The 65,087-nt window shown below is 31.2% G+C and overlaps 6 protein-coding genes and 1 pseudogene across 7 annotated transcripts in view; 5 read left to right on the top strand and 2 right to left on the bottom strand.

Moving 5' to 3' along the window:
- The first annotated feature begins 1,230 nt into the window (after positions 1 to 1,230).
- Positions 1,231 to 4,038, top strand: LOC108341176 (mechanosensitive ion channel protein 6). The gene is made up of 5 exons (XM_017578833.2): positions 1,231 to 2,628; positions 2,722 to 2,845; positions 2,962 to 3,255; positions 3,335 to 3,537; positions 3,632 to 4,038. Exons 1-5 carry the CDS (start codon positions 1,388 to 1,390, stop codon positions 3,912 to 3,914), a joined length of 2,145 nt encoding a protein of 714 aa, XP_017434322.1. The 5' UTR covers positions 1,231 to 1,387; the 3' UTR covers positions 3,915 to 4,038.
- Positions 4,039 to 5,862: 1,824 nt separating this feature from the next.
- LOC108341294 (uncharacterized) lies at positions 5,863 to 7,393 on the top strand (annotated as a pseudogene).
- An 8,459-nt stretch (positions 7,394 to 15,852) lies between these two features.
- On the top strand, positions 15,853 to 17,450 carry LOC108342734 (ornithine decarboxylase). Its single transcript, XM_017580524.2, has one exon. The coding sequence runs from the start codon at positions 15,933 to 15,935 to the stop codon at positions 17,220 to 17,222; it is 1,290 nt and encodes a 429-aa protein (XP_017436013.1). The 5' UTR covers positions 15,853 to 15,932; the 3' UTR covers positions 17,223 to 17,450.
- An 8,347-nt stretch (positions 17,451 to 25,797) lies between these two features.
- LOC108341895 (plastocyanin) lies at positions 25,798 to 26,596 on the top strand. The gene has a single exon (XM_017579561.2). The coding sequence runs from the start codon at positions 25,914 to 25,916 to the stop codon at positions 26,412 to 26,414; it is 501 nt and encodes a 166-aa protein (XP_017435050.1). The 5' UTR covers positions 25,798 to 25,913; the 3' UTR covers positions 26,415 to 26,596.
- An 861-nt stretch (positions 26,597 to 27,457) lies between these two features.
- Positions 27,458 to 34,805, bottom strand: LOC108343560 (phospholipase D delta). Of its 2 annotated transcripts, none has more exons than XM_052876066.1 (10): positions 33,567 to 34,805; positions 32,402 to 32,518; positions 31,635 to 31,829; positions 30,877 to 31,158; positions 30,720 to 30,788; positions 30,468 to 30,615; positions 29,676 to 29,824; positions 29,386 to 29,553; positions 28,953 to 29,153; positions 27,458 to 28,025 (listed from the first exon to the last, which is right to left on the bottom strand). In XM_052876066.1, the coding sequence occupies exons 1-10, from the start codon at positions 34,485 to 34,487 to the stop codon at positions 27,717 to 27,719; spliced, it is 2,559 nt and encodes an 852-aa protein (XP_052732026.1). In that variant the 5' UTR covers positions 34,488 to 34,805; the 3' UTR covers positions 27,458 to 27,716. The 2 variants fall into 2 exon arrangements, with proteins under 2 accessions (XP_052732026.1, XP_017437403.1); XM_017581914.2 differs by having other exon boundaries at positions 27,458 to 28,010.
- A 5,117-nt stretch (positions 34,806 to 39,922) lies between these two features.
- On the bottom strand, positions 39,923 to 50,317 carry LOC108342374 (uncharacterized). The gene is made up of 14 exons (XM_017580143.2): positions 50,011 to 50,317; positions 46,223 to 46,334; positions 45,831 to 45,943; positions 45,004 to 45,126; positions 44,677 to 44,882; positions 44,513 to 44,588; positions 43,936 to 44,022; positions 43,764 to 43,844; positions 43,656 to 43,688; positions 43,392 to 43,445; positions 43,235 to 43,276; positions 42,800 to 42,878; positions 42,656 to 42,726; positions 39,923 to 40,183 (listed from the first exon to the last, which is right to left on the bottom strand). The coding sequence occupies exons 1-14, from the start codon at positions 50,173 to 50,175 to the stop codon at positions 40,127 to 40,129; spliced, it is 1,299 nt and encodes a 432-aa protein (XP_017435632.1). The 5' UTR covers positions 50,176 to 50,317; the 3' UTR covers positions 39,923 to 40,126.
- Positions 50,318 to 64,892: 14,575 nt separating this feature from the next.
- Positions 64,893 to 65,087, top strand: part of LOC108340969 (24-methylenesterol C-methyltransferase 2) — a 1,377-nt gene continuing 1,182 nt past the window's right edge. Inside the window, exon 1 of the mRNA XM_017578557.2 lies at positions 64,893 to 65,087. This exon is cut by the window's right edge and continues 1,182 nt beyond it. Within this exon, the coding sequence (XP_017434046.1) occupies positions 64,945 to 65,087 (143 nt within the window). The 5' untranslated portion in view covers positions 64,893 to 64,944.

The following is a 65,087-nucleotide window of genomic DNA, read 5'->3' as shown; positions in this document are numbered from 1 at the left end:
CACTAGTTAACAAAGTTTTTATTCTTGGTTAATATTTATTAAAACCTATAAAATCGTGATTAAAACTCAATGAATAAGTGGGATCTACAATTAGTAGTGTGTCTTTGAATACTTTTCCTTTACAAATCCGTTTTTTCCTTTATAAAAACATTATTATGAAAAAATATACACCTTTAATTTCTTAAAAATATAAAGTACGTTGATTTTTCTATATTATAGAGAAGAATAAAAATGTGATTGAAGGAATTATTCTTTTATAAAACTCGACCCGCATCCTACAACAGTGATAAGTGATAACAAGGGCAATAAATGGTGGAGAACTAGATTCTTGTCAAAGTGTGATATTTAAAAACATATCTTTCATTTTTAATAGATTTTAATTAATCATTCTATTTAATTTTATTAAAAATGCAAATACTTTGGGTTGGTCCTTTTACATTTGCATGACATCCGTATTTTAGTTTTTGTATTTTTTTTAAGAAAGTACACTTAATTTTTAATTAGTACAAAAATGAAAAAAAAGTGATGTTTATAATAAGACTTTCTTTACTCAACATTGTTTTCTCTTGATTTAACTACATTGATTTATTCTGTTGCTTATAATTTTTTCATCAATATGTATGTCGATAACTTGTCTTTGTCTAAAACTAATTTCCAATCAAGGAACATGTTCAAAAGAAAAGAGAGAGTCATATCTATTATAAAAAGTAAATAATTTATAAGTATAAAGAATGTTAAGTTTAATGATATTTATAATAAATATTTAAACATTTCTACATTTATTACAAAAAAAACTAAACTCCATAATAAATCTGATCACAAATCATAACTTACTCTAAGTCACTTATTTTAATATATTATCACAAGATAAAGAACAAAAAGGATAATATAATTTTGCATGTTTATGCTATAGTTTAGTTAAAGTCAATTTTAAATATAAATGAATTATTTTTTTCATACAGAAAAAGGGTATTATTATTTTTTCATGATTAGTTTCTTCAATTTCAAAAAAATTAAACCCTTTTAGAAAATTTCAACAACTCATTCCCATTCTCTGATACATTTGAAAACCATGGTCGAAGCTAATGCACGTTTGACATTGATCCAGAGAAATAAGAATGAAAGAACATGCATCAGTAAAAGTGCATGAAATGAGCATTACCACAACTTAATGAATAATTCTGAAAACTTCGAAACACTTTATTCTTTTGAACCTTTATTACATGCTGCAAACGATTATTCGTCACTTCCTACGGATTCATATATTTTGGCATCTAAAGAGAGGTCATGTCTAAATATTCCCAATTCTTTCACCGTCTGCACACATACAGGATTAGAGAAAGAAAACAAACACAAGGCTGTATTCTGTGGCGTAAAAGAAAATCTAATGACCCAAAGAGAGGAAGTTGTGCTTGATTTTGAAGACAACAATGGCCGCAGCAACAGCAAAGATGAAAATTCAGCATCGAAAGGTGTTGTCAACGGTCAAAGTGACAAGCTTCGTCAAGACTTGCAGGAAAAGCGCAGAGGCAGTGAATCAACAAGAAAGAAAAAGCAGGATCAGCAAAAAACCGAAGAAAGCCACCTCCAAACTTCACATTCACAAGAAAGCGTGGTGAGGTCTTCTTCGAACAATTCAACTCCACGATACTCGTGGAAATCATCAATAAGCAGAACAAAGTCTCGGCTGATAGACCCTCCTGAGGAATCATGCCCAAATTCAGAATCAAGTGAACAAAAAGCGGCAGAAAATGATGACAGTGTTGAGGACATGCCTGAAATTTACAAGAAAACGAGGTTCAGTGCGTTCTCGCTGCTTCAGTGGCTATGTCTGGCCTTAATAATCGTAGCCTTGCTTTCAAACATTTGGATATCGTGCTTGCAAAAACTCAAACTCTGTGGCCTTCCCCTGTGGGAATGGGAGACAATGATTTTGGTTATTCTTTGTGGGCGTTTGCTCTCAGGTTGGATAATCAAGCTAATCGTCTTCTTCGTGGAACGCAATTTCATACTGCGAAAACGAGTGCTGTATTTTGTGTACGGTTTGAAACACTCGGTGAAAAACTGTGTCTGGTTGGGTCTTGTTCTGCTGGTGTGGCATTTTCTTTTGGTCAACGCGGTGAAGAAAAAGGTCAACGACAGGATTTTGTCGTGTGTGACAAAGGTTGTGGTGTGTCTGTTCATCGGCACTCTTTTGTGGCTCCTTAAAACGATCCTCGTGAAGGTCTTCGCCTTGCACTTCCACGTGAAAACGTTCTTCGAACGGATTCGGGAGGCTCTGTTCAGCCAATACGTGATCGAAACGCTGTCGTGTGATCGATTGAGGGAAGAGGAAGAAGAAGAAGAAGGTGAAGATAGATCCGTTGGGAGGGTGTTGTGTAATAAGAAGAAGAAGCAAGATGAGGAAATGTCGATCGAGCAGTTGCGTAGGTTGAATAAGAGAAATATATCAGCGTGGAATATGAAGAGAATGATCAACATCGTCATGCATGGGTCGTTTACTACATTGGACGAACGTATTTTGTGTTCAGATGTTGAGGATGAGCCTTTGCTGCAACTTCGAACCGAAAACCAAGCAAAGATCGCAGCTCAGAAAATTTTTCATAGCGTTGCGCAACCAGGATCCCAGTAAGGCTTCTTAATTACGTGTATCATTCTTAGTTCTGAAGTTCATTATTGTTACTACCACACCTGAAAACGGAAACTCTGCAATCGCAACAGATGCATTTTCTTGCAAGATGTGATGCAGTTCATGCGAAGAGACGAGGCTTTGAAGTCAATGGATCTGTTGGGAGCAGCGTGTGCAGAACATGGAATTAGCATGTCTTCTCTTAGAGACTGGATGGTATTGTGCTTGAATCTGTTAGATAAGTCCTCTAAAAGTCATTCTAATGGATGATTTGTATCTTGTTGAGACAAAAATGTTTTAGTGTCGGAGTCTCTGCTTATATCTGTGTGCAGGTGAATGCTTTCAGGGAGAGAAGGGCACTGGCACTATCACTGAAAGACACGAAAACTGCTGTGGATGATCTCCATAACATGTTGAACATGATTGTCGGCATTGTCATTTTGATTGTCTGGCTTGCCATTCTAGGAACTCCAATCCTACACTTCCTTGTCTTCATGGGATCCCAGCTTCTGTTGGCAGTGTTTGTGTTCGGGAATTCTTGCAGAACTGTTTTTGAAGCAATCATCTTCTTATTTGTGATGCACCCATTTGATGTTGGCGATCGATGTGAAGTAGATGGAATCCAGGTTAAGGAAATTCCAAGTTTAATTTAGTTTCCAAACAACAAATGTATTGAGTTTTCTGATTCTCTTGTTTGGTTCTTAGATGGTAGTGGAAGAGATGAATATACTGACAACAGTGTTTCTGAAGTGCGATAACCAGAGGGTTACATACCCAAACAGTGTTCTGGCTACCAAACCGATTAGTAATTATCAACGTAGTCCAGACATGGGAGATGCAGTGGATTTCTGCATTCATATGTCCACCCCATTAGATAAAGTTGCAACTATGAAAAGAAGAATTATAGAGTACGTGAATTGCATTTATTTCACTGCTAGCAGAAAGAAAAAGCAGACTCATGAGTGTTGGAACATTTACTGTTACATGTGTTGTAAATTGTAGGTATATTGAAAGGAAGAATGAACACTGGCATGCGGCACCAATGGTGATAATGAAGGATGTGGAAGAGTTGAACAAAGTGAACATGTCAGTGTGGCTTACACACAAAATGAATTATCAGGACATGAAAGAAAGATGGAACAGGAGAGCGGAGTTGATTGAAGAGATGATCAAAGTGTTGAAGGAACTTGATATTGAATACAGGCTTCTCCCCTTTGATGTCAATCTTACAAATCAACCTTCTCTGCTCTCCAATTGGAAAACTTGTGTCACCTCTCTCTCTTAGTCTCATTTTATTCAATGTTTTTACGATCATAAATTGATTTGTTTAGGTAATATTTTAGTTAAAGTTGTAGTATAATATTTACTCCAAAAAAAATATATTCTTCATACATTTATATAAAACGCTTTTACCGTTATAATGTGTAAATTTACTTATATAGTACATATTAATATGAAATAAAAATGAAATCAAATTACGTAATACAATACTTTTAAAATAACATTAACTACGTCATGCATAAATTAAGAACATTTGATTTTAACCTTAAAGCTAAATAATCTTTCAGTACAAAAGCAAAACAAAATTTTAAACGTTTTTTATCTCAGCTAATGTAAATATTTATAATAAGAAGAATTATTTAGTTGTTTTGCTTATCTCAGCATTGATATAGAGAAAAGGGGTCTTTTATTGATAATAAAATATAAAAATTTAATTTATTTTTTAAAATTCGTTTAATCAATTAATATTGATAATTTTTTTAAATTAAATTTTTTTTTAATTGATTAAACATTTTTCTAACTTCAATTTTAAATTATTTAGGGTGTTTCATCCTGTACCTCCAAGAATTATATCTTACACTTCTAATTTTCACAAATGTCTTCGTAATTAGTGAGTTGATTAGAATTAAATATTTTTTTATCAAATTAAGTGATTCATTAATTGAGTGAAGCGGAAAATTTATATATTTCCCTTATCCCTGCACCCGTTTTTATTTCTTCATTGTCTTTTTCACAAATTTCATTTTTTGTGGTCTTTGAGAGAGATTCTTCCCTCACAAGTGCTGAGGCATGTGGTCGAGGTGTGTTGTGTTGATGGTTGTCAGTGGAATTGGGAGAATGATTTTTTTGAATTTCTCGTATTAAACAAATGCATGAAATTGTTATAAATTTTTCATCTCTTAATCAAATATCAAAATCCGATAATAAATCAATCTGATATCAAAATCCGATTGCTACCTCATCTTAATACCTGATGTTTAATTTTTCGGATATATATAATTTTTTCCAATTGTACTTATTTGCTATACAATATAGTTAATATTTAATATAGATTCTCAGTTGAAATTATTTTTACACTTTAGTTTTATATACAGAAACATTTATAATAATAATAATAGATTTTTTAAATGCATTATGGATCTCAAAATCTGTAGTTCAATGTTTATTAAATTTTAATGATTTATTAAGTCTTTGAATTTATAATTTTTTTAATCAAGTCTTTGAATTTATAATTTTTTTAATTAAGTCTTTGAATTTATAATTTTTTTAATTGAATTGATATTATTAGTTTTTGAATCTTTTTATACAAAAATGATTGACATGGTTTTCCAAATTTTTAATTCAATATTTATTAAATTTTAAAGGCAATCAATTATAAAGGCTGGCTTTTGAAATTTTTAATTTAATGTTTAAGAAATATTATGATTTATTAAGTCTTTCAAATTATAATTTTTTTAAATGATTTATTAAGTTTTATTTTTTTACATTCATAATTCATTAATATATTATTACAAATAAAAAACTTTAAATTCTATAAAATTAAAAAAATTTAAAATAAATATTAAATATTTACAAACTAAATTGTTTATTTCAAAATAAATATAATTAATTCAAGCATTTATATAAATAATTAATTAACTAAAATAAAACAAATTAATTAAAATAAAAAAATTATAAAATAATAAAACATAAAATAATTCAAAACAATAAAATTTATCAAAATATAAATAATAATTAATTAAATTATATATATATATATATATATATATTATATATATATAGAGAGAGAGAAGAGATGACAAAATGAGATTCCAAACAAAAAAAGTTTTGAAGAAAGAGAAAAGTGTTAAAAGTGATTAAAGATTTTTTTTATTTTATTAAAAATTAATTATATTTTAATTGAGTTTAATTGAGAATATAACTGTGATTTTTGAAACATTTGGAGGTGCACGATGAAACTCTTGGAGGTGTAAGGTGAAACATCCAATTATTTAATTGTGTAACCACAACAACAATAACGAGCTGGAGGGTGTTGCTCCCTCCACCACCACACCATGGTTCCTCCACCTCTCCAAATTGTTTTAATTTCAATTTTATCCTCATGTTAAAACCACTTTACTTTTACCATTTAATTTTTTTTAATTAATTTAAAAATTCTATTTCTACTCATTTGTTTTTACTCGGCTACACCTCCACCCATCTCTCACGAATTCTACTCTCTTTTCCCATTTTCGTTTCACTTCCTCTCCTTCCCCATTTTCGTTTGTCACTCAATTTTCGTTTCTTTGTTATATCCATTTGAAAGAACATATGCATTATGCGAGAATAAGTTAAAAGCATACTGCATTGTCGTCGTCGGCGTCACTGGCGCCGTCGGCTAGGAGTTCCTCTTCGTCTTCTCTGACCGCGACTTCCCCTACCGCTCCATCAAAATGTTGGCCTCGCAGCGCTCCGCCGGCCACCACATCACCTTTGAGGACAGGGACTACGTCGTGGAGGAGCTCACGACGGATAGTTTCAATGGCGTTGACATCGCGCTCTTCAGCGCTCGCGGGTCCATCAGCAAGAAGTTCGGCCCCGCCGCGATGGATCGGGGGACAGTGGTGGTGGACAATAGCTCCGCCTTTCAGATGGATGAGAAGGTGTCGCTGGTTATTCCCGAAGTGAACCTCGAAGCGATGCAGCACATCAAAGCTGGAATGGGAAAAGGCGCGCTCATTGCGAACCCTAATTGCTCCACCATTATTTGCTTGATGGGCGCTACCCTTCTTCATCGACGAGCTAAGGTCAAATTTTGCCTTTTCAATCTACTCTTATATTGCAAATCAGAATATTCTTCAATTTCAATAATGTTTTAAAATGATATTGTTGGTTGTTAAAAGTGATCTTTTGATTAAAAATGTTAAGTGTTAGAAATTAAGAAAGAATACTGGTGTATATGTAATGCAGATTTATATGTTTTTTGTAATCGTGTGCTTTGTCTTGTCATGCTTGAATACTATAGGTGTTACGAATGGTTGTCAGTACCTACCAGGCTGCCAGTGGTGCTGGTGCTGCTGCAATGGAAGAGCTCGAGCTGCAAACTCGTGAGGTTTGGATTAAGTTTTGTCTGTGTAGTTTGTTAGCTTGGTTTGAGTTGTACCTACCATTGAGATTATGTGAAGAAGAAAGTGGTTTTATTCATGGTATTTAATCGTGATTTTCTTTTGGACTTTTTTACTGAAAGGTGTTGGAAGGAAAACCACCCACGTGTAAAATATTTAATCGACAGGTTAACACAATTCTAATTTGCATTTCTTGTGATTGATGCTTCCAGAATTGCTTCCTGATGGAGTTGTTGTTTTGCAACATGCTTTTAACTTATTCTCGCATAATGCATATGTTCTTTCAAATGAATATAACGAAGAAACGGAAATGGGAAGAAGAGGAAGTGAAACGGAAATGGGAAAGAAGGTAGAATCTGTGAGAGATGAGGGGGCGTAGCTGTCCAATAAAAATAAATGAGTAGAAATAGAATTTTTAAATTAATTAAAAAAAATTAAATGATAAAAGTAAAATGGTTTTAACCTGAGGATAAAATTGAAATTAAAACAATTTGGTGAGGTGGAGGAAGCATAGTGTGGTGGTGGAGGGAGCAACACCCCGAGCTAGATGGCAAACCGGTGGCCCGTTCTCAAATTCAAATCCAAAAGATAAATGGGCTAAATGACTTCAATTAAGTCCAAGCCCATTAGCGTTTACATTTTATGTCTTTTTAAAAGACTGTTTCTTCCTGCGCTTCCTTTTTTTCCTGCACCCCATCAAACTCTTAAACTCTAAATTGTCTTTCATTAAAACAATTTTATAAAAAAAAAAGTGTGAAATCATCTCTGCACCTCCATTTTTTAGTGTATTTCGGAATGTAATCAGATATGTTTTTTTTTTTCAAAAATGTCTATTCTATGTTTTCTTAAAACAACTAGAAAGAGTATATTTTGAAATCTATTATAAATAAATATTACTTTTATATAACATTCCTTTTTTAATTAAAATATATTTATTGTGAGACTTATGTTAACATATAAATTTTTCCGTTATTTGTATTGTTATTCGTTAAGGAGAACATGTTTGTTTTATTTTTCATTGGAAAAACTTTTAATACTTAGACTTTGAGTTAATCATGAAGACTAATTATCGACTTTTATATAAGTTATGAGTCTTTTGAGGATGATTCATTGATGAGAGATAATACTAACGAAATATGATTCCAATTCAGATAAAAAATTTATATCATCCATAACAAAAACCTTAAAACAACAAATTTATAAGTTTTTTTATTATACTATGCTTATCTTTTTTCACATCTATGAAACATAAACTCATTTAAACTTCTTAACAAATAAAAATGAATTTTTATTTAAAAACAATGATAAGATAATCAAACTCACACATATTTTCTCTCACTCTTTTCTCATTCCTAATAAATAAAGTGCAAATATACATAGTAAAATTGACATTTCTTTTCTTCCAAAAATAAACTTACTGTCTTCACATGAGTGTGGGAAGTTTCAACCCTTTTAATCTAATGGTGTAGAAATTCCATTGGTAAACTTCTTTTCTTAGTCACTCATTTCTGTCTATTCCTTTTTGAATGTATACTTATGGCTTAAGATTTATTGAGTTGTAGAAAAATGTTGACTTCAAAATTAATTAAGGAGATCTTTGGACGTACAAGAATTGAATTTTGAGATGATAAATAAACTTTTATAATCTTATACTTTAGCATATTCTGTAGGATAAAAGAAAAATGAAGAAAAATATTTTGTTCTGGAGTTTAAATTAGATTTTTGGTAACATATTAATCATATAAGATTAAAATTTTGACATGTGTATAATTATGAACCAACTTGTTAATTAGTTACAAGTTTTGTTATTAATTGGGTGAACTATTGTTTAAAATTTTAAGTAGGATTTGATTTTGCTAATATCTGATGAATTAAATTTGGAATCTGTAACGTAAAAGAGTATATAAATATTTAATTGTTATATTGTATTTTAAATTTCGTATCTAAGAATATTAAAGGTTTAAAAGTTAAAAGTTTAGGTTTTAAATTGGCCATAAGCAAATGTTCATAAATTAATCATTTTTGGAAAAGCATTCACGTGATATACTTTCTAAATGAAGCGTGTGCTTATTTATACTTATTATATCTAAGATTTTTGTTATTTATTTATTCATTTTTAAATTTTATTGAAATTTTATTCTTAATGTTTGTATTTTTCATATTTGTGTATATATATATTTTTATAATAATGACTAGATAAATATGTTTTGGATATATATACACACTTTAGTATTACCTATAATAGTGACTCTTAAATTTGATTAAAAAGTAATAGTTTTTATCCCAAAGACTAAAAATGAATTATCCTATTAAAATACAGTTAACAACCATAACATTTATATATTCTTTTATTTTTCTGTTTTATACTTGGAAGTGTGTGGATGTCCGTTTGATAATTGCAACTGGATTCGAAATGGTAGCAGGGAATCCTTGTATGTTTTTCGAATGAGTATCTCTTTAATTAATAACTTGGTATTAGCTTCTTCTTTTAGGTTAATATGAATATTGTAGTATTATCTAGAGCGATCAAAATGGGTCATAATCCGCGAATCAATCCGGTCCACCATGGGTTTGAATCGGGTTGGGTTTAAAAAAATTGTACTTTTTTTATGCGGGTCAGATTTAAACCCGGCTCATTTAAACCCAGCTCATGCGGGTTGAACCCGTGGTGGGTCGGGTTGGCCCACCAATCCACCTACCTAATTTTATTTTATTAAAATTTAATTTTAATTTTATAAAAAATATTTATTATTTTGTTTTTGCTTGAAAAAAATTATTTAAGTTCTTTATTTTCAAAATTAATTAAACACCCATGTTGGGAGTGAAATTTGTTTAGATTTAAATTATAGAAAGTTTGTAATTTTTTTTTATTTAAAAAAAATTGTAATTAAGTGAGCCAACCCGTGGTGGGTCGGGCTGGGTGACCCATTTTGACAACTCTAGTATTATCTATCCCTTTAAATAATAATAAACGTAACAAAATATCTAATAAATATCATAACGATATATTTATACAAAATGTATTGTATAATCGTCCAATTAACATACTTCTATACATACCGGTCAATTCTCCTAGAATAATAAATATTTTTCCAAACCTCCTCACTAGTCACACTTCTTCGACTGATCAGTCATCAAACAAGGGTCGACTGATCGGTAATTACATATTATCACTATCATTATAAATCAAGTATGTTTACAAGATAGAACATGTTTATGAACTCTTGGGCTATAATTGAATTAATCCTAATTGAAAATGCATTTCAAAACTTATAAATACATAAGTAAAGTAAGAAATATGTGATTACATTTATTGTGAAATTAATATTGTATTGTGATAACCAATCAGATTCATTAATTGATTTGAACATCGAAGTTCCTTTGACATGTATATCACTGCTTGGCTTGAGGATTAAATAAAGGAGATGATAATAATGGATACGACTTAGAAAGACCGATAAAAAGTATGTGAAAGAGTAATTCTTAATCTCTTGAAACAACGTAATTATAAAATCTTAAATAATTGGTCATATTAAAAGAGCATAACAAGAATATTTGATTTTTGATTTGAAGAAAAATTGAACAAATATTTGCAATGATATTTTTGTTTTAATATAAATCTTTTTCTTTAGAAAAAAAAAACATGATAAAACAGTAATGTTATTTTCAATTATATTTAGTTTAAACAAACAATATTTTTCATTTGAGAAAAATAAAAGAAAGAGTAGGGACTTTATTTTTATTAAGCAAAAATCCTTCGTTTTAGTAAAAATCTTCCACAACATAACTTAGACAAATTTAAAAGATAGTTTAAAAAAATATTTTAATAATATAATTTTTAATCATTGATTAATTTAAATTATGATTAAAAAGTTATCTTTCACACATTTTAAATAAATATGGATCTCGTAACCCAAAATATGTACATTTATGCTCATATTACATTCATAATCTATCCTAAAAAGGTTATAAAAAATTATTTTAATTATCTACATTATATCCGAAATTCTATTTAAGAAAACATTATAATTATCTTGCATAATCTCACTACAAAATCAACTTATTAATAACAATAATCAATTCATAATATTTTTAAACAATTTCCCTTTCTTGTAATGTGTATCTTAAAATGACATTTCCAAACTCTAAAAATAAAGCTATTAAAAATTTAGGAATTATAAAAAACAAAATATCTTGATATATCGAAGTTAATATAACAACTTTTTTAAACTATTGATGGCAAAAAAGAGAATAAAAAATCATTAAACTAAATTAAAAAGATTTGGTTGGATAAAAATATTTCTTAGTTCCATAATCATTGTAAAGTGGGATAAGATTATGAAAGAGTTGAATTATAAAAAAAATTAGAGAGAAAGAAGAAAAAATTACAAGAAAAAGTATATATATATATATATATATATATATATATATATATAGAGAGAGAGAGAGAGAGAGAGAGAGAGAGAGAGAGAGAGAGAGAGAGAGAGAGAGAGAGAGAGAGAGAGAGAGAGAGAGAATGAGAGGGAGAGAGAATGAGAGAATGAGAGGGAGAACACGAGCTTTACAGTAATGCTAGAACATTTTTACATCAAAAGAATAGTAATTTTATTAGTAAGTTTCTTGAGTATTTACACAGACTATGATTACAAAGCCAATAATTTAATTTATGTAGTAGCAATTCCCGATTCAATCAAACTAAGTAAAATAGTATATATTGTAGGACAGAATAACAATATTTTTGTAATGGATCAGAACGCTAAATATCATTATATATAATAGATATTATATATTATATGATTATCGTGTTTGGCAAGGACCTAATCTGTCAAAATAGAAACAACTGGGTAGAAAGGGGAACAAAATCTAATCTTGTAATCTTTTTTAGAATTGGGACCAAGTACATATTTAGTTTACAAATTTATTTGAAATAAAATATGATTAAGATAAAGACTTCATACACTATAATAAATTAAAATTTACCATATATGTATTTTAAAATAACCACGACAAAAAATCAACAACATATTTAACATGTACCTGACCTGTTTAAAATTATCTTAGTTTTTGACCGGAAACACGTTGTTATAAAAGAAAATAAATAATATAAATAGTAATATTTATAAAATTAATCTATTTTAGCTTGTCGATGGTTTAACAAACCCGAACATCGAGAATTAATTGGTAGTAAATTTCTATACTTTAATTAATTACTTTTTAGTTTAAATTCAGCGCTAAATGTATAATTATTTCAATAAGTTATTCTAATGAAGTGATTATCGTTTAGCAAATGTGGCGGAAGGAGTAAATTTGTCACGGGCATGCAAAAACAGCAAGTATAGGATTGAAAGTGGGTGATGAGAAGCATCTATCCATGGATATTCATCAACATGACATTATTATTAATGTTATCGTACCTTGGGGTCATGAAGATGAATGAGATGTCCAAAAATTAACCTATTGTCGTGACTTTGGAACTATGTGTGTTTTGTGATTAGATGAAATTTGATTAAGAGTGTAATGTATGACTCGGTCAGATAAACCGGTCGATCCATCATCTTACAACAGTGTGATTAGTCAGAAACAGTAATTATTGATAATTAGTTAAAACAATTAACGTCATCAATAGATACTTAATGAAAATAATAAAAATAATTTATTAAGTAATTAATAGGTCATACCTAATTGGAAGTTCATCCTAAGTCTATAAACGTAGATTTAATTGAGATAATATACTTCTCATAATCTATTTTTTATCACAATATTATTAAGTAAAGTCATTGTAACTAATAAACATACTCTCAACCCTTAAATAGAGACAAACAGATATACAAATACTATTATTGTATACTAAATATTTTATATTTTTTTTATTATTGTTGTTTTTTATTATTATTTTTTATTAAAAATATTGTAGGATAAACTATTTGTAATAATTTTATTTGTAAATAGAAGAGTATTATCTTGGTTAATAAATATAATTATTTAAACTTAAAGTAGTCATTTGAAGGAAGAAAGTCCATTCTACTTTTGTTTTTGGGTTTAAGACCCCTAATTTTTTACCGGAACATGTATTATATCAAATTTAAGAATATTTTCATGTTCGATGTTTCTGATTTGTCTAATGTTAATTCAATAAAATATATCATTTCTACTTTTTGGAAGAAAAAAAATTGTCTAATGTTAATTTTTTAGTGACATTCATGAGATAAATAATTATCTACTTAACATTTGTTATGTTTAATTAAGTAACGTCATACTTTCAAAGTTCGTTAACTTTTTTTGTTAATTTACATATTGTTTGTAAAGGACAACACTGGTCATGCTAAACATTACAGTAGCTTTAGTTTTTAACTAGTGATATTTATCTTAGTACAAAAATCGCGTACAACGTCGAATATTTTGGGCTTTTAACGGCGAATTGACGAACAACGTCACATTAGGAGACATTAAATTGACGTTGAATTTAAAAAATTCGACGTTAAGTTAACGTCGAATTTTGTCAATATACGACGTTAACTTAACGTCCAATTTTGTTAATATACGACGTTAATAATTTTTTTTAATTTTTTTAATTAATTGTTATTCTTTTTTACAATTCTACGAGTGAAAAGCAGAAAAACAACAAATTTCAGTTTTTGGTATTTTATAAAGCAAAAACTATGAACGAAGTATCAAGAACAAACAACAATAACCAACAACAAACAAGTTCAATCAAACAACAACAACAACAAACAAATTCAATCAAACAACAACAACAAACAAGTTCAATCAAACAACAACAATAAACAAGTTCAACCAAACATTAACAAACAAGTTCTTCAAAACGAAAACGAAAACTAACCTTCAAAAGGTGGGTTCGTTGGAATAAAATGTCGTCACCGGTGACAGAGAAAGCATAATGCGCCTATGAAGGACAAAAGACGAAAATAATCGATCAAAACAAACGAAAATCATACATAAAATGCATTTGTATCAAATGAAAGAAAGATTACATGTGATGGTCGTCAAACTTCGTTCGAGAAAAGTTTGAGAAGAGAAGAGGGTCTCGCACGCTAAGATAAAGTGAATGAATTTTCAATCTCCCACTCAAATTTTTATTGAATTCACTAACCTTTTGACGTCTAACGCTGGGGCATTCGACGTTTTATATCATTTTACATCGAATTACAATTCTAAACGACGTTTAATAATTGCATTTATTTAGAAAAATGTCACGGTCATTTTTAACGTTGGCTATTCAGTAGTTGAACGTTAAATGCGTGTCGTTATACGCTGTTCTTGTACTAGTGTCTCTTAGTTAATTTAACTATATTATTTAGAACATATACACTTGTTTGTATATAAGAGTCTCCTTTTAAGAGGAATACATAATATATATACTATTTTAAATAAATACCTAAATTAATCTATGAAAGATTAATGTACTAACTAACATGCATTTAAGTATTTTGCTTGCTTGGCAATCTCTTTATTAGTAAGATGTTAAGGATTATTAAATGAATTTATTTTTAAGTTGTTTTAAGATCTAAAATGATTTATTTGCTTTATTTTTGTTATTTAAGAATGAAACTCTATACAATGCATAATCCGCAAATTGATTAAGAGAATACATTTAGAGTAGTTAAGGGCTTAATTATGTACTGTTTGTAAAATGATTTTTTAACTCAGTTTTTTGTTAGACCAGTAAGAAAGATTTGCAAGGAATAACATTAGTCCATTGGAGTATAGTGAATAGTTTTTCATATGAGAACACTTAGATAAAAATTACATAAATACTTTACTACTAAAGAGCTTATAATTGGTTGTTATCGAAAGTAGAATGAGACACTTGCTTTGTCATGGCAAGGAAGAAAATGGTTGATGGTTGCACTTATCATAGATAACTATGATATTATTGTGCTCTTGTATAAGCTTTTAATAGAAAATCCAAATAAGAGAAATATGATATTATTAATGTCTTTTTTATTTAACAGGATAATAAGGAAGATGAAAGATTGACTGACTAGATCTGATATTCTTTCATATGCTTTCTCGATTCGTCGCGCTGGATTAATGTAATGTTCTAATACTTTATTCGTGGTGCTTATTTGGTTCTGCATGTATCAAACTCATAAATTATTATATATTCAATCATGCAATACGTAATTTTTTTTATAACTTTTTTATATGTGATTAATCGTTTTAAATATTTTTTAAAAATAAATTCAAACAAAGTAATACATAATTTATTATTAAAAAATAATTATTATAAAAAATTGTCAATATATTATGATCTATTAAGTACATGCTTATGTGTGAAAACAACAAAATTATCAAAATGGGATTCATTTTTAAAGAATTATCAAAAATGGATAAGTGGTGTTACAATTTGACTTGATTGCCAAGGAATTGTTTGAAATGGGACAACTTTAGTTTAGAAGTATTTTTCAAGTTAAATGGTGCCAAATTGATATGATTTTAATTTATAAATTTTAAATTAAAAAAATTGTGTTAAATTAACATAATTTTAATTTAATATATTTTAAATTAAAAATATATAAGACAAACATAATTTCAGTTAAATTTTGATAAAATTTCGTTTAAAATATTTTGAACCGAATTTGTATCAATTTGACCTGATTTAATTTAAAAAATATTTTAAACTAAATTCGTACAGACACAATCTTTTTTGTGACGAAATAGTGCCACCTTAAAACTTATCCATTTTTGTATTTTTTTTTTAAATCTTCCCTGCTACGATAATTTAAAAAGAAATTGCCAAAAATGGTGCTCTGGCTGCTTTACTGGGTCTATATATATGATCTTCATTTGGCTTCTCAAACATCAAAGACACTATCATCCATTCAGTGGTCATTCACGTACTCTAACACTCTCCCTTCTGCTTCCCCTTCAGCTCGTAGTTACCTTTACTACCAAAAATGTCTACACTGGTTTCTCAACCATTCCAAGCCTTGAGCTTGAAGCCTGTTTTCAGTGCTTCAGGCATTAAGGGCAAACGAGTCACTGCACTGTCACCACAAGGAAATGCCCTCACTGATTTCATTCAAACAGCCATTGCCGAAAATCCAGACATTGATTCTCCATTCAGCGTACTAGATTTGGGGGTCGTTATGGGCTTGTTGGAAAAATGGGCCACCAAGCTTCCCACGGTCCGCCCCTTCTACGCCGTCAAGTGCAATCCCAACCTCTCCCTCATCGGGGCTCTCGCCGCCCTCGGCACCAGCTTCGACTGCGCCAGCAAAGCCGAGATTGAAGCCGTTTTATCCCTTGGAGTCTCACCCGACCGCATCATCTACGCCAACCCTTGCAAATCCGAATCCCACATCGAACACGCCGCCACCGTAGGCGTCAACGTCACAACCTACGACTCTAAAGACGAGGTAGAAAAGATACGCAAATGCCACCCCACGTGCGAGTTGCTCCTCCGCATCAGGCCGCCGCAAGAAAGTGGAGCGCGCACCAGCTTGGGCCTCAAATACGGCGCGCTTCCCGAAGAAGTCCCGGAGCTTCTGAGCGTGGCTCACGCCGCCGGACTCAAAGTGTCGGGAGTGTCCTTCCACATTGGAAGTGGTGGAGGCGACGCGCAAGCTTACAAAGGAGCCATATCTGCGGCAAAGTCCGTCTTCGATATGGCTTCCCTGCTGGGCATGCCGAGAATGCGCGTTCTCGACATCGGTGGCGGCTTCACCTCCGGGCCGGATTTCGACGTCGCGGCTATGCAAATCAACGCGGCGATTCAAGGCAGCTTCGGGAATGAAGAGGAGCTGGTGGTTATTGGCGAGCCGGGTCGTTACTTTGCAGAAACGGCTTTCACGTTGGCCACGAAGGTTATCGGGAAACGCGTGAGAGGAGAGTTGAGGGAGTATTGGATTGACGATGGAATTTATGGAACGCTTATTAACATCGTATTTGACTACGCTACCGTCACGTGCATGCCACTCGCCTGCAGCTCGAAACCTGAGAACCCTTTTTGCAGGGATTCCAAAACCTACTCTTCCACCGTGTTTGGGCCAACCTGCGATTCACTTGACACTGTTCTAACGGATTACAAGCTTCCGGAACTGCAAGTGAACGACTGGCTCGTGTTCCCCAACATGGGTGCTTACACAACTTCGTCTAGCACTAACTTCAATGGCTTTAGCTCCTCAGTGAAGTCCACATTCCTTGCATATTCCAACCCTATGTCGCGGGAACAGACAATGTTCTAGTCCAATCCCAACCTGAAGATGGGCATTTCTTACACGTGTTGTTTTGACCTGTCTCTCTTTTGCTTTGGAGAGTCAATAATGGCGGAATGGGTGGTGGTGGCCGCCGCGTGGTTTCTCTCTTCAATGTATCTTTTTCTTTTAAGGTGCCTTAGATGTTCCAATAAGCTTGATTTATTGTTCCTACTCTATTTTTTATAAGTTTCATGTATTATATTTCTTTCTTTTTTAGGATATTTGTATGATAATAAAAATAAGATGTAATTAGTTATTTTATGTATGTATTCATTTAAAAATGTCAAATTGTTCTTTAAATTACTTTTAATTTTAATTTATTTGTGATTTGTAAAAATTGGTGTAATTTAGTCCTACAAAGATTATGTTAATTATATCAATAAAATAAATCATTTTTATTAATTTTATTTAACAGTTTTAATTTTAACAAGAAAAATCTATGATGAGTTTTAAAAGATTTGCTTAATTGCTTAGTTGGTAGCAATAAGGATGAGAATGGGTGGAATTGAGCATGGATAGTGTCTACCCGTAATCCGACTCGACAAAAAAAAAATTCACTCGCTATCCAACCTACTATCCGCACGGATACCCGCTTAAAAAATACTCGTGGGTATTTTAAAATTTGCGGATACCCGTGAATACTCACAAATATTTTAAAAAATATTTTTTTTTAAATTATTAAAATAAAATTTAAATAAAATTACAAAAATATATAAAATATAATATAAATTAAATTAAATATAAATTAATTAATTAAATTTAACTTTATAAAATATAAATTAATGTTAATTGTAATAAATTTAACTTAATAAAATATAAATTTAATATTTATTTTTATTTTTTGCGGATAACGGATATCTGCGGGTACGATTAGTGATGTGGCAAAATACTGAGCTAACGTGCCAAAAGCAAATTTTTTTAAAGAGCTTAAATGGATGCCCTAACACACATTCATCTTAACTAAGACAAACCAACTTGCAAATCGTGTTAATCAAACACATAACCTAGAAATCATAAAAGCAACTAGTAGATTGCTCCAACTCGAGCTTATAGCCAGCGCTGCACGTAGGGATGACAACGGGTCGGGTCGGGTACGGATAGTGCCTATCCGAAACCCGACCTGACAAAAAAAAAATCCACCCGCTATCCACACGGATACCTGCTTAAAAAATATCCGCGGATATTTTAAAACTCATGGATATCCGTTGATATTCGCGGATACCTACAAATATTAAAAAAAAGTATTTTTATAAATTATTAAAATAAAATTTAAATAAATTTACAAAAAATTTACAAAAAATATATAAAATATAATATAAATTAAATTAAATATAAATTAAAATTTAATTAAATTTAATATTATAAAATATAAATTAATGTTAATTTTAATTAAATTTAACTTAATAAAATATAAATTAAATTTTATTTTTATTTTTTGCGGGTAGCGGATATCTGCAGGTACAGATAGTATAATACCCGCACCCGACCCGTTTATAAGCGGGTATTAAAATATCTGCTACCACAACCCGTGGATAGTAAGTATTTGCGGGTATTAACTATCCGTCGCGGATTTTATCCGTGGATATTTGCGGGCACGAATTTTTTTGTCATCCCTAATTGCACGTCTTCTTCTTCAACCATTAGAACTCTAATTACAAGTAATCTCTTTCTTTCGTGAAAGACTCTAATTCTATTAACATTTAATTGTATTAATTATATTTTTCCCCACTTAAGAAACCCTAGTATATTTAATTTTCACGTAACCAATATTGTACCTCACACGTCAACCTAATATATATCAACTAAATGTCACAACGGAAGTCAACGTTATCAATTTAAACATAGTTAACCAGATAGGACTTGATTGATAATTATACCACAGACGTTTTCAAAAGTGGATACCAACTAGACACTAACAATTGAATTTAGGGATCAAATAAAAAATTAATCTAAAAAATTTTAACAATGAAAATATATCAACTTTTTATAAATTAAGATAAAATTAATTTAATTTTTATTATCAAAGTCTAAAATAACAGAACAACAAACCATTTTAAATGTAAAAAACTAAATGATTAATTAAAAAATAAACAAATATAATCATTTCTATCAGCATTGTTGCTCTGTGCTTGTATATTTTCCATAACCACGGGTTGACAAAACTTATATGCTCATCTTGACAGAAACTATTAAAATTATGATTTTTCCTGATACTAGTACGTGCTTTTTTTAACTTCAACCAATTATTTAATACTTTTAATTTAATTTTAATTTTTTAAAAGCGAATGTTTATGGACTTTTGTTTTATTTCTAATATTTGTTTTCTAAATTTATTCGGAGCGAGATCCTCTTTTACATGGGTATATTGTTAGTTATTAAAACAAATTAATGAGTTCAATGATTGACGAATAATAAAATCTGAGTTAAATTCATATAAAAAATTAACATTAATTTTAATCTAAATCTTTTACACAATATTTAGATGAATAATATTATCAGTGTTATATAACATCCCAAATTTCAAATACAACATAGTATATAAATCTTTTGGTGTCATTTAATAGTAGAACATAAAAAAAAACATATAATACAAATATGTTTTTAGTATACACTCTTCCAAAATCATAAACATTTTTTCAAAATATACATATAACCCATCTAATACAAAATATAATCATAATATTTTTAAACATTTCAAACTTAATTTCTTAAGTCTTTAGGTAACTTTAGTGTTGTAGACTTTGCTCACATGTATTATTTTATGCTCACATGAATAATATGATATAATACAAAGATAAAAGCACACACCAAAATAAAACAACACTGGATAAAATAAATTAGACTAACAATTTAGCTATTATGACCAAAATATAGGATTACACCTATATTTATAAAAATTACTTGAATTATGATCATAATAAAATATTTATCATATGATTCTATTCCTATTCTATTTCATTTAGTAATAACTCAAACACTACATAAAAATATAGAATATATTATTATTTTAAAAAAATCATGTATTTAATGTATTCTTAGACTTCGATACCACACATTTGTTGTACTCATTCTCTCTTATTTGAGTCCATGTATCTAGAGATAAGAAGGTAGGTAACTTACATTTACTATTACATTAATTACTAACTACCAACATTGAGCTGACTTTAGCACCAAAGTGTCTTCTGTAGGTACCTTTTGAATGATCAGTTTGAAACAACACTTGGACTTCTGGACAACATTCATAGTTTGGACGACACACCATAACTTAGACTATTGACCTCGACCATATACCCAAAACAACACTCATACATTTTCATGTCATCGAGGGACTTCAACTAAAAAGTGTGGCAGACACCCATATGAAGAAATAGAAAATCAAACCCACCAAACCGACTCTTACAACAACTTCTCATGTTGCCAAGAAACATAAGAGTATGGATCTTTGATTATGTAAGGGGAAGCAAACCCTTCCTTAGCTCCTTCAGGTCTCTTTGTTTCTGACTTTGGTTCTGGTGGGGATGCAAAAACCCTAATGATTTCTGATCGATAGAATGAAGACTCTTTTTTCAAAAATTTCCATTTTAACCTTTTAACGTATTATTGTCACCTCCTACTCTTTTAAAAAATTTACTTTTACTTTAATAAATATATTTTTATTTATTTGTCTTTTTTATTAAAAAACACATAATAATTTAATTTAATTTAAATTTAAATATTATTTAATATAATTTTATATTTTAATAATTATTAAAATATGATTTATATTATAATAATAATTACATTAAAAATATAAAAATAAAATAATAAATATTATTAAATTTTAAATAAAAACCAAAATTTTAAAAAACTTATTTATCAAATATTAAAATCCGTAACAGTTTTGCTTTTTATTTAAAATTTAATAAATACTTAATTTAATTTAAAATTATAATATTATTTTCTAAATTTTAATATTTTATTAATTATTAAAATATGATTTATATTTTTATAATAATTTTATTTAAAAAATTAAAATGATAATAATTAAAATAATAATAATTAAAATAAGATTAATAATATCAAAAATAAAAATAATATTTAAAATCACATTTAATATTTAAATATATTAAATTATATTAAAATATTAAATTAAATTCAATAAAAAAAAACAAAATTTTGAAAAGATTTTTGTTAATAGGATATACAGATTCGATAAGTTAGCTTACGGATATGGATATCCGATAAATAATTGATTTAAAAAAATTTCTTTTTAAATTTTAGTAATCATTTAATTTAATTTAATATTTTAATATAATTTAATATATTCAAATATAATAAATATTTTATTTAATATAATTTTATTTGATATCTAATAAATAATTGTTTTTAAAATTTTGCTTTTTATTTAAATTTTAATAATTATTTAATTTATTTTTATATTTTAATATAATTTAATATATTAAATATTTTATTTAATATAATTTTATTTTTATACTTTTAAAATAACTATTATTATAATATAAATATTTTAATAATTATTAAAATATAAAATTATATTAAATAATATTTGAATTTTAAATTAAATTATTATTAAGGTAGTGCAAAATGTTTTTAATAAAAAAGAGAAGAAAATAAAATGATATTTATTAAAGTTAAAAATGAAAGTTTTGAAAAAATTAGAGGTGCATGAGGGTGAGATACTATAAGGTTAAAAATGAAATTATTGGAAGTGCAGATGAGATGTTGGAGGTGTAGGATGAAAAATATTTGGGCCTAATTTCACAGGCCGTGCATTCGTCTGCTTTGCATCACTGTTTTCACTCATACACTCCAATTGGGCTCTCTTTCATTGATTTCTTTGCACACCATTGTTTTCCACTCAGGCACCCTCCCACTTTGGTGTTTTGGGCTTAAATCTTTTTTCTTTGAGCAGCCCATTTGTTTCTTACACCTCCACTGCTATTTTCGGCTTTTTTTTTTTAAATTTTCAATTCATACAGTTCCTATATTTGCTAAATCTCACTCTATATCTTTCGTTTCATTTCTCTTTATATGCACCTTATTAACTTGCTTTCGATACTTATTTCATTTTATTTTAAATACTTACCCTTTTAAATATATATATAATATAAAAATACATAAAAATTATGAAAAAAAGAGAACGAAAATATATTTAAATTGCGTTTTCTCGTGTCATCATTCGCATTGTGCTTAATATTTCTATTTTTCTTTAAAAAATAATTTAAAAATATTTAAATATTGTTTTAAAGGTATCAGCACTTGTGTGATTGTTCGCATAGTATTTAAAACCTTTTTTTTCTTTTAAAAATATTTAAATGTCATTTTAAAGGTACGAGTGTGATTGTCCTTATCCTCTTGATGTTTAATAATTTTTTTTAAAATAATTAAAAAATATTTAAATATCGTTTTAAAGTATATGTGATCGTGTGCATTGTTCTAGTGTTTAATATATGTTTTCTCTTTTAAAAATTAATTTAAAAATGTTTAAATATCGTTTTAAAGATGAGTATTCGTGTGATCGTCTGCATCGTCATAGTGTTTAATATCTTTCTCTCTCTTTTTAAAATAATTAAAAAATACTCATGTGATCGTCTGCATCGTTTCAGTGTTTAATACAATTCTCTTTTTTAAAAATAATTAAAAAAAAATTAAATATCATTTTAAAGGTATGAATACTCGTGTGACCGTCCGCGTCAGTTTAGTATTTCTTACCTTCTTTTTTCTCAACCATGCCAAAAATATGAAATCATTCAAAATCTAAGATATTGGATTTCCCAAACAAACAATCTTTCAAAAGAAATATGTAACTCTCATTCCTCGTTTTAAATATGTAGGAACACGGTAAATCTATGTCAGCTCAAAAAACTAAAAAATATCTTTATTTTAGAGTGTTATTTTTTTGGGAATAGTTAGACATTTTGAAAATCACATTACTTTTGCGTATTTAATTAAGGGTATTACCTTTTAGCATACGCGGTAGGGTGTTAGTATCTTCCCTATGCTTAATCGGTTCCCGAACTTAGAACTCGGTTTTCGCAGACCATGCCTTATCATTTGATGATTTTTCGGTAGTTTTTCAAAATAAACTATGGTGGCAACTCTAAAATCTTTTTTTCAAACTCGTCTTTTTTTGGTTTGTCGTTTCGTCATGATTCCGATTGCGATACCATATTACTCTATTTTGAAAAAATTATAACTAAATTAAATAAAAGACACATATATAAGGATTAAATTAAAATCAAGACAATGATATTTAACAATGACATTAACACGTGGCATTGTCCTATCACATTATTAGTGTCATGTGTCATACTAAGGACCTCACATGTGGACAAAAATAAAATTGAAAAAAAAACATCACATATTATCGCATGGTATGTCATTAAAGTCATTAGTAATTTTTTAAAAAAAGATCTACTTATGAGTACGTTTTCAAAAGTTGGGACGCAATTGAAACAAATTGTTACTCATTGGGTACAATTCGAACCTTTCCAACCAACCAAAATAAAAACTAAACGAAAGACTAAACGAATAATTAAAGTTAATATAAATGGTTGTTTGGTTACTTTAAGAAGCTATTATATCTAACAAATAACTGAGTGATTGTTCACTTGATATTTAGTTTTTAAAATTTATATTATTAGTTAATTTAAAAAATATCATAATAAAAGTAGGTGTACAACTTAAAATTACTTACAATCACAAAATCAATTTGCTTAACTTATACAACACTGAGTGGTATCAAAGTGGCGTTGAACGATAGTTTGTGATGCAAGTTTGGAAATATTTTAATTTCAGAGCACTAAGCGACAAATTGTACTCTTGAGCGCCACTCTTTATTAGTGTTTTGGCGTTAAGTGTCATCTTTGCATTGTAGGTCTAGAACAATTTGGTTCTTAAACGTTGAGCGTTAGAAAGTGCCGCTGAGCGTAATATTTTATGAGAAGAAGGACATTTAGTGTCAAAACTTTCACTCAGTGTCACTTTTTGAGAAAGATTTGGCATTAAGCACCAAATTGTGTGTTGGATCTGTTTTCTTCTTTGACGGTTTGAGATTAATTAATAATAGACTTTATATGTTTATGATTATTAGTGTGTTTGATTAAAATGACAACATGGACATGTATTATGATGATGGTGAAAGAATTTCAAAAAGAATTTATCTGTGGTGATTATCTTAGTGTATGTATTAACATATGAGATTTCAATAAGGATCGTGAACTCTAATAACTATTCATACTCAAATAAAGTAAAATGAGTTGTGTGGTGAAAGTCGCAAGAGATCATTGCCTTTGGACCATTTGGTCATAAGCGCAAAAGACATTAACCTTGTAAGTAGTAGGATGATAATCCCTTTATCTATGACTTTATGGAGTATAAATACTACTAAAAATACACGCTTACAATGAATCTCAATGTTAAAAACATGTATCCGGATAATTGACTATAATGTTAATTGTTTGTGTTAATATATATGACTTATTATATTTTATACATGCTTAGTTTATAATTGATATAATTTAAATAATTTAGGATAATTCTTTTTCAAACTAACTTATCTTGATATTCATTTGTGTTTCTTATGTTTTATTTGTTTTTTTTTGTGATGTTTAATTCACTATGTGAGTAAATAGAAAGTTAAATAATGATACATGCATATATGTGAGTAAATAGAAAGTTAGATAATGATACATGTATGGTAAAAGGTAAAGTTCTCCTAAGTAGTTTTATAATTTCTTAGTAATTATTTTGTATAAAAATTATCTCTTTTAAAAAAATTATATGATTCATTGTTAGTTATATATATATATATATATATATATATATATATATATTATAATTATTATTTTAGATAACTGTATTAATATTTATATGTTTATAATTATATATTTTAGTTTATTAATTTTATCATATTTTATTTAATACTTTTACATTATGGATATTACAGTCTTATTTTTTTACTTTAATTTGTAGCTATACAATATCAAAATAGTTTAAAAATAAAATTAATGTTAGAAAAAACAATAGTTAATTTCTATGAGATGATTTTTTTATATCATTTTGCTAGTTACTTCTTTTATTCATCAAAATAAACGGAGATAAATTTTCTTAATTATTTTTCTTCGTATTTATATTTATCTAAAGAATATTTTATTCCATTGTATCTCGACGGGGGTGATGATTATTAGTAATAATCTAAAACTCCTTACACGTGATTTATTAGTAATAGTGATTTATTTCCTTTTATTTAGTTAGATAAAAGATAGAAATATAAAAAATAACGTGGTTTTCTTGAAAGTTTGTGCTAGCGATGAGTGTCTTACTAACATAAGATTCACCACCACCACCTCTTTTTTGAGTGTGTTAATTACAGAACAGAGATTCTACTGCATATGTATATGTGACAGTGAAAGAAATGAAAAAAGAAAAATCTACGCCACGTCAGAGGATAACATCTGATTCAACCAATGGGAGCAATGGTGATGAGATGATGAGATAACCCTTTCAGTCTGCATTATCTGAATCACCCATTGTTCCTCTTCTCACAGCCACACAAAGAACAATCCACACCTTTCTCAATTCTCTCACTCTATAAAAAACAACCTTACCGTTTCCTCGTTCTGATTTCCCCATTCCACACACAAACCTCACTCGCCACACCTTCCTTCACGAACAGACATGGCCGCCGTCACCTCCGCCGCCGTCGCAATTCCCTCATTCACCGGCCTCAAGGCGAGTGGAACAACCAAAGCGAGTGCCGCGGTTAAAGTCTCAGTTCCCCAGGCCCCACGCTTCGGTATCAAGGCTTCCCTCAAAGACCTTGGAGCCGCCGTAGTGGCCACCGCCGCCAGCGCCGTCCTCGCCAGCAATGCCATGGCCCTCGAAGTCTTGCTCGGTGCCGGTGACGGCTCTCTAGTCTTCGTTCCCAGCGACTTCTCCGTGGCCTCCGGGGAACAGATCGTGTTCAAGAACAACGCAGGGTTCCCGCACAACGTTGTTTTCGATGAGGACGAGATTCCCAGTGGGGTGGATGCAGGGTCAATCTCTATGCCGGAGGAAGAGTTGCTGAATGGACCTGGTGAGACTTACAGCGTCACTTTGAGTGCCAAGGGATCCTACAGTTTCTACTGCTCGCCTCACCAAGGAGCTGGTATGGTTGGAAAAGTCACTGTTAACTGAATCTCTGTCTGTGACTGAACAACAAGATTCCCGTGGTTCGTTCTTGTGATTTTGTTTTTGTAGAAGAGCTTAATTTACGTCGTTCTTGTTATCATGGGATATATATTGTTATGTCATGGATGAACATATAATGTCTTTCTTGTAATTCGTTTGCTTCCTTTGCTGGATTAATTCTCCCTTAATCCTCCCTCGTGTTGGTTCACTGCTTAAGATACTATTATTTTCTTTGGTCAAAGTCTCACGTATGGATGATTAATGAAGTTAAATAAATACTTAAATCACTTCCACGGATGACCAAAAACAAGTATACTCTATAGTTAAGAAATTAAAAATATTTAATATCCTAAAATTTTAAAATATTGTAGCTCAATATAGTTATCTCATGCAAATAAGTTTATTTAAGTCTATTTGATATTTGTTGATCTTTAAATTGTTGGAGCTGGGATTCACAATTCATTACCAGATCGTACACATTTTTTTCTCTCCTTTGATGAAAAGACTACGATGCGTTGCAGAAAATAATATTGCAATTACATACCATTGAATAAATTCTTCGATTTCAGAATTAAATTCCTAGCAGAGAAGTAGAAAATCTGACTAATTGATTTTATCAATTTTAAGAAAAGAAAGGACAATGCATCTACATTTATTAAAAGTTACAACTTCAAGAATGTATTTTTTATTAGGATACGTGGTATAATTATTTTTTTATATTGTATCTATTGACATACTGTTCAGAAGTACTAGCAAAATTAAGTTTAGAGATGGATATAAAATAGATAACTATAAAAGGATGTTACTTTTAAATAGTTGAAAGAGAAAAGAAAAGAACAGTTAAGGATAGTATAAAAATGCACTTAAAAATAAGAAAATAATGAAAATATTAAGAATGTCCAATTATAGGAGATTACAAAATTTACGATAATGAATTTCACTCTTTTCAATTATACATATTAATCTATGGTATAGAAAAACATCTATCTGTAATATAAATTAGCGATATATATATTTCATACTGAAATGTTAAATTTGCATCAGCAGAGTGATTAACAAGTGTTGTCTGATTAAGAATTAGGGATGCAAATGTACAAGTGGAAGGAGATGAATGAATGGTTTATTGGACATTCGACCATTAGGCAGAAAAGAATTGATACACATGTACAATGTGGCCGTGACATACAGTCCACTAATAATTACTATACGCAGCCTGTAGCATACTAAAAATGTTTTAACTTTTTCTATACCAATTGAGCCCTCCGATGTGAGGTTTTTTGACGTAGAAATTAAGAGTGTATGCTATGCCTATGTGGTTAGAGCATCAGGAAGGTTGGATCTGGAGCCAAGCACCTTGCCTCCAACATCTGGGAAAGACTCAAATCCAGGTATGGACTTTATCTTCCCAGTGGCATTTATACTCACAGGATATTTGATCAGGTGCCCTTGCAATGGATTATAATCGTCAGATGTGTACCTCCTCCAGTTTTCTTCAGCAATACTGTTCACACTTCTCACGCATTCCAGACTTTCAGGATTCTTAAAGCAAGCTTGTATGCTCCCTATGTGTTCTGCCCATAAAGACATCCTATACCCATATACCTGCAAATACCATAACTAAGTTCTATCCAATGAAACAACTGGGGACTTTTCTCTGCCCTCTAAAAGGAAAGAAAGACAAGCCTGATTTGACCCGTGAGCCAATTTTACAAATAAAGTACGAATATGGGTTTTGAAACAATTTATTGCCTTAGAGTATCTCAAATACGAGATTTTTATTCATGTGTTTGAATAAAGTACTAATAATAGTAATATGATATAGTAAAATCTATTTTACATTTATAACAAGAAAAGTAACTTACGAGAATTGTTTCTATTGAAGTTGTCGTAATAGCAACCTAATTTTTGTTTTTGAAAATTTGATTGTAAACCCACACATCGTGACATGTAGATGTTGTTGGTCAAATCGGCGTATAGTTGTTGCTACTAACCAGTGTAACCAGAATGGGACTCGTGACATGGTAAAAAAAACAGCTAAAGTTGGTAGCGCTAGAAGTTAATTTAAGTAAAATGTAAAGATGACATGATACAAAAAATTAACTAAAATTGGTAGCACCTATAACCGGTTTACCTAGAGTTCCACAGTTGCATTGTAAAACATAAACTTTACCTATTTGAATTATTTACCATGCCATGAGTCTCACATTTGCGTCTCACTACCGTTTCGCTAGTCTGCAACCCTTCCTGGCGAATTATATGGGACATGCTATATGGACTCGCAGTCAAATTTTCAAGAAAATAAAAACAAAAAGGTTGATGCGGAGTGACTCTCCCTAGTTAAACTAGTTGTTTGATCAAATCAATAGTCAAAGGAGTCTTGTGCTAGTAATTAGCTGTTTTGTTTCATAAAAGGGGTGCAGAATGTTGAATAAGCCCGAAAGAAGTAAATAACTAACGTACTCAATTTACAGTCCATACACTCACACACACACCAAAAGGAAAGTTCTGTAAATAATAATTGACAGTATATTTAATGATACTAACCTGACCATGTGGATGCCCCTTTTTCTTACCCCATGTATGATGGGGTTGATACGCACCCATTGCTATCTCGGTGTCTCTTGATCCAGCCATAGATCGTTGATTGATATTGGCAGACCCAAGAATTACATATTCGTCATCCACAATCATTCCCTTGGCATGTACATAAATCATGAACCTTCGGAACTTTTGTGAGGGTGAAATCTGATTACATAGATGTTAATGTGATTAAATGCAAAAACAAGAATAATAACCCCGAACTACTTATCCACCAACAAGTAAATTGGTAATTACTTCGCAATTAAAAAACAACTTGTTTTCTAAAATATCTCTCAGTGTAACTTGATATTATAAATAAAATGAAGTCTTTAAAAATGGAATCAACATTAAATGAAGTGTTTTAGAAATAATGTAACTAAATAAGCTGAAGTATTACCGTTTCGCCATTATCTGGAGACGAACTACTTGGACTTAAAAAACCATTTTTCAACGGCTCTCGGTTTCCAAGACAATAAAAGTTGAGATAATCTTGTGGATGATGGTCAAGTTCCATAACTTTTAATTCCCGAGCTATGACATTATACATCATTTGCATAGTTTGTGCCTGAAAATGTGAATTCCTTTTTATAATTAATAAATATAACACTTGCAATTGATCAACGAACAATTTTTTTTCCTATTGTAGACTTTTGCATGATAAGCTAGCAACGTAATTTTTTAACTAACCTGCCAAAAGAGTATCTCTTGCACAGAAGCAGAAGAAGGGTTACCTTCGGGCCACATTGGGATGACTATATACACTGTAAATCTCTCCTTGGATCGTATCTTACTAACTATCTTCAGTGCCAACTCCATCGGAATTAGGTTATCAGCGCCTGATCAATGAAAAAGATGGAATTTTTTATAAGTAGAAAATGTTACAAAAAAATATAATGAAAAGAACGATGTCAATAACCAAGTCTGCATGTGGGCTTTTTTTGAGGGAAAAACAATGATCTTTCAAATGATGCAGGTATTCAGGACACACAATCGTAGTAAATACCTTATAATTTAGTTAGACCCAGTTTTTCATTCATCAAGTGCGTTAAGCATATGTTCGATTTACACCATGGGACCTAAAAGCAACGGTATGGTGATATAATCCAAACTCATTCTTACTGTTAGGCCCAAAGGAATATTAATAGCATATTTTGTATTTTATTGATGATATTCAAAAAGGAAATTATTAGGAATCCGTTGTTTTTTCTGTTTTGTGTGTAACAACATTATTCTAGGATACCTTGGTGTGTATCATTCTGTTATAAATATAAAACCCATTATAATGATCTAATGTTGGAATCAGAATTAAGTCTAATTCTATTTTTCCCTTTTGTTGAAGGAATTTTGTAGCGTTCTGTGGTTAAAAGCAGCAAAACCATGCTACATGCTAAATACTAGTCATAGGTGCTTATATAGAAATTATGAGCAATAAGCAGATGCAACAAGTTACATTAGTAAGCATCAATATTCTGCCAAAACCTGCATCTTTGTAAGCTGGCCAAGCAAAGGATGATCCAACAAAATATTGATTCTCGATATAAATAAAATGTTGAGCAGATCTGATAGCGTGTATATACGCTGTTTGAATACTCTTGTCTATAACCAGATTTTTTGCACACACAAGGTTCTGCAATGAAGGGCAATAAAAAAGAAATTAACGAGACAGGGGAATCCAAAAAGTTCAAAGACATTATTATAAATATTGAGAAACTCAATGTTTGGACAACTTACCTGGGACTCAGCTTCAAATACATCCTTAGGAAATCCTTTTAAAGAGCCAGAATCTATGGATCGAAAAACCTGTGAAAAACATAAACCAAGTACAACTAAACAAATTCTTTGTTGAAAAAAAAACGGAACAGAAGACAGAAGACAGTGAACTAGTGACCTGAACATGCCAATTTTTAGGATCGCCTTCCTTCGAAACCCAGAGTTCAGGATCATCAGTTGGAATTGATTCAGAAGGACTAAGAATCCAAGAGATGCGTTCTAACTTGATCAAAGAATCATCGTTCCAGTGAGACACTCTTTTGAGCTTTCGACCCAACTCAGACCATCTCGTGGCCTTTCTCCAACGCTGCTCAAAATTAGTAAGTATATCATATGCAGCAGGGCCTTCAATTTTGCAATGTAAATCATGCCATGGTTGCCTTGGACCTTTGGTTCCCGTCTATCAAGAAAAGTGGACGACAGGACAAATTTCAGTTGGTAACCGTACACTTACGTTCTCAATATCGGTATCAAAGAAAACATCAAATGACAGTTTATATTTATGAAGCAACTACTTGATGCGAAGTGCCAATAACAACAGTATTTATAACATGCTAAATCTGCCGAATGAGTGGAAGGCCTGAAAGCTTTTTGTCCCTATTTTTAACATGTTAAACAATTATAATATGTTAAACAATGTCCTTGTGAAAATCTATACATCAAACTAAGAAGTCACTATTAGCTTATGAATATCTATACTCTTATTAATTAACCTCACTGAATAAAACAACTCTACTTTTGCCTATTAGAGAAGAAAACAGGAACTGGACATATATTGTCCTACAAAAACGCTTTTATATGTGTGTAATCGATGCATGTTTTAGAATGCAACAACTTCTACGTAAAGCAAGGTATCCTCAGAGATCATGAACTTACGCAAAAACTGGGATTATGATAATCGTCCTGATAAACAGTGTCCATATCGCGGAAAAGTCTGTGCTCAGGTGTATCATACCGGCCATCACAAAGATCTAGACCACCTATAAATGCAGTTATCTTCCTATTATTGCCATGTGCTTGAGTATCCACAATCACACATTTCTGATGATGTGTAAAGAGCGTTCCAACAACCTGAAGTTTGGCGCCAAGTAATATAGTCAACATTTTATCAATTTTTCGAAAACAAAAATAAAGTATTTTTAGATAGAAAAATAACTCTGTTGAGATTGAAAAAATATCAACTGTTGATTGTTAAATTAACAAAAAAAAAATTCTTTCTGGGTTAACTGTTAAATTTACAGTTTTCATATGCCAGGCATACAATTTGGGCAATACAAAAAGGAAGGGTTCCAACTAATTCAGTAACACATCAATGCAAAGTTTAACGCAGGAAATTATCCTGCTAATGGAAATTAACTTCATGTTACACTTTGCATGATCTTGTCAAGTAAAGTTTTTGTGTATTTCTCTCTTCATAAACATTTATAGATTTTGATATGGCCTACCCTGTTTAATGTCTATCAAGACAAAGAAATATTATTTTATCATGTAAAAATTTATATTAGGATCCCTCCTATGCATATATTAAAACCAGAGAGGTATTCTGAAAACATGGAAAGCGAACATGATCAAGTATCTAGAACTTTCTAACAGAAAAAATGACAAAATCTGGGAAAGCTACTAAACCATAGCATAAAGCATGCCTGCTGCCTGAAAATGCTAAGCTTACTGCTGGCATATCTTGGTGACAGCAAACATCTAACTGAAGAATGCTTGAAAAACTTTCGAGTTTCTTCATCATGCGTTTGCATTACTCCAGTCTGCAATCAAATTTAGTAACTTGTAAGGTAGCAAAAAGAAAAAAAATCAACAGACACAATATTTAACTAGGCAGAATGCGAAACAAAGTATATATGTCCAAATTGGTTTAGATGTTCAAGCAACTGGGAATTACAAAATCGAAGTGCATGAGTTAGAACTTAGATGATGAACACACAGTCATGTGGCTATACAACATGTGATTTGAATACGTAATTTGTCACTGGGTATTTAAATCAAAATTGAAGAGCAGTACAACTGTAAGGTCCAATTTGAAAACCAAAATCCAATATCAATAACGGAAGGAAGATCATCAAACCATTCCTAAAAGTTATGTCACAAGCATGTTCCAATAAAGGAACAAAAATCACATCAACATGTTACTACTCAAATTTTGTAAGCTAAAAAAATACATAAAAACTATATTTACTGTTAGGGAAATAAACTCTGTTTTTTATCATAATTGGTTATCCTCAGTGTGCCTGCACAGCTATATTTTATCTGAAACGAAGTTCTCATAGAATTAAGATTTGAGTTTCTTTTGGAAATTCAGTTTACAAAATAAAACTACTCCAAAATAAAATTTGTCAATTTTAATTCAAAAATGCACTACGCAGTTGTATCGTGAGAATAATTCCTGCCAGAAATGAAAAACAAAATGAACAGTACCATAATGGATGGATGCTTAATTTATTAAGTTGATGATGAGTTGTCACATGTCAGTTTAATTGACAAAAATCATGTATTTTTTTAATCATAACAATTTAAATATGATCTAATGATATGTATTTAAAGATTCCATTCCACAAACATGCCAAGAGTTTGAAGGAAGAGTGAGTATCGCTATGTCCTCACTCCTCAACACAATTGTATAAAATAGCAAATAAATACAAGAAGATTAAATTAAAACTGCAAAGCTATAATTCATCAGTCTGTACAGTAAAATTCCCATTTAAATAAACAAAAACCAAACAGAAACACGATTGAACATTGCCATCGAACATTCCATTTTCACCACAAAACAAGTGCTGAAACATAAAATGTACGTACCGTGTTAATGAAAAACTTGCTGTGCGAAGTCTTATCATCCCAAACCAAAAGTAAAACTCGCAAACCTTCTTGGGACTTGTACTTGAGCAACTCCCCCAAATTCAAACTACCACCGCTCGGTAAGGGTTTGGTAGGCTCTCTCACGAGCCTAACTTTGTGGTAGATGGACCAACCCACAACGTAAACCAAATGGTGCGCTTCCAAAATAGCGTGGCATATATCTTCCCAGCACTTCCCATGCTCAAAATTCACACCCTCCTCTAACTCAACCTCCGGCAACATTGCCTCTGGCACGTGCGCGTCCTGATACAGCGTCACCGCCCCTCCGTGACGGACCGGGAAATAAGAGTCCCGAACCACGAACCGATCCGGATCCGGTTCCTTGAGGGACCGGAACATGCGAGTGTTCTCGCACCTCGTGAATTTCATCGCTAGGCGCAGCGCGCAGTCAGGCTTCGGCTGCTTCCCGAACGAGCCGATGATCGGGAACCAGTCGCTGATGGGTTCGCCGGAGAGGATTCTCTCGGCTGAGACGGTGACGACTCCGATGAGGTCGGCGCCGAACATGTCGTTGTCCTTGACGAAGAAGTCGACCTGCGCGGCCGGGTGCGCGAGCGGGATCTTGAAGTGCTCGTCCCAGGAAGGGCTCTGCGAATTAGAGATCACGCGGGTGCGCGCGACGGTGGCGCCGGCGAGGCACACGGTGACGTAAGGATCGCTGGTGATGATCTTGCGGTGGCGGTGGCGGGCGCGGTGGAGCTTCCTTTTTCCGGATATGGAGGCGCTGCAAGTGTTGAGGGCGGAGAAGAACCTTCGGACACGCTCGGAGAGCAAATCCATGTTGGGAAGGCAGCGAGCCTCGACGATTACCAGATCGAGGGTCCCATGGAGGTAGACCACGGTGCTATGCTTTTGAGGCATTGTTATGGCGGAGGGGTCACCGGCGGGTGAGATTAGATTGAAGGAGGTTTTGCGAGGGAGAGTGATAGGGAGCGTCGTAGAATAATGCAAGGTGGAACCTTCGAACGCTCGCTACCACGATACGGCGTTACGGAGGTTACAGCATTATTACTCCGTCGTCGGTTTATTTGTTCGGCGGCGAAGTCCAATGGTATGTGAAATAAATATTATAACTTACTTAATATGGTGGCGTTAGCGGGAAAGAGAGGGTAACGGGATTGGCCATGCGTTCTCTGCTGTTCGTTGCCGTTGGTGTCTAATTTTGGACACGTCAACACGTGTAATGGCAGGATTAGGAGATGTGCAATGGTAATGGGTACAAAATTCTCTTGTGTGAGCCCAATAAATACTTTGTGGGCCCTTTTTTACTCCTTTGGGCCTGCATCTCAGAGTGCTGCTATTTTACTCCCTCCACCACTCCATCATTTTCCTTTTTTTTTTAATTCTAAATTTACTCATTTTACTTTTTACTTTTGAAACCCTAATTCCAATCTCCTTTCACTTTCCCTTTCCCTTTCCCTTTCAGTAGCAAGCCCCATCCCCCACCTCTCTCTTTTTCTTAATTTTCACTTCCGTTAACACAAAATTTGATTGAAAAAGCAAATTCTGCATGGTATAAATTTAAAACATTTATAACTTCTGATGAGTTTTGAAGTATCATGATTCCATAATATAATTTCCTAAAAATTTATTCCCCACTTCCTTGTCTTTAAATAACAAAACTTGAAAATTTATGCTTAAAATTACATTTGTGCTTACAATGGTGCAATGAAAAAGAAGTATATTTGTTGAGTACAAAATAAAAAGTGAATAAAAGAAAAAATAGTTAGTTCAGTTTATTGTCTTGTTCATAATGTTCATGCAGAATTTGCTTTTTCTGTCAAATTTTGTGTTAACAGAAATGAAAATTAAGAGACTGTCAAATTTTGTGTTAACAGAAATGAAAATTAAGAGAAAGAGAGAAAGTGACAATAAAGATTGGAGGCTTAGTGAAAGTGAGAGGGAATTAAAATTAAGATTTTAAAAAATAAAAAATAAAATTGATAAAAATAAAAAGTAAAAAGAATAAATTTAGAATTAAAAAATAACGGGGAAAATATAAAGAGAAGATAAGGTGGTGGAGGGTGCATCACTCCTCGTCTCATTCCATTTTCTTCCTTAACGGATCCAAATCCGTCTTAATTATAAATTGCCTTCAAATGATGCAGTTCTTGTTATTGTTTTTTAACATGTATTTTACATATTTATATTTGATAGAGAGATTAAACATAATGATCACAAAAATAAGACAAATCTACAAATTATTCAGAGACCAAAATTTATTTCTTAAAAAGAAAAATTAAGGTCAGTCAAAAAATTATTGAGAAATTATAAATCAATATTTTAGAAAGAATAAAGACAAAAAATATAAATCCTAAAAAATGTTACATGATTCTCCCGCTTCATTAATAACAGACGTGAGTGCTTGTATGATTATCACATTGTTATTTAATGATAATATGTTGTAATTCCAAACCAATATTTTAAATAAAGAAAAAATGAAATAAAAAACTAGAGAGGGATGGTTTTTTGGGCTAAAAGTAAAATTATTAAAAAATTAGCATTTATTGAAAACGCGCCTACGAAATAATAAAATGCAACCATACAACTGTACACCTACCTATCTTATCATTACTTCCAAATTGCAACGTGATAACAGAATAGGATTAATAAAATATAATATTTCATTTTGAAAAAAAAGTATATTATTTTTTGTTTCGGTAGTATTTTGCGGGACCGAGAGACGAATCTTTGTTGACGTGTTTTCCTTTTTTCCGAATGCTTGAATCGCTTGAGTTGCTTGCCTTTTTTCTGTCGGAGTCGTTCGACTGACTTCAGTCTTGACCGATCGGTTGCCTTCGTGCTCTAGGGGGGAGGTACCTGCAAAAGATATTCCGACGCTCAAGTTAGGCGTATGCTTTGAAGAACCTCGGCTCTTGGTTGAGTATTTAGTGAATTGTTATCACTGTTGAATGTTTGAGAATATGAGTTGAGTGTGAGTAGACCCTGAATGGAACGTGAGTGGAACATCCTTGGCTTTCGGCCCTGACTTTGTATTTATAATTTACCTCATGGATCCTGAGCTGATACAAGCCCAATAAAATATAAACAGAATAAGATATAAATAGATTACCTGAAAATCCGGTTGGTTGTTTATAACTTGCTTATCAATATCCTTAATTAGATATTCTTTGATTATTTTATCATCTGCTGGACTGTTGGTCCAATAATAGCTTAAGCTGGCCCAATTGCGGCCCAATCTTTGACCTGAGTGGATGGACCGAACGATGCTGAATGTTAACCGTTCGGTCTCCACTAGGTACGATACATTATGCCCCCCAAGTCCGAGTTAAGTGTTCGGCTTTAGCCGTGGTTAACTATAGAACTTATGAGTTTGCGAAAGGTTGTTTTTCCTGTAGTGAGGAGCTTGCTTTTCATGTAAACATGAACCGAGAGGGATGTACCTCTCGTTCTTCAACATGAACCGAGAGGGATTTACCTTTCGGCCTTCAACATAAACCGAGAGGGATGTACCACTCGTTCTTCAACATGAACCGAGAGGGATTTACCTCTCGGTCTTCAACATGAACCGAGAGGGATTTACCTCTCGGCCTTCAACATGAACCGAGAGGGATTTACCTCTCGGTCTTTGACTTCGAATTGTTGACGAGAGGAATTTACCTCTCGGCCGAGAGGGATTTACCTCTCGGCCGAGAGGGATTTACCTCTCGGCCGAGAGGGATTTACCTCTCGGTCTTTGACTTCGACCTAGGAATTCTTCCTAGGAAACGGGCTTTATCGTTCGGAGGGCTTTACCTCCCTGCTTTGACTTTGACCTAGGAGTTCTTCCTAGGGAACGGGCTTTACCGTTCGGCTTTGAGAGGGCTTTACCTCCCTGCTTTGACTTTGACCTAGGAGTTCTTCCTAGGGAACGAGTTTTACCGTTCGGCTTTGCACTAGGAGTTCGTGGAGAACTTCCTAATGGGAGGACTTTACCTCTCTGCCAAGAGGGATTTACCGCTCGGTCTTTTAGCTAGGAGTACTTCCTAGTGAATGAGGGTTATCGTTCGGCTTTACACTAGGAATTCGTGGAGAACTTCCAAATGGAAGGACTTTACCTCTCTGCCGGAAGAGATTTACAGCTCGGTCTTTTAGCTAGGAGTGCTTCCTAGTGAACGGGCTTTACCGTTCAACTTTGAGAGGGATTTACCTCTCTCCCGAGAGGGATTTACCGCTCGGTCTTTGACTTCAGGTTGTTGACGATAGGGATTTACCTCTTGGCCGAGAGGAATTTACCTCTCAGTCTTTGACTTCAGGTTTTTGACGAGAGGGATTTACCTCTCAACCGAGAGGAATTTACCTCTCGGTCTTTGACTTTAGGTTGTTGACGAGAGGGATTTACCTCTCGGCCGAGGGGAATTTACCTCTCGGTCTTTGACTTCAGATTGTTGATGAGAGGGGTTTACCTCTCGGCTGAAAGGGATTTACCTCTCGGCCAAAAGGGATTTACCTCTCGGTCTTTGTTTTCAACGAGAGGGATTTACCTCTCGTTCTTCGGCATCAACTCTTTTAGTTGACGAGAGGGATTTATCGCTCGTTCTTCGACATCAACTCTTTTAGTTGACAAGAGGGATTTACCGCTCGGTCTTTGTCTTCAACAAGAGGAATTTACCTCTTGGCCGAGAGGGATTTACCTCTTGGCCGAGAGGGATTTACCTCTCGGTCTTTGTCTTCAAAGAGAGGGATTTACCTCTCAGCCGAGAGGGATTTACCTCTCGGTCTTTGACTTTGACCTATGAATTCTTCCTAGGGAACGGACTTTACTGTTCGGATTTTTAGCGTAGGAGTTCGTTTTGGAACTTCCTAGAGGACGAGAGTGTTAGTCCCTGGGGACGTGCAACACCGCTCAGTTTTTCAGCGTAGGAGTTCAATTTTGAACTTCCTAGAGGACGAGAGTGTCAGTCCTTGGGGACGTGCAACACCGCTCGGTTTAGGACCAGGGGCTTTTGGAGGGCGTTCCCTGGGTTTTGTTGACGCCAGTGATGGCTTACTTCTCGGTCTTCGACCTAGGAATTGCTGGAGAATTTCCTAATGGATGAGAGGGATTTACCTCTCGGTTCTTGCCCTCATCTTGGACAAGTGGTCTGTATGGTCTTAACACCTGCGCTGTGAAGCCAAACGGCTGAATACTAGTGAGGCCGAATGGCCGAGCTGTTGCACGGTTGAACACTTGATGCCAAATTTGGCTAGGTGATAAATGCGTCATTAAATCTTTGAACAATATTATAATATTGAATTAAGATATTTAAATTAAATATAATAAAATGAATTTATATCGAAATAATTATTTATAAAGCCGTTGAAGCTTGTTGACGTTGATGTTGAGGCTGCGTCCTTGTTTGGTTCATTGCGGTTTCAGTAGGATGCCCCCCGGCCCCACGGTGAGCGCCAAAATGTTTCGGTAGGATTTTACGGGACCGAGAGACGAACATTTGCTGACGTGTCTTCCTTCCTTCCGAAGGCTGGAATTGCCTGAGCTACTTGCCTTTCTTCTGTCGGAGCCGTTCGGCTGACTTCAGTCTTGACCGATCGGTTGCCTTTGTGCTCCAGAAGGGAGGTACCTGCAAAAGATACTCCGACGCTCAAGTTAGGCGTGTGATTTGAAGAACCTCGGCTCATGGTTGAGTATTTAGTGAATTGTTATCACTGCTGAATGTTTGAGAATATGAGTTGAGTGTGAGTAGACCCTGAATGGAATGTGAGTGAAACGTCCCTGGCTTTCGGCCCTGGCTTTGTATTTATAATTTATCTCATGGATCCTGAGCTGATACAAGCCCAATAAAATATAAACAAAATAAGATATAAACAGATTACCTGAAAAGCTGGTTAGTTGTTTATAACCTGCTTATCAATATCTTTAATTAGATATTCTTTGATTATTTTATCATCTGCGGGACTGTTGGCCCAACAATAGTTCAAGCGCTGGCCCAATTGCGGCCCAATCTTTGACTTGAGTGGATGGACCGAACGATACTGAATGTTAACTGTTTGATCTCAAGTGGGTACGATACATTTTTCATCTATATAATATAAAAATTATTAATTAATAAATATTAATCATTTTAATCTATGTATAATATAATTTATAAACTGACTTACAATAATAATTTACTAAATTGGCAACGTTAACTTCGAAATATAAAATTATCGTATTTTAAAATATAAAAAACTTAATTGAATTTTAAATAAGTTATTGATATATTGACATATTCTAAAATTGAAAAACTTGATCGTATAAAAAATTAAAAAACCTGATTGAAACTTCTATTTCACATTAAGCAAAATAAAAAGAATAGTTAACCCAACAAAATATGATTCATATGAAACTATATAGTTGGCACAGTATCGAAATAGTGCAAACTATCAAATGTCCATTTTTGGAAACAACTTATATATCATGTTGTTTCCCAAAAGCGTCACTAAAGACAAAACTCGTGTAGACCACAAATGTTGGCTATCGTTAAAATATAAAAAAAAGGCTCCTTCTGATTTCTATTTGCCTAATTCAAAATGGGAGGAACCACTCGAAGCATCATACTTTGAACAAAAGATACCATCTGTAAAACAAAATTCAACCACACAGCATGTAAATACATAAATATAAAAATTCAATGAGAATAAAGTAAAATCAGGCCTGAATATACTTCAAATATAATAATGCATAGAACAACTTTTTACATTTGCAATTAAAAATGACATTTAGTTGTCTAGTATAAAAATCTAAATAAGAGAATTGAACATAAATGAATCAAGGATATATTTGGAAAGCTTCTTCTTACGAACTTTTATATTAGAAACATATAAAAAATTAGTTTGATTAAATTATAAATTAAAATGAACTTACTTACAAATTAAAAATAAAAAATCTAGAAAAACTATATTATAGAGTTTCTACAAATTGGCTTTTGCATAATTAAGACATTTTGTTTCTTGTAAAAGTTCTTATGGAGACGTTTCTCTAAACATATCTTAAGAAATTGTATTACATGCAATATATAATTATAAAACTTTGAGGTTTATAATTCATTTCACCCATTAATATTAACAGTAATATATAAGTTCTTATTTTGGTCTTGGTATGAAGATTACAAATTCCAATACCACAAAACAATTATGTTTCTGAATTTATGTTATGTGAATGAATCACCTACTTTGACTTAATATCATAATTAGATTTATTACTTTTTGACCTTAATCCGTTCATTAGAATCAATATCTACATTTAAGATATTATTTGTTTTAAAATTGATAACCTTTTTAGTTTTGTTTTTGAAAAATATTTTAAAATATTAAAATAAGGTAAATTATTCTTAATTTTCATTCTTAAACAATGTAAAACCCAAAAAAATGATATTTTAAAAGTGATAGCAGTTTAAAAACAGTGAGACTCGGTTATCTTAATATTAAATGAGTTATTTATAAATAGTTTTATTATAAACTAGTTTCATTATTTTAAAATATATATCATTTTTCTACAAACCATTTTTTTAGAGTTATCTACCTTCTTTCTAAGAGTTCTAACTCCTGAGTTATATCTTTGATGGTCATGATATACCTAAGAGATCACAGCGGAATAACCTCCACTTCTATCGGATTAGTTTTTTTTATTTAGAACATCCCTTTTTCATCTCTATTTTTGGTCTATGATCATGCAAAGAAATCTGTTTTGCATGTATCCAAAAGTGATTTTTCTTTGATTTTTGGTCAATTTGAGGTTTTAAGGTTTGATTCCGATCATCAATTGGTGATTTGTAAGTTTTTTTAGAGTTCCTTGCGGTGGAAGTAATGGTTGGATGTTCTTAGAGTTGTGGTATTTTTTCTAAGGCAAGGGAAGTTAAATGTCTATGTATAAATTGATATTGTTTTGTAAGTTTGGGAGTTGTATGTGTATTAACTTGATAGAGTAATAATTTGAAATGTTTATGAGATATTAGTTCAATGAAATGTATATGCTTTGGTATGGTATGGTTGCAATATGGTATGATGAAGTTTGGTTATTAATATTGCCATTAAATGCATGCCATGAAATTGTATTGATGTTGGTAGTTGATTGAAATGTTTGTGAAGTGAGGAATGGTCAAAGTTATGGTTTTAGTAGTTAAAAAGGGGGTTTTAATTGTCAAGTTGGTGAGAAAAAGGTTGGTTTGATGAATTTAATATTCCAGGTCTGTTATGAGAGTATTTTAACGTTGTGAGGAGTATGTTTTGGGTGGAAATTGGTTTGGAATTAAAGAGAGTGGTCCATGGTTGGTGTGTGAGTGGTTTTTAGTGCAAATTGGTGATTTTGGTAGTGAAATTATGAAAGAGGGAGTTGGGACATGTTTTGGAAGTTTGGGGTCTGTAATTGAGTTACTTAGAACTTGTCTAGGCCTTTAGTTTGCTCTTTTGATGTATGTAATGGTAGAATTGGGTTTAGGTAGTCTAGAATTGGTAGTTTAGGGTTTGGAGTGATAATTTCAATTAGCGGTTTGTTCTTAGATATTTCTTAGTGTTTAAGAGGTTGTATAGGAATCATTTAAACTTGTGTAGAGGGTTAACAAAGTTAAAATAGGTTAATTTTAAAAACTCATGCAGCGTTGGACGCCTCCAAACGTCCCTAGACGTCCTTTTTAAGGAAAGATCACGTCCAGATACTCCTAAACTCCCTCTGAGTGTCTTTTTGCGAAAAGATTTTTTAGTTTTATCTTTGAAAAATATTTTAAAATATTAAAATTAAGTAAATTATTCTTAATCTCTATTCTTAAACGATACTTATTGAAAATTTTCTTAATTCTTAATTGAAAGGTTTTTCTCGCATATCTAATAATCTCACATAACTTTAATGACAATTTACCTTCCTTCTTCAATATACGAGACACACAAAATCTCATGCTTAAATCAAACCATGTGTATATGATGTTATTATATTAACGATGTTATCTCATCTAACTTATATTTAAACAATTAAAAGAAAATTGGAGGCAGTATAACCAACGAAATCAAGACTTCAATGTCGGAAAGAAAATTAGAACATTAAGTTAAGTTCTTACCGAAGCAAACCCAATGCACATTATACTAAATCCGGGAAAATCGAAAGGTGCCTTTTCAGAAAGGAAGAGAGCTGACAATTGAAAAAGGCACTTGTTAATAAATTGGGTGATTATCTAAATCTAATCATATTCGCATGCTCTCACCTGTTAATGGAGAGAAAACTAAGGGAGAAACTATATGTGCAACTGAACATATGCCAGAGATGCAACCTTGAGCCTTTCCCTAAAAGGAAGAGAAATGAAGAGGAAAATTAAACAAATTTTAAGTTATCTACCAAATGTTTTAAAAAAAAACTAAACTAAAAGCTTTCTATCATGCAAAACTTGTTTCTTTACTTCAGTAAAAAATGAGTAAATTATACTGATGTTAATCTTTTATTAATTAAAACAACAACCCTGCATTATGTTCTCTATGTAATATCAATAAACAAAGGCACGAAAGTTATACAGAGTACAAACAGTCATGACCTCACATCACAAAACACTAACTTCTACAATTGAAATTAGGATTTATTTATTTATAAGAAAGTAAATCTTAACCAGCTTGTTTAACGTTAATCAGTATTATTAACTCCATACCTGCTCATGGGGACCAACTTGTTTAGACACAATACTTCGTATCTGCAAATGTAAAACGTTTTGTTTTGAATAAACTACTTAATTTGAATGATGAGAATGAAAAAAAAAACTATGCTTTTAAAGAATATAGAAACATAAAATGAGGAAGTACACTCACACAAGGTTGTGAGAAAACAAATAAAATTGAGAACATGGCAGAAGCGTAAGGAACCTGTCAACACTCACACAGTATAAATTATACAACATAAAAGGAAAAGAAGAAGAAACATGGACAACAAAAGGATAATAGAGGCATTATGGCATATACAAGTGTGAATAATCAACCACTCTATCTCAATTTTAACCTCGTAATGATGCTATATATGGAAAAGTAATTGACAGAAACAAACTTGTAATTAGAAAATATTGAAAAAAGACATACCAAGGAGGACCATGCTATGCTGTAAAGGAACATCTGCATCCCATTTTAAAAGTTTAGAACTTCGTAAAAAGAGAAAATGTTTTAAGGTTGTATTAAAAAAATACTTACGTGTACACAATGAAAGAATAATCCTATTGAAAGTAGCCTTGCCTCGCCCAGAATAGGAGCCAAAATCGGCATAACAAGAAGCTATTACAATCAATGTTTAATACTTAGAAGCTATTATGAAAGAAGAAGAGGCATATCAACTGATAATTAAAATATAACCATGTAAAAATACCTGTGACACAGTCCCTGAAATTCCAGAAATGACCATCAAGTCAGCAAATTGATTCTTATCAAAATGAAATTGAGCCTTTAAGAAATACTGCACGCAGAAGAAAAAAAGTGTTATTTAACTAGCTCTAGTTATATACATAAAAAATAATTTTAATATCAACTCGTCAAAGATAATGCAGTTGTAAGTTTCAAATTGCATTGGTTACTCCATTCTATAAGGGTTAAAAAAGAAAGAAATTAAACATCAGTAAATTGGTAATTAAACATATCAAAAGCCTGTAGCAGAATATGCCTCCAATAAGCCGAGAGAGATATCAAGTAAAGATATATAAATACAACGATCTTGAACACTACATGATTTTGCTTGAAGTTAAGGAACAAGATTCAACCAATGAAGAATGTGTGTAAGGATCAATGTATGCTCTAACACTGATATAAAACTGCACAAATTTTCCCAACACCTAAACTTACGAATAAAAACAAATCAATAACGTGTGTGCATGTTATAAAAAATGGAACTTGGACAGGATAGAGATTAAAGAAAAAGGTATATGAAAGGTGGAAAAGAAAATATATACCAGCATTGATCCATGAAGGCCAACATCAGCAAGGTTACTAAAGAATGCAACAATTGCTGCTTGTGTAATAGTGAAGCTGAAAAATCAAACCAAACGTGTATAACTATGACACAAAAAAAAAACATGTTTCTTTGATGGGAGGAGAAGAAGGAAAATTGTTGCACCTGCTACCGAGGAAGGAGGTTAGGTCCTTGAAAGAACGCAATGCTTTAAGAAGATGCTTGTTACTTTCCAATTTTGCATCGACCTTAGAAACTGTGGGGTTTTGTTGTGAAATGATTGGGGTGTAAAGGTGTTTGTCATCAATGACTGAATCTTGAAGAAAAAATTGCATGTACACTGCTCCAATCACAGCAATAAGAGTAGAAACCTTATTCAGGAGAAAATGTGTTAATCCTGACATAATCTTATAAAATCAATTTGTTAGGTGAGATTTTAATCTATCTGTAAATTGGTGAAACTTCTTACCAGAAAATATCAACACCGAATACCTGAAAAGTTTGGGCAGTGGATAAGAATCGAGCTGATAAAGTGGCACACACGAACGCGGCAGATCCTATCCCTGAAATAATGCCGAATGCAGTGCTTCTTCCACTTTCTGGAATGTTATCTGCCTGAAAAAGATAGAGATGTAATAAAATCGGTGAATGTCTCATATGTATATATGTAGACAAAAGGAAAGACATAAAACTGTGTTCATAAATAACATCAACAGAGTTGTTGGATAAGAAAAAAAGAACACATAAAGAAGAAAGAATTCCTCAACCGAATGTTTAAGCTTGACAACAAACTCACGATAATCTTCCAAAGACCGAACATTATATGACGTTGGAGAAAATTAACATTCACTGAGGATAAAGAACTTGATCAAAGAGAAAAATCGTCGTGTCTTGTCGCTATACAGGGTCAGAAAACTCATTTTCTTTCATATCAAGCTACGCCTCTACTGCTACTTATAAGATGAAAAATGACATCGTCCATTTACAAATTACATTATAAGTACATTGCTCGATCTTGACAGGTCTTGAATATCACATTATAAGTACATTATATTTTTTAAAGATTCTTGTTGTTAAGTATGAATATCATATTTGATACATGTTCTTGAATTAACCATAAATACCTCATTAATGTTAATTATTATAACGGAACGTATATGTTTAATTACTTCGTTATAAAGACTTTCAATATATATATATATCATATTATATTTATGAGAACCGATTGCTAAGACAACTTATGTCATTAATAAGTCTTTCACGAGATGATTAACTGAATAATAACTTACTTACAGTTAAAGAAAATATTGAAGACTTACCACATAAGCTAGAGCGAGGCAAGGGACGCTTCCTTCGCAAACCATTGAAATGAGTATTTTGAACACATAGTACACATAGAAGAATTTTTTGGTCCTGTTGTAAGCTAATATGCCTGTCAAAACAAAGATCATTTACTATTTATTAACACCTAACACAAAATTTGAATTTAAGATTATATCTGAAAAGAATCAGGTATATTTTAAACTTTATTATTTGATTATTGCCATGTATTATTTGATTATTTTATCTCTCTGTATATTATGTAAAAAAAAAAAAGCTTCCCTTATCGCTTAATCATGTAATATTACATTACTCAAAAAAATTTAAGTTTTATATTAAAATTATACTTAAAATTTGATTTCTTTGAAGAGCCATCGAACACAAAAGTTACCTGTGGGAATGATCGTGAGGATCATAGGAACTGTGAGCATGGCCTTCCTCCCATACTTATCGGACATATTACCTAACAATGGCATCATCACGAGCGTGCCCACTCCAATCATCTGCACAAAATAACATTGTTTTTACCATAACCATACAAAGCAGATGGATTTTTTTATTCAGCGGTTTCGTTTAAGAAAATTTTATATATATATATATATATATATATATATATATATATATATATATATATATATATATATATATATATATATATATTTTAATTTAAAATCTTAAAATAATAAACTTATGTGTTTTTTTATATGATATTTAATTTTGTTATTTTGTATCTTATACGAAACTTAGATTCATACTTAAATTATTTATAATAAAAATAAGTTTTTATTCATATAATTAAAACGTTGTAAAAAGGAAATGATAGCCATATTATTGGTGTTGTATTTATTTGGTGGTTGCATCTTTAGTGAATCTTCTCTCTAAATTTTTTTCATGTTTGAATTAGGTAGATTCCTTAAAAAAGTAAAACTCATTATCTCACACCAACGACTTGTTATCTATAAATTACTCTTTTCTAAGTCATTTTTAAAAATCTATGATTAATTTGTAATTTATTGAAGCCACACAAAAAAAATCATTTCATGAGGGACAACAAAAAGTTCCAAGACTCGATCAATGAAATATGTATGATCAAAGATTTAATTAATTGAAAAATGTTGTTATTATGATTAATAATAGACACTATATTTCATTTTGTAATGTGGACTGGACCAAGTGATGGATTTTTTTTATTAGGCCCAATAAAAATGGGTTAAAGTGGGCCTTATAAAGTAACAAATGTTCTAAGATGGACAAAAAAGGTAGAGTGTTTCATCCTACATCTCTAACATCTCATCATCCTGCACCTCTAACATCTCATCTAAAAGTTTTATTTTTAATCTTTTAACATCTCAATCTGCACCACCAACTTTTTCAAAAGATTTATTTTTTAACTTTAATAAAAATATTTTTATTTTCTTCTCTTTCTTATTAAAAGCATTTTAATAAATATTTTTTTCTTCTTTTTTTACTAAAACCACAACTTTAATAATAATTTAATTTAATTTAAAATTTAAATATTATTTAATATTTTAATAATTATCAAAATATAATTTATATTATAATAATAGTTATATTAAAAATTAAAATAATAATAATAATAAAAGTATAAAATAGAAAAAGGAAATAATAATAATAATATAAAATTTGATTTGATATGTTAAAATATATTAATATATTAAAATATTAAAATAAATTAAACCATTATTAAATTTTAAATAGAAACAAAAATTTTAAATATGCTAACGTTTTGTTTTTTATTTAAAATTTAAATAATATTTAATTTAATTAAAAATAATAATAATATTTATTATATTTTTATAATTTAATAATTATTAAAATATGATTTATATTTTATAATAATTTTATTAAAAAAGTAAAAATAAAAATAACTAAAATAAAAGTAATAATAATGAAAATGAAAATAGCGTTTAAAATCATATTAAAAATATTTAAATACATTATATTATATTAAAATATTAAATTAAATTAAATAATTATTAAAATTAAAAAAAAAAAAATTTGTCAATCGAATATAGAAATCCGGTATTTTACGGATATGATATCCGATTAAAAATCTTCTTAAATATTTTTTTATTTAATTTTAATAATTATTTAGTTTAATTTAATAATTTAATATATTAAATGTGATTTTAAATATTATTTTTATTTTCATTATTTTTATTTTTATTTTTTTAATAAAATTATTATAAAAATATAAATTATATTTTAATAATTATTAAAATATAAAAGTATAATAAGTAATATTATAATTTTCATTTAAATGAAATATTTATTAAATTTTAAATAAAAAACAAAACCGTTAGCATATTTAAAAAAAAAATTCTATTTAAAATTTAATAATTGTTTAATTTATTTTAATATTTTAATATATTTTAACATATCAAATCAAACTTTATATTATTATTATTTCATTTTTTTTATTTTAATTATTTTATTTTTACTTTTTAATATGACTATTATTATAATATAAATCATATTTTGATAATTATTAAAATATAAAATTATATTAAATAATATTTAAATTTTAAATTAAATTAAATTATTATTAAGATGGTGTAGAGTGATTTTAATAAAAAAGAGAAAAAATAAAAAAATATTTATTAAAGTATATTTAATAAGAAAGAGAAGAAAATAAAATATTTTTGTTAAAGTTAAAAAATAAATCTCTTAAAAATGTTGGAGGTATATTAACACATGTTAGAAGGTTAAAAATAGAATTTTTGGAATTACATGATAAGATATCTCAGGTGTAAGATGAAACATTCAAAAAAAGTACTATTGATAAAAATAAAAAAAAAAGAAAAAAACCTATTCACATTCCACGAGACAAAAGAAAACGTAAGGAAAACCACGACAAGAAGAGGAAAAAGCATGGAAATGCATCAAACATTAACTGTTTAGAAAAGAGAACCAAGATTGTTAAATTTTCGTAACATGTTAGAAAGAAGGAAACCTACGAGGCTAACGAAATCACAAGGAAATTTCTTTCTCAGGTGGGGACAGACTTACCCAAATAGACGTTATCCCCGTGACAATTTAACTTTACCACTAATTAATTGCTTTTGAAATTTGAGTACACTACTCGTCATTTATGGGTACACCAATAAATGAAGTATCATTGATTCATCAACAAATTAAATTCGATGTGGACAATAATCTTTTAAAATCTTCTTTGTCTCAATAATCAGAAAAATTCCTTGCGATTTTAATCATTCTAAATTAAAAATTCAATTTTATTTAATTTTTCACCCACCTATGTTAGTTAGTAGTAACGGGCTTAAACACGAATTTTGTAAAGAAATAATTGCTAAATCTTAGTTTTATTACGAAAAGGTAATGTTTTCACGTTAGGAAAAAAAAAGTCATCATGCATTAAATTTTTACATTATTATATGCAAAGAAAAAAAAATATAAGAAACAGAAAAGTATGTTATAAAACACGCCATTTAACGCACTTAATATGTTCATCTTTACCCTGGTGTGTATATATATATATATATATATATATATATATATATATATATATATATATATATATATATATATATATATCAAAAAAGAAAAACTAAATGTATATCAAGCTTTTCATCCACTTTTTTCCGATATTGAATTGAGAAGAATGAATTAAAAAATAATAATCTCGTTTGCAATAATTTATCACGATTATATGTCTAATTTATCATAATTTAATCGGAAATGAAAGGACATAATTAATCCAAATTCTTTTTATTATGTAATACGAGGTTAATTTATTTAAATCCATAAGATATAATACCTCATGAGAGGGATGAATGTCTGGACTAACGCGTATGAGAGTTAATTCATAGAATATTTTCCCACCAAAAGGACGAAACTTTAATACATATAGAAATATGCCTATGAAAATATATACACTTTTGCTAAATTCGTTATGAAAGAAAGTGAGTTTCATCTGGTTTTGCAGCAATTCTTGTACGTTTTAGCCATGTTTCGTGTTGCTCACTAATGAAAACTTATTACCGAGCAAGATTAGTTTAGATGAAAAACAAAAAACTTAAACTATGTAATTAAGAACTGACTCGACTCAAATTCCAGTAACTAATCACAGATTAAGGAACTTAAACATAAGATTGAATGCAGAATGGGTGAAGAAAAATTTTAACAAATGTATAAACTGACCGCTTGTTGAAAACCAGTGAGGTAGATGGCAAGTGAGCATTCATCTTGTCCAGGACAAAGAGCAGCCATTGTTACATCAGTAATGGCTGGCACCACCATGAATATGGCGAAGTTGTGAAGAAACACTGTCATGAAGAGATGACTCAGGCCATATAATTTCTCCATGATTCCCCTTTCCACACACACACTCTTTGTTTCCCTTTGATATGACTGTAGAACTAACTTGCTAGAATTCTAGGTAAGGTTTCAACTCTCTTACAGAGAAAGCTACCTCTCTACTTTTAGCCACACTACATGCATATTCATGGTTCCCTTAGAAGCACCACATATATATATATATATATATATATATATATATATATATATATATTAGTATGAGTATGACCTCAAAGCTAATCAGATGACCAATGTGATGTACTTTTTTGCAATTTCTTTTTTACTTGTATTTCACAATTGTGCATGAGTTCAAGTGAGTTGCACACTGATGGGTAAAAAAGATGCAAATGCTTGCTTTTTGGCCACAAATATAAATTAACAGTGACGGTATTGGTTTTTAGTCACGTAACTGAAGTGCCGCTAATTATTTATTCGAGTATTTCGTTAAATTCTATCTGTTTAGTGGAATGCGTGGCGTCAAAGATTGTATAAATTACAAGATTAACTTACGCTTTGAAGCGTGCAAGTTTATGAATACCCTTTTTTGAACATGCAAGCAACGCATCGTCCAAATGGACTAAAATAATATCTTGTGAAATTCATGGATGAAGTATATGATTAATGCATCTAATTCGACAAATACTAGAAAAGATTAGTCTTTGGTCAAGTTTTAATTAAGTTTTAATTAAGAATCGTAGTGTTATATTGTTTGTGATTAATTAAAATTGAGAGTTTGAAAGCTGATAGCATACTTTTTTTGCTTTAATGTAACTTGTAAGCAATAATATTTAATATCGTGCATGAAAAAAATTCAAACTAATAATTTTATGCCTGGTCATATTATTTATGAGAATTATGTTTATATCTTGCCTACATAATTTAATTGACAATAGAATTTTTTTTTATTATCTAGTCTCTTTAGTTGTGTTGATTATGATTAGCCACCACATTTGTCATTAATGAAAATGTATATATTAAGCTTTTTAAGACCACGAACATAATATTGTGATAAGATAGACGAATGAAATTTTACCTCACATGATCATCGTGTTATATTTGTATAATTAATTGGAATAAAATATCTGATTTTTATAGCCTAAAAAAAGATTTTGACAACTTTGTAGATAAATTGATTATTAAGATAAAATAAATTATATGTAATTCAAAGTTTAAAATTTAGTACATTTTATTATAAAGTTAAAATTGACTAATAGAAAACTTTTATATCCTAGCATTTATTTATTTATATATATATATATATATATATATTTTTTTTTTGTGACATCCAAAATATATAGCAGATATATATGCAAAGACATCACCAATTTATAATATTAGAAAGCAGTTAAGAGATGTACTTAAAGTATTATAGGATTACAGACTTCCAGAATTTACTAAGAAATTAAAACTTTAGAAAGCAGTTAAGAGATGTACTTAAAGTATTATAGGATTACAGACTTCCAGAATTTACTAAGAAATTAAAACTTCAAGCACTAGAGTATTCCAAAATATGTCCAGAATTTTAAACTTAAAACATAACAAGGTTCTTCAAAATGACATAAGAGAACTAAGAATTCCTAGTGAGTCTAAGTTGCAGCATCATCTTCATTTCTCTCCAATGTTGCCTCCAAAGAAACCTCATCTTCCTCTGCTCACATCCAAGTGGATGATCATTGCAAAAGAAAACACATACAACAAGCACACAAACAAGCAAGGGTGAGCTAATTATATAAAAGCATGCATCATATCAAGCACATAACATACAAGAGTTAACTCAAATCAAAGCAATTTAAGGCATACATCCTAGCATGTTATCTTCTAGACTTGACTCGTCCGGACTTTAGAATGATAGTCGAGCTATGGCGGGTTCTGCACTCGTGGTGACTTATGAAACTTGAGTTCCCCACCCTGCTACACTCACGAGGTTAGCCTGTTCCGGGCCTTGAGGCATACTGGAAGCCCCCAAGACTAAGACCTCCTACTACTCCTCACCACATGGATTAATCCCTCTACTTGAGTATGATTAGCCATTGGAGTTTCAGAATGACCCCCAAGACTGAGCTCCTACTTTCATTCTAAAACACTAAGGATCTCACCAAGAGATCCTACACAGATGGAACTTGATTTACAACTTGGATCATACTTTCATCACTTTATAATCATATACTTTCTGCCACAATCAACATATACACAATCTCAACAATATACATTACTCACCACTCACAAATTATAAAAATAACATCTCCACAATTGAATATAAGTTAATCAATACCAAGAACCAAACAGCTCCAACTAACCCATAACAGCTCATAAAATGCATCAATTTATACATACCTGCAATCAAGGCTACTCTGGATTCTAAATTAATCATAACTAACTACCCACACTGTAAATCATAAAGTGCAAAATGGATATTGGAGTTATTGTTTGGAAATACCAACGCACCATTAAACTAATATATATATATATATATATATATATATATATATATATATATATATATAGAGTACGTATTTTATCTTATAAATATATATATTTACATTATATTATTATTATATATATATATATATATTATATTAAACTAATATATATTATATTAAATATATATATATATATATATATATATATATATAATAATAATATAATGTAAATATATATATTTATAAGATAAAATACGTAATATATATATATATATATATATATATATATATATTTATATGGATCCTTACTTTAAATTCCAAACACACAGTGACTGATTTTCTAAAATTATAATTGACTAGAAATTAACACATGATAACTTTATGCATCTACAATCAACTTGTTTTATTTTATTTTCATCCTAGTAGAGATCTTTCTTTACCCCAATTGGTCACCGGAGAAGACCCAAATGTCTGAACGCATCAAACTCACCTTCGACGCCAGCACATATGACTAGTCACAACTGACTGGACCAGGCCAGGGCTGCTCTATGATCAGGGATGTGCCAACTCAGGTTTTTAAGGTTCCTTTATCCTACCAACAAAGAAAGGCTCTCAACAATTAACAATTAATTTATTTAAATTATCTACCCTGTTCTCTTATGCTCTAAATCTGAAATGCCTAATTTTAATATTTTCATTTCCTCTCACAGCAACCTCAAACAGTACTTGTACATCTATTTAATACCCATATACATGTTATTACAGAACCCTTACTCCAGACCTTCCAACAAGATCAATTTCAGCCAACAAACTCATTCAAAACATATTAAATTCATCACATCACAACATGCACAATTTCACAGTTTCAGTTATAACACCCAATACAATAAAAGTCATAAAACAGTTTCACAAGAGCACACCAGTTCAACATTCATATGCATATATTTTTATAAAATAAATTCATACAAAACTAATTAGCTCCCCTTACTTGGAAAGCTTAACAGTACCACTCCTAGGAACGCTCTAGTAGTACCTCCTCATAGAGGCGAGTTTGACAGCACCTATAAGCCACCAAAAATTGGTGCAGAGCACATTTCTTAGAGTTGGAAGGGACAGAGAAACTAAAGGAAAAACTACCAGTAACAAGCAACCAGCAAGTTGCATGGCTTAGGTTCAAGAACGGTTGAAGAAAAGGGAAAAAAACACTTACCGGTCGGAATGGAAAAACGTTCGGTTCAAACTGAAGCCCTTGGTGCAGCAAGCGCGGAAACACCTTCAAATCAAAATTTGATCGGTTCAGTGAAGAGAAAATCTAGAGAGAAGGCAGAGAGAATTTTAGGGCAAGGGTTTTAGAGAGAGAAAGAAAGTTGGCAAAATGAAGGAATTCTGATTTTTAGAAAACTCCTTCCTAAGGTCATGGGTCCTTAGCTTATGCGCTGACTGCCTCAACATAAGGCCCAATAGCCTTATTATTTTCAGGCTCTTACATTCTCCCCAACAAATAAAATTTTCGTCCTCGAAAATAAAACTTACCAGGAAATAGATGAGGGTAAGACTCTCGCATCTCTTCCTCCAATTCCCAGGTTGAGTCACCCGTTCTATCATCCCAGATGACCTTGACGAGTCTGATACTCTTACCTTGAGGTTGTTTGGTTCGTCTTTCTTCCACTCTAATTGGTTGTACCTCCATGGACAAGTCTTCTCTAACTTGGACATCTTCCACTTCTAGGACATGAGACAGATCTGGTACATATCTCCTAAGCTGTGAGACGTGAAACACCAGGTGAAGATTAGCCAACTGAGGTGGCATGGCTTTCTCATACGCAACTGGCCCTATGTGCCTCGAGACCTGATAGGGACCAAGGTATCTTGGGGACAACTTCCTAGCTCGAATAGCTCTTCCCACACCAGTGGTAGGAGTCACTCGGAGGAACACGTGATCCCCAACTGCAAACTCCAAGGGTTTCCGCCTCCGATTAGCATATGATTTTTGCTTGCTCTGAGATGCTCTCATCCTTTCCTGTATCAACTTCACCTTCTCTGTGGTCTGCTGCACTAACTCTGGCCCAGTCAATAATGATTCACCCTCATGAAACCAACACAGAGGGGTTCTGTTGCGCCTCCCATACAAGGCCTCAAATGGTGTCATACCAATACTAGCCTGGTAGCTGTTGTTATAAGTGAATTCTACCAATGCCAATACCTCATCCCATACCCCTAGGTGATCCAAAATACAAGTCCTCAACAAATCTTCAAGCGATTGGATCGTCCTCTGAGACTGTCCATCCGTCTGGGGATGAAAAGCCGAACTCATCTTATTTGCCTGATACCGGTTTCTTCCATACCTAAACTCACTTTTGACTCTTGAAGATTACCAAACCCTCCCAACTCATTCTCATATAACAACATCAATACTGTTTCAAAGAACTCGTCCCTCACAAACCACCAATCCACAATTATGAAAGCTCTTCATGCATTCCTATTACTGACAATAACATGCTCACCATCATCCGTTGCGCTACTCTGATCCTCAAACTCCCTTACTCACTAGTTGACTCAAAGGACACTTCCTTTATGACTGCTGTAACCAGAAAATGCTCACCCTTGAAGAACCTTCCTCAAAACTTCTATGACCTCGCAGAAAACCTTGAGAAATCTTCTCTTCCACGATAACCTTGTCATTCCATTTCCCCAACATTATTTCTACTCCTCGAAAACGTACATGCTTGAACCTACTCCTGATTGCTAAGATTTATACTAGACTGTTCCAACTTGTCCTCTATTTCTCTTTTGAGATTCTCCAACCTTGTAGTTCTTCCCATGTTTGAACTAGTATTAAAATTAATAAAATATTAAAATTAATAAAATAATATAATCAATTAATAAAATATAATAATCAATTAAGAAAAAACAATCTAGACACGTTCACTTTTTTTAAGAAAACATATAGCACAGTATTAATAAAATAAATTAGCCACCCACATTAAAAATATAAAAAGACTTAATTTACTGTCATAATAAAATAAATAAATTCTATAAGTAAGTTATTTTCTGTTTACCAGCATTAATTGTCCCCTAATAAACATGAATAGGTTATAATATTATGTGATCTGGATGGTTACAGAGTTATAAGTAAAAAAAAATGGTTATATTTTAGTTATCACAATCTTAAGAACATTATCAACTGTAAATTTTGCTTTAATAATAAGTGGTGCACAATCCAATATTGTCGTTATTTAATTTCTCTATTATCCTTTATTATGCATCAATACAAAACAAAAAATAAATCCTGATATACCAATTTTCCTATTACACGTTGACAACAAATTAATCACAGGGATATAAACCGGGTTCTTAGTTGTGTCTAAGACAGTATATCATACATAACCTACTATTGTGGCAAAGATTAAATTTGGGTACAATTTAGCAAGAAAATTTCCAGAATATCTGTCGGAAAGAAAAAAAAGAAGATTCTTTATAAACTAAGATTAACTTATATATAAATTGTTATATATATATATATTATTAATTTATATAAAATCTATTTTTAACTTAGAAGTAAATTTATTTTGTTTTGTTCTTATATAAAATGTTCATAAAACTTTTATCTAAATGTATCTTTCATTAAAAAATTGTTTTCAACCATTGGTAATGAAAATAAGTTTAATTATGCCAAGAATTTAAAGAGTAATCCATTTTAAATTTTGGTTAATTCAGACCTTTTTTTCTATATAAATGTTAAGACCTTTTAAAATCTACTTAATTTAATTGAAAATTTTATATTTTAAATTAGTTGAAAAGATAATTAGAAAAAACAACCAACCTATTTAAGGAAATCCAGTAATAATACTATAATACTATTAATACCACTACTGGTAATAATGTAAAACAATATATTTTAACATATATATCTTGTAATTCGTTTAAAAGTTTAGAAAGGCATCTAAGTATAGGTCCATTAAGTCTCCCAGCTGTGGGTTTTATGACATATTTAAAATTCATTAATTCATAATAGTATTTAATCGGGCCTTTAGATCAAAATGCCCTTTTACATACCAAATTTAAACTTTTTGAAAACATAAACATCTGACGTTATAAAGTTAAAAATGACAAATAAATTTGTTTCTTTTAATATTTAAATTCGGATAAATAATATTTAAAATTTTAAACTATAAAAGTAAAGATGAATATATACAGTAAAACTACTTCTTCAAGTATTTGCAAGTAAAATCTCTCCGCAAGTAAAATCTGATAGTTATACTGCGGATATTTATTATTAGCAATATTAAATAACAAGTATTTATTATTGAGATAAAAAATAGAGAATATTTTAACATCAGTCTAAAAAAATCATACGTGGTATTATATTATTCATATTTGAGATATTACGGTTCATATTTATATTTTATTAAGTTAAATTTAATTTAAATTAAAATTATTTTATATTTTATTATATTAAATTTAATTAAAATATAATTTTAATTTATATTTATTATATTTTTTTTAATTTTATTTTAAAAATTTATATTTTTAAATATTTGTAAGTGTTTCTAGGTGTAAATTTTAAAATTTAATTTAAAATAAATATTCCGAAATAGATAATAAATTAATTTTTTTTGTTATGGATCAAGTAATGATGAATATTATTGTAACATCCCAAAAATACAGCAATAAACTATATAATAGAATAATTATATTTAATAATATTTCAGTTCAGTTTTACACTAAGAAAACGAACGGTTATGGCCGAACGGCTTTACAGAAAGGTTACAACTAAAACTGTACAAGACAAGCAAACCTGACCGAACGGTTTACAAAAGTTTATACCGAACGGTCAAATAAAATCAAAAGAGAATGTGATCCCACGACCACCTTACTACAAAAACTAAACTGCTGACCGAACGTCTTACTGTTCGGTCTTAACTTCAACTTCTACCAAATTTTCTTCTTCCAGCGTATTTTCCAACAACGTGTCCCCTTTTGCTCACATCCACACGGATGATCATTGCAACGACAAGACGAACGTACAAGACGAGACATGACAGAAAAACACAGGGTAAGCTTATGTAATTTAATTCATGCATAAACATACATTTCACAACATCATTCAAACAAGATAAGTCATAGTTCGTTCACACAAATCCTAATACTAGACTGACTGTCCGGACTGTATGAAATATGCGTAGCTACAGGCGTTCGTGCACCCGGGTGATGTAATAACTGGGATGCCCTCAACAGCTACCACCTGAGGTTAGCCCTATCTGTCCAAAGTAACCCTAAGGACTAGGACCTCCTGCCATTCCCACACCTGACCTACCCTCCTCTACGTGAAGACGAGTACTCACAGAACATCAGGATGGACAACCAGCTTAGCTTACCCACAGTCATACTTTACAAATTCCAAAATTCACACATGAGTCGTTCCTCTCCGGAACGCTCGTCCATAATCCACAACATTTCCATATCACATTTTATTCATCTTTCATTAATAAACATCTCATCGAACCAACTCGTACAAAGATTCATGAGAATTCCAAATAACGGACGTTCAACCCGAACTCAGAACGAGACCGAACACAGAGCGAGACCGAGAGATCTCAAATTTAAGAATGGATTTAAGATTAAAGGGTTGATATCGGATTGAGGAAGATAACGAGTACAATCATAAATCGCCATAAACAAATGGAACGAACGTCCATTACACCATTGAGCCAATTAGGTGAACTGACTCTTGAGAATTTCAATTAAACATCAAAAGACCAGACCAAGAACGAAGACTCCAGAATGAAACCCATGACTAAGGATATTTCAAGACATTCGAAACTAATGCTTATAATGATTCACATGAAGAAACCGAACACTTGTGAATACTTAGATCAATTAAAGTTAGTATTAAGAAATCCCAATGCCAGTCAAAAACTGAACACTATAGTGAGCGAGCCCTAGAGAGCTTGAACGAACGCTCGTATTAGGAAGTTTAACTTAAGGAGATAGAACGAGTGCCTGGTGTAAGACCAAACACTTGTTTAGGACGAACACTTGGTATGAGACCAAATGTTACTAAACTGAAAGAGAAGAGGCTTGGTAATTATACCTAGATACTATTGGGATAGTGTTTACGAATAACTACAATATACAATTACATATATATATATATATATATATATATATATATATATATATATTTATAACAGGACACCGAGACACAACTATACTTGGCCGAACGCTCAAGCATAGTGACTCGAAATGCAAACGCTCGTCCTCAAATAGGATTCTTTCCAAATGAAAGAATCCACTACTAACCAAATTCACTAGAAAACCGAACGGTCAAGGACCGTTCAGTAACGAACGTACACTTTCTTAGGGAAAATTCATATCAAGATCATTTATATTCCAACTCATTCCTTAACATATATATTCATAACTTTATACATTCATATAAAAATCAATTTGCATACTGCATACAATCCATAACTCAGTAAATAATCATATTCATACTTTATATACATTCAACCACTCAGCAACATGCATTAATTATCAACGAACGTACAACGAACATACAATTAAATTAAATAAGCTTCCCTTATCTCTAAGCGTGAATGAACGTCCTAAACGCAGAATTAAGGTTCGCCTAACTGAAGTTCCTTCTACCCCTACGTTCAAAAATCCTTCCAACTAAAATCAAACAACAGAAACCCAAGATGGCTCAGACAGGACGAAACCATGCAACCAGAACTCGGTATGCATGTACTAGATAACGAACAGTCAACGAGAAGAAAACTTACCAGCTCAGAATCCGAAACTGTTCGGTTCAATCTAAAGCTATGGACGCCGATAGTGTTTCTACGGTGCCTGAACAGTGATCGAAGAAGAGAAAGAGTGAGTTTCTGTAGAGAGAAGGGAGGAGGGCTTTTTAGAGAGAAGAAGGAGAAATGAAAGGTCAGATTTTTGGAGAAGAAGGTGCATGCAGAGAGAGTGTGATGTAATTTTCCAAGACTCAGTTTTGCCTAAAACGGACGTCCGCTCATCTGCTGACACCTGCATTCCACTATCTGATTTTCGGATCCTCGTTGCTTGACACCTGGCGTCCGCTTTAAGGGGTTTTTGGGTGCGTTTTAATGGTTATGACAATTATCACGTCCAAACCAACTTATTGTCATCCTTGTACATATTAGTTAAATCTTTATTTATAATCTACTTATTGACTATGTTTTAAATTGAAAAACACATTTAATTTATTAACTAATTTAATAAATTCATGTTAACTTTTCTAAGTTTTTAATTTTTAAATTTATTTATAAAATACATATTTGATTATTTTTATTTTTATTTATTTGATATTTATTTCATTGTTATTTAATATTGATGTAAATATAATTTTTATTAATATTTAAATATTAGAGAGAATAAAATATGCATCATTTATCTATTTAACATTGACAATATAATAAATCTTTTTGTTGTGATTTTTATTTTAATAAAAAAAATTGACTAATATTTGTAACAATAAGTATAGGTCCATTAAGTCTCCCAGCAGTGGGTTTTATGACATATTTAAAAGTCATTAACTCATAATAGTATTTAATCGGGCCTTTAGATCAGAATGCACTTTTACAAGTACCAAATTTAGACTTTTGAAAAAAAAAATGAAAGATTTGAAATTATAAAGTTAAAAATGACAAATAAATTTGTTTCTTATTTAATGTGGATACGAATATAAATATAAATAATATTAAAATTTTTGAACTAAGTATATATATATATATATATATATATATATCCGTTAAGTCCTCATTCACACATTCATTATTGATTTTGTATCAGTCTTTGCTTTAGATTAAAGAACACATTTAATTTATTAAGTAATTTAATAAACTTATATTAGCTTTTCTAATTTTTAATTTATTTATAAAATACATATATCATATTTTTGTTTTTATTTATAGTTATTTGATATTTATTTAATTGTTATTTAATATTGATATAAATATAATTTTTTATTAATATTTAACATTAGAAAAAATACAATATGCATCATTTTATTTATTTAACATTGATAATATAATATTTTTTTTATTGTGATTTTTATTTTAATAAAAAATATTTGATTAATATTTATAACAATAAGATGAAAATAAAGATAAAACAAAATTTTTATATTCACTAAATATGAGATGAGAGTAGAATAATCATTCGCTTCCAACCCACCCATCTGCCATTATATAAAAGTGTAACCTAAATTAACTTTATACTTTTCATATTTCAGGTTTCATATAATAATGCTTAACAAAACAATCAATAATAAATTAAGAAAATTGTGTAGAGAAATAAAACTCGTGTGAGGACAAAATATGAGTTTTCTATGTTGCGAAGTTGTCTGACAGATCTAACTAAGGAAATGGTTGTTGATTATTTCAACGTTGTGAAGATACAAGAGTCCGAAGTTATTACAAGAAGAGATATATTTTAGCTGGTTAGTTTTTTGATGACCAGTTCTTCCGGAATTAAAATCTCATTAAGACAATTCATTACAAACCTCCTACGTCCTATGTTTCTGATCGAATTAATCTATTTTTAAGGAAGTATTATGTTGGTGATGAAATTAACCTATTTTTAAGGAAATGGTGAGAATGTTGTAGTATTTTTTAGGTTTAATAGTCAATTTTGTCTTTAGTTTCGTTGATAAATGTCAATTTAGTCTTTCATTTTAAATTTGTTTGAAATTAATCCTCATTTTTAAAATTTTGAGTCAAATTAGTCCCTTCCGTTAAATAGAAACAAACGGCGTTAATAGATTGATGATGTGACAAAAGATAGTGCTTATGTGTCATTGTTGGGTTGACGCAATAGGATGCTTTGTTCCCTTTCTCTTTGTCTCGTGTGAGAGGTTGGCTAGGGAAGCAACTCTCTTATTCCTCTTTCCTAGTAGTTCTAGTTTAGCCTTGCAAAGAGGGGATGAACCAGTTTGTTTTCCTTATTGCTGGTTCTCTCAACAAACCATATTCAGAGGTTATTTTCCCAATTTCTTCTCTCTGCCATTTATCTCGAGCAAGCAAACCCCAATCAGTTTCGTTCCTCATGTCTCTGTGCATTATTCGCGGATCATCCAACCTTGGAGAAGAGGGTTTTTGGTTTGTGGCTTAGTATTGCGGAATCCTGGTCGGTGACTCACGGTGTGACGTTGAGAGAAAAGTTACGATCCTGGTTGTTTGGGAAGGCGACAGCGTGGCACGATGAGGGTGTAGCCAGCGGAGGCGCAATGAAGGCACGACGGAGGCGCAATGTAGGTTTCTTCTCTCCATTTTGATTCGCGATGCAAGGAGGGAGCTTCCTTCCGTTTCTCCTTTTCCGGTTCGTCTTGCAGAGGGTTCCTAACCTTGTTTCTGATTTGGGAATGTGGGTTGTTGTCTCTTCCTTGCAGATTTTTGTCTTGTTTTGTTTTGAGCCAAGGTTTGAAATGGGGATTTCGAATTGGGATTGAATTTAGGGGTTTTAAATTGGGAATTTGGAGGTTAGGACTTTCAAATTTTGGGAATCCATACGTAAGTCCCTGCCGTGGAGTGTCTCTGACTGTGCCATTAAGGAATCAACCAGGGTCGATTGATAACAACTCTTATAATTCGGAAACAGAGCAAGCTAATGGCAAGAAGAGTGGGAGTGACTTCAGTTCTATCAAAATAACATCTATAACTTCTGCTCCAGCCATTGTTTCAGTACTTATAGCCCTGGTTGTTCTATTCTTTTACACACGGAAGTGGAAGCCAAGGTCCAAGGTTGTTGGCTATACAAGAAAAGAAGTTACAGTGTTTACTGATATTGGGGTCACATTGACATTTGAAAGTGTTGTCCAAGCCACGGGAAATTTCAATGTTGGCAACTGTATTGGGATTGGAGGTTTTGGGGCAACATACAAGGCATAGATAACATCAGGAATCCTGGTGGCAGTCAAACGACTCGCAGTTGGACAGTTCCAAGGTGTTCAACAATTCCATGCCGAGATCAAGACCCTTGGGAGGCTTCATCATCCTAACCTTGTCATGTTGATTGGTGTGAAACAGAGATGAATTGGAGCTTCTGATCCTCTTTTCCGTTTTGCGATTTGAGAAGGTGAGGTCTTCGGTTTTGAATTTGGATATGAGGTTTAGGTTGTTCATGTTGATCTGACTTTGGGTTTCGTGAACTCATAACACGTCAATACGCACATAAGTAAATTATGACACATAACCACTGACTCCTGCCAGATCATTACCCCATTAACTCCGTTTGGTTATATTTAATGGAAGAGACTAATTTGATTCAAAATTTTAAAAATGAGAATCAATTTCAAACACATTTAAAATAAGAGACTAAATTAACATTTGTCAATGAAAATGGAGACAAAATTGACATTAAACCAATTTTTTAATTCTTAATAATCATTTGCACTTATTTAATTATTTATCACTTTTTCATCCGTTGGACTTAAATGACACCAGCTATTATTAATGAATCATAGTCCTTTATGAAGACTCGGAATATCTTTAGGATATGAAGTCATTTATTAAGGGTATTTACTCCTCCACAGACAGAAATTAATTAAAACATATAATAACTTATGACATATATTACTTTTTACAGCAGTAATTATGCTGTTGACAGTTTTTTTTCTTTCATTTTCCTTTTTATGGTTCAATTTCAAATATTGTAGGGTCTTTAATTTCAATGAATTTTTATTTAAAATTAAATTACAATATTAAAATATAATTACATGTTATTTATCTAGAATGTCTCGACATTCTAAATATTTTCAGACAAATTTAAATATCTGAAATAGCATGAATAATTTCAAAGGATTAGATTAATACATTGTTAAAAATCAGTTAAATACAAAGTACAAATTGCTCTTCGACTTATAATCATACAATTTATAAGTCCCTAATTTTGAGTATCCAAATACAACATAAATAACTATAATCACCGCATCACAAAAAGAAACTATTTTTTAAACAACTCATATTAGTAATTTAACAAAAATGACTTATATAAATAAAGATAGACCAATGTTAACGAGTATCTTAGACTCACCTTAATAACAATTGATTCTGATTTTTCATTTGCGTATGGTGAACTCATTTTTGTCCCTGTCAATCATAATATATTTTTACAAAAAAAAATGTTATGTATACATAAGCTAACAGTAAATAAACCAATTATCGTCTCACATCTTATTAAATAAATATTTTATATTTAATGGTAATAAGCGAAGCTGAAATTTCAGAAACAAGGACCACCAAGAAATTGACTGAATAATTAATAGTACACGAGAACACTGTAACTCAAATTAAAGGTTGGGTTTAACGAATTTTCTTTTTTTTTTGTACGATAAAATTGATTGCTCTAGCTTTATTTGTTTATAAGGGTGACTTTTTCTGTTTTTAGATGCGTGTTCGAAAAAGCAAATGAAAGTGGAGAAATAACTTGTATTTATATAAATTCTGGAAAATTAAATTGAAAGTTAGAGGGTTTATAAATGGAAGTTTTAGAAAGTGGAAATTGTGATGGTCGCCATCACATTTTATGTGGTAAGAAGTGATCTAAACTCAAATGTCATCATAGTTATGAGACAGAAGTTTAGAGATTTTTCTTAAAAGGGCAAACAAAAGAGATAGAGTTAGGTGGAAAAGAGGAAATGGGTGTTGGAAATGATGATTTCAAGGTTTACATAGGGAAAACCAAGCGACAAAAAGAAAAAAAAACAAATAATTGTAACTTTTTCATTAGAAATCATTCTAATATTATTTATTTTATTTTATTTACAAGAAAAGTCAATGTGTTGGAAAATTAAATATTGGTAATAAATAGATTTCATATTTAAGCTACTGACTGCCATAAAAATACTAAATTATTTATTATTATAACATGCAGTACATCCTCTCACTCTTGAAATTATAACTGTTCACAATCCATTAAAAAACAATAATTATCGCAGTTATATATTCTTCCACAAATATAATAATTTGGTAAAATTAATGTTTAGAAACATATAGGTAAGGGAATAGTTAAAAAATGTTAGAAATATATATTATGACAACAGTAGTTTTGGAGAGTAGAAAATAATATTGAAGATGATAGTTTCTGTTGTGTTTCACTTTTATAAAGAGGTGATTGTTTAAGAGAAAGCAGCCAAGGAAGATTCACGCGCGAAGCACATGGAGTGAAAGAAAAGAGAAACAGATTTGGAAAAAGTCCAGTAGATCAATTAATAGCGGGTTAACCCAGCCCACAGGCCCACTCCAGAAAGTAAACCTCAAATAATCTCTTTCCTTATTCCTCAGTCTCTTCTCTTCACTTCTCTCACTCCTACAACCGCAAACCCACAATGGACTCTTTCTCTCTCCTCTGCACCGGAGCGCTCCTCGCCGGCGGCCTATACTGGTTCGTGTGCGTACTGGGCCCCGCCGAGCAGAAGGGAAAGCGCGCCACGGATCTGTCTGGCGGCTCCATTTCCGCGGAGAAAGTCCA

The sequence above is a fragment of the Vigna angularis genome, chromosome 4 (genome assembly GCF_016808095.1).
Source record: "Vigna angularis cultivar LongXiaoDou No.4 chromosome 4, ASM1680809v1, whole genome shotgun sequence".
Lineage (NCBI taxonomy): Eukaryota > Viridiplantae > Streptophyta > Magnoliopsida > Fabales > Fabaceae > Vigna > Vigna angularis.
The sequence above is the reverse complement of the archived record's forward strand: the minus strand, read 5'-3'. Positions and strand labels throughout refer to the sequence as shown.

Bases quoted from the DNA above. Each gene is read 5' to 3' on its own strand.
- LOC108342734 (XM_017580524.2), top strand. From the start codon at position 15,933: ATGTCTACACTGGTTTCTCAACCATTCCAAGCCTTGAGCTTGAAGCCT.
- LOC108341895 (XM_017579561.2), top strand. From the start codon at position 25,914: ATGGCCGCCGTCACCTCCGCCGCCGTCGCAATTCCCTCATTCACCGGC.
- LOC108341176 (XM_017578833.2), top strand. From the start codon at position 1,388: ATGACCCAAAGAGAGGAAGTTGTGCTTGATTTTGAAGACAACAATGGC. The intron at 2,846-2,961 runs GTATTGTGCTTG...ATCTGTGTGCAG, and splicing joins CTTCTCTTAGAGACTGGATG to GTGAATGCTTTCAGGGAGAG. The intron at 3,538-3,631 runs GTACGTGAATTG...TGTAAATTGTAG, and splicing joins ATGAAAAGAAGAATTATAGA to GTATATTGAAAGGAAGAATG.
- LOC108343560 (XM_052876066.1), bottom strand. From the start codon at position 34,487: ATGCCTCAAAAGCATAGCACCGTGGTCTACCTCCATGGGACCCTCGAT. The intron at 30,789-30,876 runs GTCACTAGTTCA...TGTTTTTCACAG, and splicing joins CTAAAAATTGGCATGTTCAG to GTTTTTCGATCCATAGATTC. The intron at 29,554-29,675 runs GTTAGTTAAAAA...TCACATTTTCAG, and splicing joins AAGAGATACTCTTTTGGCAG to GCACAAACTATGCAAATGAT.
- LOC108342374 (XM_017580143.2), bottom strand. From the start codon at position 50,175: ATGGAGAAATTATATGGCCTGAGTCATCTCTTCATGACAGTGTTTCTT. The intron at 45,944-46,222 runs GTAACTTTTGTG...TTGTTTTGACAG, and splicing joins CCTCACGATCATTCCCACAG to GCATATTAGCTTACAACAGG. The intron at 42,727-42,799 runs GTGAGAGCATGC...TTCAATTGTCAG, and splicing joins AGTTTTCTCTCCATTAACAG to CTCTCTTCCTTTCTGAAAAG.